Genomic DNA, 72,089 nt, shown 5'->3' with positions numbered 1-72,089 from the left:
AAAAAATCGTGAAACAACAGTAAAAATTTAACAAATTACACAGTATTTTTTTAAAAAAAAAACCACAATAGTTGTAAAAAAAAATTTGCACCGCAATAATAAAGAAAAAAAAATAAGAAATTTCAATAGTATAAAAATCCTTATAAAAATTGATATCATAGATACAATTGCAACTTTTGAAAATGTATTGCCTAGCTTAACTAGCTAGCTCCCACAGATTTTTTTTTTTCTAATTATATTGAATTGATGTTCGTTCAACCCCGCTATATTGATGTATGTAATTAAATATTCTATCGCATATTAAAAAAAAATTATTCACATTTCAAAGTGAAGGCCATAATGTCGCTTATTGGGCTTTTAACAACCAGATGTACGGATCCATTCCGATTGACTCCTTACCGGAGAACATTTTGTGTAATGACCGATAGGTCTAGTATCTTTTTCATATATATATCTACGCTTATTTTCAAAAAAAAAAAAGTGAAGGCCACGCTATAAATTCAAAGTAAATGAAAACCAGTGCAAAATTAGTTGCATGCAAAACATAAATTAGGCGTGTTTATTTAATCTAATTCCTACTATTTTATTTATAGTGCATTTACTTTGTACTAAGTGCCAATTTTATATTTTGAAGTCAATCTAAACTGTATATTTTGAATACATTATTTTAGTTTAGTTACCTTTTAATATTGAATTATTTACTATTTATCAAAAAATATTTTTTTTCACTTAATTAACTACAAAATAAAATAAGGGAAAAAAACAGAAAAATACAAAAAAGGAAAAAAAATTACAAAAATACTTTGGGCCGGCCCATTAAACATTTATACAGTCCACATACAAATATTTACAAAAATACCACATTCACTAAGCCTTCAGCTGTACAGAGCGAACCATGAAGGTGAAAATACCGCGATCGTTTCAAAACTGCAAAACAACCAAAATGAAACCAAAACGATAAAAATACAACTATTAATTCTGGCGAAATCAACTGGAAAAGAAGACCTGCAACGATCTAAACAGAAAATGACGAAAAAAAATTAGAAAAACTGTGAAGAAACTGAAATTACACATTTGTTTTCTATTTTATTCGATCAAAATAACTCCCCTAATATCGAAATCTATATTCATGAAATGTAGATCTGTAACAAACAGATCTGGAGCTCCCACCAAATCCAAAACAATGTATGATGTGAAAAATTTAAAAAAAAAACCTCATGAATAATACATATACGTTATATACAGTTGCATTTTGATTGATTACTGGTTTCCAATATATATATATTTTTAGAAACACAATAAGAAGAGTAAATTCGAATTAAGGTACAACCAGTTACGAATAAGTCAGTTTATTTTTTGTTTTGGTTGTCTTATAGTTGCATTATCGTTTTATGTTAGTTTATATATTATGTAGGAATTTAATTTGACGGGGACTAAGAAATAGTAGTTATACATAGTAAGTTTTGTGCAAAATAGTTGCATATTAGTTTTATAATGAAATAACATATGCAAGTAGCAAAACTATAATAAAACTACAAAACAACTGTATACAAACTAAAATACAGGAAAAACTCTTTGAACATTAACATCCATTATATATCTCATTGTTACCCATTGATGATATAAAAATGGACAGGAAACAACTAGACAAAAAACATATTAAAAAAAAAATACATACAGAAGGTGTTTACACTATTACAAAACTATGAAAAAACTATTACAAAATGAGAAATAATCAAATGAAGAAACTGAAATGAAAAATAATAAAACATCTCGAAAAATAAAAACAGAAAAAAAAAACAACAAAATAAAACAGAAATTAAGACTAAACAAACAAAAATAAAAAACTCATAAAAAGAACAAAAAAATTAAACTAAAAAAATAAAAGCCCTAAAAAATCAAACAAAACTAAAAGAAATGTTAAAGTGAAAAACCTAAAATAGTAAAATCGATAAACACAAAACACACTAATGTCAAATACGAAAAAAATTTCAAAAAGGGGGGAAACGAAAAAGAAACCGAAAACAAACCTGAGATCGAAGACCAGCTCCATCTTAATCATTTTTTGAGCATTATCTTGATGAATTTTTTCCTGGGCAGCAACCTTTGATTTTTTTAGGAGGAGCTCGCTCACGTTTCGACAGTTGAGAAGCAAAATCGGAGTCATCGTCTTATTCCTATTAGCTACAGATTTCAACCCCATTTTAGAACTTTTCTTTGGTAAAGGGGGAGGAGAATAGTTCAGCTATGGAGGTTTTATTTAAAAAAAGAAAAACTGAAAAGAAATTGAAAATAATAAAAGAAAAAAAAGGAAGAAGAGAAAAAGATAAGTGAATGATGTAAGGTGTGATTGATATAAGTCATCAATCAATGACGTGGCTGCATGGATGGAATTGATGTGTAAGTGGTATAATTGTAATAAAAGAAAGAGGAAAGGTAAAAATGATGATGTAAGCGTGTAGGGGTTTTTTTTGTAATAAATTGAGTAAATTGGATTTTTGATGTAAAAATTTCATAAAGGGATTTTTTTTTTCATTTTTATACTTTAAAATAATTTTTTTTTTGTATTTTTACGAAATTCTACATAGAAACTCCTATTGCAACTAGCGCTGCAACCTAAATTGCAACAAAAAATCGTATAGAAAACCCTACTACAACTAGCATTGCAACCACTTTAGAAACTCAAACTGTAAATTTAAAAAGAAAAAAAGTTAAAAAAAATAATATATAGGATAATTCCCCTAAAATAAATTATAGTTATTTTATGTCTCCAACAACAAATTAAAATAAAAAAAATAAAAAATTCAAAGCAAGAAGAAAAAATTTAAACTGTACGTGTAAAAAATATTTAATTTTATTTTAGATTGTATTTTCTTATAAATTCAATTTAAACAAAAATCTTACAAATAAGAATAAAATATATATTTGTATCATATGTATTAGATTTTTAAATTATTATTTTTTATTGTATATATATTTTAAAATATGTATAAATATGTGTGGATTAGATTTGATCAGTTACTTTTGCATGTCAATCAATATCCAATCTACACAAGTGCAGATTTAAATCTTCTAATCCAATCCAATCCAATCCGCATAAGTATAGACATTTGCACTTTGCGAATTAAATTGGATCAGATCATACGAATTAGATTGGATTAAATATTTTATAAACACTGCTAACACAAAACACACTAGCTAGGATGACATTAATACACTGTAAGGACACCCTTCCAAGTTTCCAACAAGCCTAACTAAGAGAGATTTTGATTTAATGGTTGTACTATACTAAAATTCAAACAATAATTCTAATTGTTCATGTTAAAAATCTCATGTTACATGCTATTTAGGGTTAGTCCCATATTAATTTGGACCTTAAACAGAAATAAAAAATGGGACCTAATAAAAAAGTAAAGTTGTTGGGATTTGAATACTTAACTTCTTAAATATTATTCTAATTAAATTTTTACTGAACTGCAACATACATTTAGTATTATGAGTATAGTTTTATTTTATTTTATTATTAACTATATTTTAATTTTTTTTTTAAATAGGATGATGTGATCAGTACATGATCACTCACCTCGCAAACAACACAAACTAAAGTGATTAATCAAGAACAATGCAAAACAAATGAAAATTGAATAGTACAGCAATGAACAAATGCAAATAAACCAGTAATAAGCTAGTAACAAGAACCAGAATTTGAACAAGGATAAATAAGTAATTAAGAGCAATAGAAATAGGAGAGAAAGATCAAACACAATCAAGTTTACGAGGTTCGAACAAGTGATGATGAATCACTTGCCTACTCTAAAGCCAGAACAGCCCCAATGGCTTCAGTCTTTATTGATGCTAGAAGAGAGGATTATAAAATTGTTTACAAAGTGTTCTTGACACATTCACTCATGAAGCAAAGCTTTAATTACAAAATAACTCATCTCACCAAGAATCTCTCTCTATTACACACTGAACTAGCACTCAAAAACTCCCACTCTGTTTTCAACCCGAATGCTATAGCAATTGGCTATTTATAGCCTTTGTTAAAGACCCGATCCTAACTGTCATAACTGACAGTTAGGTAAAACTGTTAGGGGGCAGTTGGAATGTATTAGCCAAAGATGTCTATTCCTCTATTGGTGGCCAATCACAACATAGGACTTAAGCGGTGAGTAGCCTAAAAGGGCCGCCTCCTTTGTTGGATGCTATTGTATTTGTATTTGAGAACTTGGACTTGGTTTTTGGTTGAAAATTTTCGTTCACATTAATTAAACTCTTTTATAGAGACTCGTTAACTCATTCATTTGTTTTTAAAGTAGTTAATTCATTAGCATTAAAGCTATTAGTACAGCATGAAAAAAGATGACGTAACTCCATCAAAGGGGAAAGAAAAAGCTTACGTACTCATCTCCAAGGTAACACTACACTAAATAAATATTAAAGATAGTGTGGTGAAAGATCACTCTCCAAATACCACTGTTACAATATTAATAGTGTTCAAGAAACGACAAAACCAAGACTAAAACCAGTCAAAATAAACAAACCACAAATTGAGAGACAAAACTAACTTTGAATGAATCATGAATCTTTATTGATAAGAGTAGTCAGTAGTATACAATCAAATATGTCCAAGATTACAACTCAATACAATTAACAATTGTAAAATATATCTCACTCAGAGGGAAATTACTTTAACTTCAAGAGTGATACTCTCATTACATCCCTCCACACACAAGCATATTGTGATCTTGGACAATTTCTCTCTAAACTTGACTTTGAATTCTAAAGTAAATATGAGCATTGAAAATGCATCAAAGAATAAAGACGGATATATTTAGAGAAATTTGACTTTTTATGCTTACAAATACTTAATATTTTCTCCTAAACACATAACATATAATATTTGTGGGATATGACACATTTTACAATATTCCTAAAATACTCCCATTTACATTACCCCTCTCCCCATCAGACACATACAAAAAATTGAATTTTAACATAGCAATCGGACTCTGTCGGGTTACACATCGAACACCTTAAATTTTTGATTTTTAAAACATGCATCGGACCCCCCCTCCCATCGGGTTAGACATCGAATCTATCAGACACAATAGAATTTGATTTTTTTAAACATGAATCGGACCCCATCGGACCCATTAGACACAAATACAAAAAGATTGAATTTTTACGTAGCAATCGGACCCATCGGACACAATAAAATTTAATTTTTTAAGCATACATCGGACCTCATCGGGTTTCCCATAAGAACCATCGAACTTCATCTTCCCCAAATCACGATTTCCCCAAATCCCAGATTTGAACCTAAATTGAACTCTAAATCTAACAAATCAATACCTATCAATGATTAAAAAAAAAAACAATGATAAAAATAAAAAAATTTGGGTCGAAGCTTACCTTCGACATCTTGGGTCTCACGGTGGTGAGGCGGTCTGTGTGGCGGCGGTGAGGTGAGGTCGATGGTGTAGGTGGCAGTGAGGGTAGAAAAGTTTTTTAGTGAGGGTGATGTTGAGAGAGAACTGAGAGAGATAGAGGAAGAGAGAGAGTTGAGGTTCGAAAATGAGAGGGGTATTTTTGGATTTATCATAAAGTGGTTTTATACTTCAAATTTTGAAATGTATTAGTTTAGGCATAAAATATTAGAATTTTTTATGCATAACTTTTCAAATTTCCTTATACTTATAGGTGTTGGTGAGACTCTATTTAAGTAGGTGACAAAACCAATTGTTATACCTAATTTACTTGACAAAATAATTGCTATAACTAACAACATCTCCTCTATTTTAGTTAATTTAATACTTATTTAGTTACTAATGTTTAAATTAAGTTGCTATATAATTATTTATTCCTTCATGATAATATTAATTTTAAATAATAATTGTATTATTATAATTGTTAGTAACTAAATTAGTAAGTAGTTTAGAATATAAGTAAATTAATAACTATTATATTTATCCATAGATTACTAAAAATAACTATTAAGAACTAGAAATGCAAGAAATAGAAAGAGAGATGAATAAAAACAAGAGGAATTACATTGTATATCCACTTTACTTAATTTGTTTTAATTTTTACCTCCATTTTTATATTTTTTTAGATATACCCACTTTTATGGATGATGTTCCCATTAGACCCCTTAGTTTATGTAAATTATATGCTAGACTTAAGTAGAGAGTGAGGGTATATTAGGCAATCCACTCAAAAAAGTGGGTATATTTTAATAAAAAAATAATATAAGAGTATTTTTGATTAACAGATAAAAAAAAAAAAAAAAAGGTATTTTTCAAATTCTGAAGATGGTGGTGATAAATGACTCCTTTCTTTTTCTTTATTTCATTCTCTTCTTGTAAACCCTCTAAAAGAAATGGCAGTCCTCTGGTCCTTTTTGCACGTTCTGTCACTACAAGGCCCATTCTCTTTTTTCTTTCGGCCCACAACTTTGGATCAGTCTTATTATGTCCAAAAAATATGACAGCGGACATTTTTTTAGGGATAATTTCACAAATGCACAAAAATAATAAAAAAACATCAAAAATACGGTTTTACAGAATTTTAAATATTTTTACGATTTTTTAATTTTATTTACATAAAATACGGTCTTTTATGTTGAAATTTTGTTCATTTGTTGTTAATTTTTTGTTATCTGTATGTTATTTTTTGTTGTTATTTTCATGTTACTTTTATGTTGTTTTCTTGTTGATTTTATGTTGTTTTCATGTTATTTTTTAGAAAACCGTAAAAATGTAAAAAAAAAAAAGACATTCTTCGAACGTAAAAATATAAATATTTTGCAAAAAATAGTATCTTATGTAATTATTCCATTTTTTTAAGTCCATACTCCATACTCTATGCCATCTGTGGGGGCACAATATTAATGATATTTTGAGTAACAGTATTTTTCAAAACGGAAAAAAAAAAAATAAAGTTTTCTAATTGGGTAAATATTATTTTGGTGTGATTAATTTTTTTTTTTTTTTGAAAAAAAATTATGGGTGTATTTGTCCACGTTGCTCATGTGTGACTAATTTGTGAGATTTTTTTTGTTTGACGCAGCGATCAAAATCACATATGATTAACAAAACAGCAATCCACAATTAGCGAAGGCACCTCCTCTTGAATCAGGATAGCTCATCGTCTAAACGAAGGGCATGCTTTGCCAAACCATGTGCTGTAGAATTCTAAGTAGCTATCAAACCAAACTTTATAATAGGGTTTCGTAATTTTATAAATGCTACTTTATTATCATCAAATCTAAGGTTGATATTATTTCGGAATTTTTTAAAATAGTACAAATAGAACTTTAAACTTAATTTGTAATATTTTTTTTAGTACGATCAACTTGAAAAAATTTCTAACATAAACAAATGAAGAAAATATAATCAGTTTTGTCATAACACTTCTAAATTGAGTTATTATTAAGTTTTATTTTGATAAAAATCAATTCAAAGTACTATTTTTGAAAAATATAATATCTAATTTGTTATTTGACAAAATAAAAGGTTCAATCACTAACTTTTGCAATATATGTAGTTTAAAATAGTATTGGAAAATTTTATAATGTACCCCTATAAAAATAGTGTATTGATACATCTTTACCTGTTTTAGTATTTGAAATAATTTTTAGTCAATTTTTTTTTTATGATCATGTAAATTATAGTTATTTAATACATTTTGTAAAGTTTTAAAAAATTCGAAAAAGTTTAACACGCCAAAAACTGCGTTCAAATAGTGTGTTGCATGCGTGACTATTTTATTTTATACCCGTGTAAAATAGACATGTTTAAATATTATTTTCTATATTGTAAATTATTCTGAATTTTTCAAAATTTTATATGATATCTTAAATAGCTATAATGTACATGAATATAGAAAAATTAGACTAAAAAATTCTTCTAGATGCCGAAACAATTAGAGAGTGTATCAATACGTTTATTTTAAGATGGTGCGTTGTAGAATCACCCAATAATAATTACCTTTTAATTTATTATCAAAAAAAATTATATATACGATATATATTGTGAGTGATTGGTAATACAAACAAAAATAGTTGCAAACTCAAAGCAAATGATAATGGAGCTAAAAAATCTCAAAATGATAAAGCATAGAATGAGTTTGTTTTACACACTTATAAATTTTTAAGATAATCATCTACAAAGTTTAATTTAATTATAATATATATGTGCAATATATTATTTGAATTTTATTTTTAGCAAGTTAAATTATTCTAAAATTTTAAATAATTCAAAGAAAAATCTTATAGAAGAGAAAAGCAAGATTTGCAGGAAAAATTAAAACGGGAAATGGCTATTCCAACATTGATGCAAAAACAAAAGTTATTTGAACAAGACTCCATACTAAAGGTTTTTGAACAAGACTCTAAACTAATAAAAGTATTTTCATCTTGAACAAAATATTAATGTCGCGTTTGATTTAAAGGAATAATTATTTTGTATTTTATTTCAAAAAGAAAATAAACATTCCACTAAAATAATAAAAAATTGATTTAATTAAAAAAATATTATAATACTTTAAAATACAAATAAATAAATAAATAAATAAAAAATATTTTATTTACATTTCATTCTATTTCATTATATCTTCAACTAAAACTTAACCTAAAAAATTAATTACAATTATGCGTTTATCAATTGCTAATATATACAATGTGAGAATGGGAACAATAAATTACAATTCGTTTTGGGAATCAAATTAACTAAAAACGAACACATTAATTTACTAACGATTAAGAATTCATATGGTGGGAAATGTTAATAATGATTCTTAACTTTTATTTTAGAATAAAATGAGAGGAGTCCCCACTATAAGAAGTTTAGTTTACATGGAATTAGCTGAACAGAAACTTAATTATTGGGGAATAAAGTTAATTATGGAGATAAAAATAGAACAATTAATGTCCAATGACATCTCAATTATGGAACCAAAATTTCAAACTCAACCAATTGCTTTGTCCAATTTAACTTATTGTACAAATTGTTTCATAAATTCTTTTCATAATTACAAATAAGTAAGGACTATTATTATTGAATCACATTATTATAATTATATACAATTTGCATGAGTGAATCCAGTTATTTTATTTATTTTTTAATATGAAAAAAAGTGGACTAGAACGTAATATTATGTGTATATAGTAAAAAAAAAAAAAGTGAATAGCGGTATAAATATTTAAAGTTTTAAATTTATAAGCGGTATAAATTTAATATTTATTTTTAATTGCAAAAGTACTCAATATTTATAAAACTGTAATTTTTTTCTTCAATTTTGTCACTATTCAAAATTTATTAAGAAATTATTTAAAAGTAACTTATACTAAATGTTTTTATTTAGACTCAATAATTTAGAATTTAGACTTTATAAGTGTCTTATTTAAGACAATAATAAAATTTATACTGAAGAAATTAAAAAAGAAATTATAATTTTACAAACACTAAATATATTAAAGGGAAAATACCATTTTGGACCTTCTGTTTTGCAAAAGTTACCAATTGGACCATGTGTTTTGTTAAATGACAAAATGGACCCTGTATTTTCTAAAATAGTACAAATAGGACCCTGAATTGATTTTTTGTCAAAATAAAGTTTAATTATAATCCGATCTAAAAGTGCTATGACAAAACTGTTTACATTTTTTGTGTATGTTCGTATTAAGCATTGTCTTCAAGTTGGTTGTATTAAAAAAAAAGTTGTCAAAAATTAAGTTCAGGGTCCTATTTTTACTATTTTAGAAAATACAGGGTCCATTTTGTCATTTAACAAAACACAGGGTCCAATCTGTAATTTTTGCAAAACACAGGGTCCAAAATAGTATTTACCCTATATTAAATACGGTTATATATTTACCCTAAGAAATATAAAACCCCATCTTAAAATTAATTATTAAGCAGAATAAATAATTTAATTATATTGTTATAAATGATATTTATTAGGTTTGTTTTTGTACACATTTTAAACATGAGATTCTTTAATCAAATTTAATTTTGGGGTGTAATGCCTAATTATTACGCAGTATAATTTGTAGAGTAGTATTATACAATGTTGTAATTAGGCTCCATTTTAAAATATATATTTTGATTTTGAAATAGTAATTACATTTAGGAAATTTTTTATTTTTATGAAAATTTATATAGAAACTTATATAACAATTAATAGAGCAACTTAAATTGCAATCAAAATCTATAGCAATCTAAACATAAAAACAATTAAAACAATTACTGAAGCAACCCCAATTTATAAATTTTAAAAAAATAATATATGAGATAATTTTTCTAACATTAAAAAATATATATATTTTTTTTTGTCATAAAATAGTTAATAATATATAGTTAATTAATATGGTCTAATTATAGTTAATGATTTATAGCAATATTTGTAATTATACACATAATAATTACACTTAATTCTTACAGTTATGACAGTATGAGAGTGTAACATAATTTAATTACCTCTATTTACATGGTACAATTACTTAGTTGGACAAACACATTAAAATTTTATAATTATTTCAAATTACACTCAATCTTTCCTTATAAAGTGTCTTTTTCCCTAATACACCCATAAATTTAGTTATATTTCTAATAATTCCATATTGAAAAGATAGATGATTAATGCCCTTTGGTACAGCACATGCAAATATGCATCAAAGTTAGCTATATATAAATATAAAAGTACTTAAAAGAAAAACGTCTAAATAAGCAATTGAAATATAAATTAAATTATGGTCCCCGAATAAAGTAACACTACACACACTATCAATTTTTGTGGCCTAAATATAATTACTATAGATTGACAAGGATATATAATACATAGGCTACGCGGAATTAATTACACATATACAGAAAACAAAAGAATAATTTCAAGTGTTTGGCCAAGAACTGTGCAATAATCGAATGACATGTTATACAAAATTAATGAATGAAAAGATAGTTTGCAACTTAGTTTGCAACTTTGCATATATATCCAATTAATTAAATTAATACATTATAGTAATGACGTTGATTTTGGCCTACAGACATAGCCAAAGGTGCCAAAGAAGGTGGATACATGTATGAATCTATAGCAGTGTACTAATTTAAGCCGCGTTCTTTTTTCTTTTTTTCTTTAATTTGTTTTTATGCTTTTTATTAGTAAAGATAAGAAGAAGAATATAGTATATAAATATAAATATATAAATAAAAACAATATTAAAAGCAGTGTGTGAGCATAAGCAAGCTGTAAAACCGCGTTTCCGATTCCCTCATCTTTACAAAGACGTCACTTTAGCCTTTATTGCTTTTTTGAAAAATAATACACTTTGAATATTTCTACTATTATGTATATTTCTTTATATTGCATTTGCATGCATGATATGATACTATTTTTTATAATTGAAACGAAAATGACATCTTCTTTTTCTTTTTCCATCCATTTCATTCTTTTTCTTTCGGTTTAAGATTTGTTTTTTTGTTTTTACTGTGGATGATATACATCAAGAATTTACATCAAGTAAGTTTTGAATCAATCATCCTTAATTTAAAAGAAAAAAGAAAAAAAACCTCAATTTATATTAATGATAATTTTTCTTTTGATTTTAGTACTAGTTTATCGATCGATACCAATTAATGGATATACATTAATTTTAAGCCTGATCCGTAAAATTACTTAACGTACATGTTAATTATTTTTGATTAGTAATTTGTGAACAAGTCTTTAAGTGTGCACAACTAATTGTATACATATATATATTAGGTGAATGTACGTGCCGAACTAACTACGTATTGCTAGTTTCATTTAAGATTTTAATCTTTTTAAGATTTTGAATTAAATATTTATATTTGAAATATTATTTAATAATGTATTAAAAATAATATTAGTGTAATTATAAAATTGTAAATAAATTTATTATTGGAGTAGTAAATTATTCTATTTAGTTCTTTTTTTAACATAGCATTGTAATGTAAGTTTATATCTATAAATATTCTGTAAAGTGTTAATATTATATGAACATCTGCATTTATAAAGCTAAAAAGTGGGTCAATGACAGAAGTGGTATATCTGTAATAGATAGAAGTGGTATTTCTGGTAAACTATGACACTTGAATCATCGGGGCGAATGAACACCAACCAATAAAAAAGAAAAAAAACAGAGAACGGTTTCATGGTGGAGTATTGTGTTTAATATATGAGTTTGCACGATCATTTAGAACAATTATAAATCATGAGAAAGTAGATACAGAATTAAATCTAATCAAATTTAAATTTAAATGGTATATGATTTAGATATTTTTAATTAATCTATTTAATATTTAATAATTATTTAGTCAAAAAAATATCTACAAACATCATAGTGAAAGAAATAATAACAATAAAAAAAATAGTTATCATCAATTAAAATTAATAATTATACCTGTATAATCAATAGGTTAAAAAAAGAGTAATGACCTATATTATAGATAGATTTATAGATTATAGAGTGTAAACACTTGGACTACATTTGATGACTCTGTATCTGCTAGAAAAGAAATTAATAAAACAATTAAAAAGAATAACATCAGATTATGCATCGGAATCAAAAAAATAAAGATTTTTTTAAAAAATAAAAAAAAATATTAATATTCTCCCAAGATAGGTTTGTTAGAGAGATATGTGGCTAACATGGTTTTTTTAATTTAAAAAGAGATTATTAATATTTAAAAGATTGTTTAATTTTTTGGTTTAATTATTGGGTTTATTTGTTAACGGGAGATCAAACTTAATCGTTAAATTTAACAGAATATTCTTTTATTTTTAAGTATATTCTGTTAAACCAAGAAATGTTAAACAAGAAATGTCGTTAGATAAGCACTTCTAATATATAAAGATATATATATATGAATAGAGAAATGTTAAAGGACATCACTAGTGCTTAGTACTCTCTTATGTATAAATACCGCTATTGGTCCAACTAAGTATCAGGTCCCATATAATTTAATATAATAATTTTTAGAGAGTATCGCTAACCAATCACAACGTGACATGTTGAGAAAGTGCTAAGCACCACTGGTGCCTTATATATAGCAATGCTCATATGAATAATATCATGCACGCACATTTTTTATCCGTAAAAATGCATATATTAAGGTGACATAAATGTATTTAAAATTACTGCTGAGGATAGGCTGAAAATTAATGTGGTTTAAAATTTACTTAGCATTAGGGTTTAAATTAATATATAAAATATAAATGACGCGTTACAATTGTCCTAGAGCCCTGTGTTGGTCTTAATTACTATATTTGAGCAGACAAATTAAAATTGGTGTGGTCACTCATCATCATTATTATGTGTCATCTAGCTATATCTTTAGGGGAGAAATTGAGGATTACCTCTTTTTTTTAATAACTAATCAAAAATAACTCCATATTAAATTCAATTGAAACATACCTTCTTTTAAGTGTAATGTACCTAAAATACCCTCAATATTTAATCTCTTATTAAATCTTCAGTTTCTCCCCCACCGAGAGTTCACCATCACTATCATTTCCTTGACTCCTCCGCCATTGCTAGCATTCGTCCGCTTCTACCTCCATCTCCGCCACCTCCACCACAGTCAGCGTCCGTCCACCTCCACCTCCTATATCACTACCATCAACACTAGTCCTCAACAATTGCAATCTCAACAATGAGAACTTTCAATGAACTTTCAATATTTCTTATTTTTTTATTAGTTCCAGTTTTTGGTCTGGTTTCTCTCTTTAATTTTATTTTCTTATTCTTTGTACTGACTACGTCCATATATATAACTTTTGTGTGTGTTTGTGAACATTATTTTCGTATTTGTATGAGTTTTCTTTGAATGAATCATTACTTTTTCATGTAATTGGGGTCTCTTTTATTTCACTGTGAATTTTATATATAAAAGTATATCTAAAATGAAATGTCTTCTAAGTATTTGTTCAAATGCATTCTATCTCTCTTCAGATATATAATCTAATAAACAACTAAGGGTAAAATTAGAATTTTACTTATAATAGTGGGTATAAATTAAATAATATATAAGGAAAGGTAAAAACAAAAGGAGATAATGAAAAGTGGGTATGGGGTGCAATTTCCTCTATCTTTAGAGTATTACTATTAGGTATTTAACACATTTTCGTCTTGTGATTAGTTAGCGATTTTTTTTAAAATTTATAATATTAAATTATATGGGATTTAATACTTAGTTAGACTAAAATGCCTTTTATCATTTCTCTCATTTATTTATGGAAAAGTCTACAGTACACTTCTTAAATAACTATTTTGGTAGATCTCTTATCTGTGTTTCGGTATATAGAAGAACTTTTTTTAATTATTTTTTTTTTAGCGTATACGTTATAGTTATGATAACTTGTAAATTTTAAAAAAAAATTAAGTAATTTATAATGTCAAAAAAAATTATATAATGTGCTACACATATATATACGTGACAATTTTTTCTTATATACACTTAGTAAAGTAATTGTTTAAATTTAAATTTCAACAATAGCTACAACATAATTAATAATCATAAAAATAATAATTAGATTAAAAAAAATTCTAAATATTGAAATAGATAAAAAATCTACCAGCACCACAAGGGTGTACCAAACAAAAATTTCCTATATTTATATATATGGTCAATATTGGAGCTTAATTAGTAAATATATTTCGCATTTACTGCTTAAAATTATATATTATTATACACTATTATATGTATCACAATACCTAAAAGAATATTTGAAGAGATGGGGTTTTAATTATTACTGTATAAAACATAAAAGAAATAAATATGTTGCAGCAATTAATAATTTGATGCTAAAATTAACAAAAATTAAGCAGCATTCATGCATGTGCATATCTGCACACACACATATATATATAGACATAGATATATATTTATAGACATAGATATATATAAAGTAAAGGAATTATATTTTATGTCATTTTTATATAACAAGTGATTAGTGAATTTTCTACGTGGCAATTCTATGGGTTTGAGGGTTCCAAGGAGAAAATAAATCCATGCTTTGTGGCTATCATCTTCAATCTCATGCACTACTCTTCAATAATATTATAATTAACAAGATATTAATTATATTTTATGTCTCTTTTTATTGATTACGTAGTCATTACTATATTTTTTATTTTGTGTATCTACAGATTTATTTGAAAACAGTTGAATAAATGTCTACAATATATACAACAATTAAGGATATCACCCCAACTACAGAAAGTTGGAAGATTGAAATGAGAGTGTTAGAAAAATCTGGAAAGCGGACAAGCAAGAGTTCACCACTCAAATATCAAAAGCTTATGTTAGCAGATAAAAAGGTATACAATTAGTTTATTTACCGTTAAAATTGTAAATACTCTACTAATAAATGCTATATTTACCGAATTCTGACTATAAACACGCTCCAACAGATTATTATTTCATAAATATATTTTTTTCCTTAAAATGTGTTAGGGTAATGATGTTGAAGCAGTAATATTTGGCACTGAAATTGATGCTAGAGAAAACACTTTGGAAGTGTTCCACAGTTACTACATCAGCAACGCTTATGTAAAAAAAACAGCCCCACCTTTCGATAAAAAGCGAGACTACAAATATTCTTGGACATTGAACTCAAGAACAGAAATCGAAGAAATCCAAACAGAAGACAACCAGATATCAGCACCAAACTATGATTTCATTCCGTTTAGCGACCTGCATACACCTAAAGAATTCAGCAAACCAATAGGTATTTACAATTTGATTTTTATATATATGTATTCTTCATTGACTAACTATTTAATATTTCAATTTATTAGATATTTTGGCTATTGCTCTCAAAATGAACCCACCAAAAGAAGTCAACACTCCCTATGGACTACATACAATTCAAGAGATATATTTAATTGATGAAAGGTAAACTATACATTTAATCTACCGCTATAAATACACCCTTGTGTTCATTTTTATTGTGATATATTAATTACTATTTAACAAAATTTTTGCTAATCTATTTTTTTATTTCTTTACAAAGTTGTAGCTTCAAACCAGTATGTTTGACGATGTGGGGGCATAAAGTTCACGATGAATGCTTACAAATAGCAGAAGTAATCGAAGAAAGACCCATAATATTGGGATCAAAACTAATTGTTCAAACCAAGAGAGGTTTGCATTAATTAAACTACTGATATTTAAAAGCGAAAATTCAAAAATTCAATTAACACATACATTTTGGTTTAGGGCTGTCTCTATCGTCACGCGACACGAGTACCTTCAAAATCAATCCTCAACTCCCCGAAGCAGAAGCACTAAAGGAATGGTAATACTCATAAAATCAAATACACATACTATTATAGCTACACGTTTTACAAAAAAATTTAAATTTTTGTATACTATATTTATAATAATACTTACTCTATTTTAAGGGCGGAGAGCAACGAAACAGAAATTAAAAACGCAATAGCAAACTGCTTGACATACGAATCTTCTCCAAAATCTTTTGTTGGATTACACGAAATAGTGACTAACATCCAAATTTCAGAGTTGACGAAAAATCTGCAACTGAATGAGGTAAAAACTACTATAATATTTACTTTATGAAACTTTTGTTTCAATATCTTACTATTATTGACACCATTTGATTTGAATGTAGAAAAAATATTTTTGGATTGAGGCGGCAATAAAAATAACTGACACTCTCCAGAATTTTTATTACATGTCATGTGACGCATGTCATAAAAAAATAGATTTATACAATCGCGATGAAAAAATCATATGTGACAAGCCAACATGCGGCCAAGAAGGATTTCCTACACCACGGTATATTACAAAAAACATATGATGTTATTGAAATTAAGTTAAAATAAAAAAATATACTAACAATCTTATAATGCATTTTACAGTGCTATAGCATATGTTGAACTTGATGACAATACAAAGAGCCTATCTGCTATCATGTTCGCAGATATTGTCGAAAAAATATTCTCGTGTAATGCTGCCCAACTAATGAACTATACTGCAGAGGTGTAGTTTTTAAAAAATTAAATAGTTTTACATGCCTTTCATAAGTTGATTTTTTAATTAAATAAATTATGCACATCATGACTAATCATCTTAAATGAAAATACATCACTGTTTGCAGGAACACCGCCGCTTTGTCGACACTACCATAATCAATTTATCAAAGAAAAAATGGATAATCCAGATATATGCGGACCCGACTAGAATGAAAAGTGCAAAATACAAAAATTACACTATTGTCTCTATCAAAGAAAATGAAGATTGAAATCCACCAATGACTATCATTAGTTTTCTTATCTACAATTTTAAGACTAATGCTATCTTCAATTATCAACAATTTAGAGATTGATTTTTTAATTTTCTTTTTATCTTACCCCCATTTACGTAATATTTCTTTAATTATTGGAACATCAATATTTAGTTTATTTTTGGATTAACTTAAGAACATATTTAAATCATTAAGCCTTCTTAAATACTAATATAATGCATTCGATATTCACTTTTAATTGACAACATTATAAACTATAATATTTAGATACACATAATAATAATCTCACCTAATAACTAATAATATTTTTTCTTTAATTTTTAATCGTATCACTTTCAAATAACATAAAAAAACTAGCATAAAATTTACTATACGTGCCTCGCACGTTGCTTTTTGCTAGTATATTTATAGACATAGATATATATATAACTTCAACAACTCGCAACTATAAATTATATTATAAGTTACGAATGTATAGTTCAGAGCTCAGAATATAAATGAATATCATCATGAGTTTAGTACAGATCGATCTTCTTTTTCTTCTTACTTTAAATTTTCTCTTAACTGTATTAAAGTAGTTGTATGAAAAAAACCACAATATCTTATTGTGATCAATATAAAGCCTTACTAATTAATGTTTGCACTTCTTTTATCTAGCTAAGTTCAGATCTTCATTAAAGCTATTTGTATTGTATATACACATATTTAATGTTTCATTATATTATATTATATTATTTTGTGAATCAGTATATATAGATTATTATTATTAGGGTAAAAAAAAAATAACGAGTGTTAGTAATACTAATATACATATATGCGCACACAGAAAGAATGTAAATTAAATTCAACAGAAATCAATATTGTAATGCATTATATATATTTATACAAACTCTCCTTGATTATTCCCTACCAAAAAAAAAAAGTGATCTGCTAATAAATATCTAGAAACTAATTTTTTCAGATTGGACTGCCAAGAAGGATATCATTAATAAAGAAAAGGACGAAGTTTTTTTTTTTTAAAAAAAAGAGTAGATATGGAGACAATGTGCAATTTTGCATGATGGCCCTGCCTGAAATATATTTATATATATATAAATTTATATATATATTCTTAAATTCTTTGTTCTTGGTCTAAAGTGATACCAATGGATCATGACATATCTATGGCCATATATGGGTCGACCTAATGCACAGTGAAAAATGGACCCCTATTCTGTTGTGAATATATAATCCAAGTACCACCGATTTTTCTTAGCCATGAATATTATTAGTTATATATATACAAATGGACCAGAAATTTTATTTAGGTGGAGCTAAAGTTAAAAGAACAATGAAAAAGCTGTGTAAATGTAAATATTTATATATAAAAAAAAAGGTGTAAATGCAAGATAATTATATTAGAGGAATGCTAAGGAATCTTTGTACTCTCTTTTACGCTCTCATTATAAATGAGTGAAATGTGTAACTCTTTAAAGTATGTTTAAGTATAGTTACAATTATACTATTTTTACTTTTTATTAATAATTAAAATGTGTCATCTCATTTACTTGTTTATTTTTTTTTTTGGACTATTTTATTAATTTCCTATTTTTTTTTTTACTAAATAATATATACCACTATGCATTTTTCTTTTAAATTCTTTTTTATAATACATATGTACTATTTTATGTTATAAAACATAAAAAATACTAACTCTTTCTTTTTTATAATAATTGTAATTATTTTTAAATATAATTTAGAAGGTTGCATATGTCACTCAATTAAGAAGAGAGTGTAAAAGAGAGTTTCCCTAGCATTATCATTAATAAAAACTAAATGAGGGCATAATTGTAACTATTTTTAAATATAATTTAGAAGGTTACACATGTCACTCAATTAAGAAGAGAGTGTAAAAGAGAGTGCAAATGAGAGTTTCCCTAGTACTCCTCATTATATTAAAGCGGGGTGTAAATGCAAAAGATAACATAAAATAAACTAAAAAATGTTAAAAAATTATAAAATTTTGAAAGAATTTTTTTTTTCTGAGTGGGGGCAACTGCCTCTAGTATACACGCGCGTTGGTCTGTCATGGTTACACACACACACACACACATATATATATTTTGGATGCGGTGATCAAATCACACATAATGATTAACAAAGCAGCAATCCACAATCGATGGAGATACCTCCTCGAACCAGGATAGCTCATCGTTTAACCGAAGGGCATGCTTTGCCAAACCATGTGCTTAAAAATTCTTATTCCGAGCTACATGGGACAAAACTGCCCCTGAAAATTTAGACAATCAAGCTATGCCTTCAAAACAGCACCACATCACATTAAAAAACACCTTCCCATTATTCATAATTGTCTCCAGAGCTAGCGAAATTGAAAAAATAATGCAACACCAAACCACAAAATACAGTTATATTAGAATGACAATCTTCAAAATAAAATAAATATACAAACTTAAAAATTAACACGCAACTCATATCACTAGCTCAACATTACTAAAAATAAAAAACAACAAAATTATTAAGAATAACTAGCCAAAAGTATTACCCTTTGGCTAGTAACAACATACTAGCACCCTAATATAAACTGTTGAAAATTAAAAACAAAAAAATTATATTTAAAATTAAAGTTATGAGTAAATTTCCTGTTATAGGCCCTCCACAAAATAACAAAAAATAAACTCTATTACCAAACCATATAATGAAAAAAGATAATGTGAAAGAACAATAATAAATCAATTCATATTAAATATAAGGACATAAAATTGAAATACTTATCTGTTTAAAGTGAAAAGGTCGTTGAAATAGAACTCATGAGCACAAAATAAATTACTTCTAGCTCTTGCCAATTGAGCATATCACAAAACTACCCTAAACAAATAGGGACAAGCGCAAGCCATAAAAAATGGTACAAAAGCCATAAAAGGCACATAAGAAAAAAATAATGTAAATTCATATGAATTAAAATAAAAAATATTAACTAAAATTTATTAATTGATTTATAAATAAATTGAAAAATTAACTTAATATAAAAATATACATAAATAAATCAATTACAAATATAATTAATTATGTAAATGCTCTAAATAAATACCAAGAAATCACAAAAAAAATTCACCTTTCAAAACTATAAATTTGTAAAAAATCGAACTTAGAAAATGTTATATACATAAATTATTGTTAATATAATTAAAAATGCTAATTGACTGTCAATAATATTATAAAGAAATTTTTAAAAAGAAATAATTAATAAAATATAAAAGGTAAGATTGACTTAAAATTATTTAAAATTTTGAAAATGTGAATGAAATTAATACAGTTACAAAGGCATAATTGACGCACAAATTAACCAGTCAATTACTAAAATAAAAATCTAATTGATAGCGAAATTGGATAATTTAATGTATAATAATTTGAAATGAATACAAATTTTAAAAAATTAAAATATAGAAGGTAATTACTTAGCTTAATTTTCTCCAACATTTATTTCTATCACGTGCATGGACTTCGTCCGGCTAATCAACCGCGTACAACATCGTCCTCCTATGCTCTGCCACCTTCACCTCCACCGGAAAAAGACATCAAAACTAATAAGACCGTTAGCATCTCCGATACTCTAGATTACGAACCAACTACCACTATATATACCATCGAGTACGAACAACCATGAATTGTATATTGCCATGAATAACTATCGATCTGTAGATTTCACGTTGTGATCTCAGATCTGGGTCGTGAAACCCCATTGAAGACGCTCGCATTTGCCGCCTGAATACCAAATCATAGCCCTAGTGGTCAGAGTCACTGGCATCATCGACAACAATCTTGTGGAGATCCTTCCATTCTCTGACACTCCTCGCAGACCCTAGAAGGTTTACGACATTGCCCGCCGCCCCCGACAGTTGGGGGTCATATAGAATACTAGTTAGTGCTTAGTAACTATACTTGAATTTCATATTAAAGATTTCATACTTTAATACACTACCAACTAGTTTTATTCATATTTATATATATTATTAAGTATTTTTTGACAATTTAGTTAAAATATTATTTATTTTAATGTAAATTAATTAAATATTTTTTTTTTGTGTTAATTTTGTGGCTTTGATTGCCTTTTTTTTCTTAGAAAACTTATATTTACAGTTGTTCTTTTTTGTTTAAGAAACTTGTCTTACAAGAGAAGAAATTCTTATAGAAAGTTGCATATTTTCATAAAACTCGACTTTCACTTTGTCTAAATGTTAATTTTGATTTTGTTATGTATATATTAAATCAGATAATCTGTATTTGGCAAGTACTGAAGACCAAATCGTGATCTTGGTTCTATTTTTTGGAAAGTTTCCCAATCTGCTGTAGCAGAATTCGAATAATTGCCCAAAGAAAAATGTGGAGTAAAGTATGTAGTTGTAGCAGTAGATTATTTCACCAAATGAATGGAGGCCGAACCATTGACAATAATAACATCCAAGAAATTTTTTGCTTTTGTGGTAAACAATATCATATGCCGGTACGAACTTTCATAAAAAATTGTTTCAAAAATTTAAAAATAATTTGACAGCCAATTCACAAACTTCTGCACGACACATGGAATCATCAAAAGTTTCTCAACAGTTGCACACTTCCAAATAAATGGACAAGTCGAAACTGTCAACAAGACATTGAAAGACACCTTGAAAAAGCGGCTTGAAGAGGCCAAGGGGAACTGGTCAGAGCAACTATCAGAAGCACGTTGGTCGTACAAAACAACAGAAAGAACGACAACCGGGCAGACACCTTTTGCCATGGCCTATGACTATGAGGCAATGCTGTCTGTTAAATTAGAACCTCCACCCAGAGAAGATTGACTTACGACCAAGGGACTAACCATGCCCTCCTGACACAATCACTTAATTTAGTTGAAGAAAAAAGAGATTGAGAAAATCTAAAGTTATTAGCTCATCAACAAAAAATGGCTCGATACTTCAACAAATAAGTGAGAGAATTGAAGTTTTTTATGGGAGATATGGTACTTAGAAGAGTGTTCTTGAACACAAAAGTTAGTGTAGCAAGTGCACGTGCTTAGACCTAATTGTGAAGGACCATACCAAGTAACTTAGTTACAAATCTGGAGCATACAAGCTTAGTCAATATGATGAAAATATGGATTTAATTCTAGTACTAAGATACTGGAATGGTGAATACCTAAGAAAATACTATCAATAAGTAGGGGTGTACATCAAACCGCTTAAATCGCTTAAACCGCCCGCATTGCAAAAAAATATGGTTTGAAATTCTTCGTGGTGTGAATTTTTCCCAAACCGCGCGGTGCGGTGCGGTTTGTGGTTTTGAATTATTAAACCGCAATTCAAACCGCACCGCACCACATGTTTTAAAATTTTAATTTTTATATTTATTTAATTAAGCCCATACATATGAGCCCAAACCCAAGCCCATAAATCTTAGGACAAAATCCATAACTCTTCACAAACCCTCTCTTCTTAGCAACAAACCCAAGCCCATACATGTGTATTGAAATTTGGAGTTGGAAGTTTGTGTTTGTTTTATTTTTAATCTATTGTTGAAAGTATGTTAGTTGTACATTTATATTGTTGTTGGAATTTAATTAGTTTCAAGTTTGTTATTTTGATTTAGGTGTGTTGTTGAAACTTTAAAAAGATTATTGACTTATTGTTGTTGTTATAACTTTTATTAATCTCAAGTTTGTTGTATTTTCTTAAGTGTTTTGGAATAATTATATTAATGATAGTTTAATTATTTTATGATGATTTCAAAAAAAAAAAATTGTGATAGTTCAAACCGCATAAACTGCAGAAACCGCACCGCATCATTTTTTGCAGTGCGGTTTTTGCGGTTTTTTAGTATCGCGGTGCGGGTACGGTTTGGAAAATTATAAAAATCGCATGTGCGGGTTGATTTGAAAAAATAGTTAAAAACCGCACCACCCGTACCGCAAATACCCTTATTGAATACATACTGTAAAAGATCCAGAAACTACACAAATTGCACAATACTTAATTTGTTGCTAATAAACATAATTATATCATAAATTAGTTATTAATATAAATAATATAAAATATGAGATTTTTTAATTATTTTTTTTTATTTTATGTGATATTTATTATGAAATAATGTTGGAGTTATTACACTAAAATAATATATTCATAGAAAAAATACATCAAAATGATACAAACGATTGAAAATGGTCTTAAAAGGTATTACTAATGGACATTTGATGCAAATGCAATATAATAATAAGTCTTACAATATTTACTTTCATAGTTAATATTAAAAACCATTTCTAACAAAAAGAAAAGAAAAGAATAAAAGCACGCACTTAACAACAACCGCTACTCATTAATATCTTTCAACAAGTTCTTAAAAAAGAGCAATTTACCTCGAAATTTCTTTATATTTTAATTATTTTATACACTTAACACTTAAAACTTTTATTATTTTTTGGTAGCGAAACTCTCTTATGTTTTAATTGTTATACACTTAACTCCCTTATTTTTATTTTTGGTGAAAAAACACCTTTATGTTTATTTTTCTTTGCGAATTTGACACGCCAGTTAAATGTTACCGTTAAATATCAATTGGATGACCACTGTACTGCATACACCTGTGTATATATAACAGTAAAACCTCAAAATTAGGGCTGTTCATCCGATCCAATTCGCACTAAGTGCGGATTTCATTTTTTGGATCCAATCCAATCCGCACAATAGCTCAAATCCAATCCAATCCAATCCGCAAAAGTGCAGATTAGATCGGTTACTTTGGATTGGTTACTTTTTAATATTAAATTATTTAATATTTATGAAAAAAAATATATTTTTTTTCACAAAATTAGCAACAAAATAAAACAAACTATAGTTATTTTATGTCTCCAACAACACATTAAATAAATAAAATAACAAATAACAAATTCAAAAGAAGAAAAAAAATTGTATATATATAAAAAATTTTATTTTAAATTGTATGTAGAAAAAAAAATATAAGAATAGAATATACATTTTATCTATTAAGTTTTGTAATATAATTGTATTATATGTATTAGACTTTTAAATTACTATTTTCTTTACATTAAAATGTTATTTGTATATATAATTTTTTAATTTTGTTATAAATATGTGTGGATTGGATTAGATCGGTTACTTTTACATGTCAATCAACATCCAATCCGCACAAGTGCGGATTTTGAATTTTCCAATCCAATCCAATCCAATCCGCACAAGTGCGGATATTCGCACTTTGCGGATTGGATTGGATTGGATCGTGCGGATTGGATTGGATCGGCTATTTTATAAACACCCCTACTCGAAGTCAATACAGTAGTAATCCAGTTAGTATTTAGAGATAATATCTAACTAAAACTTTAAATTTGCAAAGAAAAGTAAACTTAAGGGGACTTTACCACCAAAATAAAAGATAAAGAGGTTAAGTGTATAAAAATTAAAACATAAAAGGGTTTTGTCACAAAAAAAAAAGGGGGTTAAGAGTATAAAATTAAAATATACAGTAAAAGAGTTTTGTCAAAAAAAAAAAAAAATAAGAAGGATAAGTATATAAAAATTAAACCATAAAAAAATTTCGCCACAAATTACTCAAAAATATATATATATATGTATATCTTTCAACAAAGTATGAAATAAAAAGGGTCAAAATTAAATTCCTAAACATTATCCTAAGCAAAAAAAAGAAAAGTATTATTAAGAGAAATGCTAGCTCCATTGTCTAATACTCCCACAGTGTAATATCATTATTATTTTAATTGAAAATCTAATAGCATATAATTTATGGCACGTTTACTATACAGTATTTAGAATCGGAATAAATTAAAAGAGAAATGTAACGGAATAAATGAAAAATAATTGATTTCGTTTACTAAATTTTTTTGGAAATAGAATGGTAGTGATTTATCTTGTTTACTTTATTAGGAAACGTAATCGGAATGCTTAAATTGACTAAATTGCCCTTTTGAGTTAAACTATATTATATGGTAGTTATTTTGTAAGACATATTTTAAAGGATAAAATTGTCATTATATATTTAATATTAAAAAATAAAATAAAAATAATTAAAATCTATTACCCTTAATGACATTCCTTAGAAAATTGGTGGGGGAAGTTCTCCCTTTTTTTTCTCATTTATTTAATCAAGTTCTCCCTTTCCTAATTTTAATAATGTAAGTAAACAAATGTAAGGGAATAATTACCTTACTATTCGTTCTCATTACTTATTAATAAACATACCATTAAAGTATTGTTATTAGGCAAGAGTAGTATTCAGTACTTTTGGAGTTTTACTATTATTTAGTAATATTTTTTTAAAAAATTATCTATTTAAGTTATATGAAATTTGATATTTAATTTTACTAATAATAAATATTTTATAATAATTCTCTATAATTTAATATGTAATAACTGTTATGAGTTTGGCTAACCAACCGATTATGAGGGAAAAAGAAAAGGATATTGGAAGTCACAGTTGCATGTGGAATTAGATAACACGAATACGATGTCTAAGGGAATCGAGATCACGACATCTGAACGCCGACACATGGACTTGAACAATTATCACTAAACTATTACTACATATATAATAGAGAGACCCACCCACACACACACACCCCCTCTTAAATTGCTTCACCTGCCCAACTAATTACCTTCACCTTCTCCTTCTTTCCTTTTTCTTCTAATATTTTTGCCCTTAAATACACCCTACACTCCAATTCTAACCTTTGCCATTTACCACTGATCATTTCCCCCCACATTTATAAATACAAACCCCATCTCAACTCCATTTTCATATCTTCATTACTAGTATAAGCTAAGCTATATATATATATACCCCTACTAGTGAATCTCGCATGAACTAAAAGATCATATATATATTATTTCTCAATATGGTTGATCTTGGTCGTCCATTGTTGTTGGGAGTGATAGTTTTGTTTTGTGTGTTTTCTAGTTCTTTTAGTAGTAGTGAAGCTGATTTTTTAGAGCCCGAATGCTTAAAAGTGTCTAATTACGAGTTCACTAGCTCAGTCAAGACCATCGTTGATGTCATACAACAACTCACTTCTATTTTCTCTCAGTTTGGAAATACCTTTGGCGATTCTCGCGTTTCCAATGCCGTTTCTGATTGCCTAGATTTACTTGACGCCTCTGCTGAGCAACTCAGTTGGACAGTCTCTGCTACTCAAAATCCTAAAGGTATTTTTCACCTTATTAATAATAATAATAAAAAAAAAAGACAATAAAAATAGTCACTCTCTCACTAACTACACAAATCCCCATAATAATCTCTCAAACGAAGTTTCCTTTCCTCCCTAGATAGTTCAGCTTTATCTTTCTTACTCTGTTTTTGTACTTTGTTTTGTTTTTTTCGCTTATAGCCAAAAACCCTTTTCTTTAATTAGAAAAAGAAATATTGTAATAATAATAATTTTTCTTTTTCCAATTTCACAGGCAAACATAATAGCACGGGGAATCTAAGTTCTGATCTAAGAACATGGTTGAGTGCGGCTCTTATTAATCAGGACACTTGCAGTGATGGGTTTGAAGGCACAAACAGCATAGTGAAAGGACTAGTCACTGGTGGGCTTAACCAAATCACTTCTTTGGTCCAAGATCTTCTGACCCAAGTCAACCCAATGTTTGATTCCAAGCCCAAAAAGGCTAACAAGGCCCATTTCCCAGCATGGATGAAGCCCAGAGACAGGAAGCTTGTACAAGCAAATGGGGTGGAAGCGGACGCCGTGGTCGCCGCCGACGGCACCGGAAACTTCACGAAGATCATGGATGCTGTTCTAGCGGCGCCGGAGTATAGCATGCAACGTTACGTGATATATATTAAGAAAGGAACTTATCATGAGAATGTTGAGATTAAGAAGAAGAGATGGAACATTATGATGATCGGAGATGGGATCGATGCCACCATTATTTCCGGTAACCGGAGTTTCATTGATGGTTGGACCACATTTCGTTCGGCTACTTTTGGTAAGTGTCTTTATAAGTATTACATATATATGAATATATGTACCTTGTCGGTAGTTATATATAAGTGCTTTTTTTTTTTCTTTATTAACTCTCTCATTACTTGTCATTGAAGAAATTTATAGCCTAAAACATGTAGATATAGTTATAAACTACATATGACCCGTGTGAATTGAAAAAAAAGGTCTGAATTAGTGAGATGTGCTATTTTTGAAATGCTAAAAGTAAAGATCTACATGCATTGCCTTAATGCATGTATAGCAAATGGGGTCATTTGGATGAGCCACGTTTTGATGGAAATAGTGGTATTGAATTAATAAAAGTTAAATATCACATTTTAATTAGACATACTACTAACATATATTTATGATGTTAGAGACCTTAGAGGCTTAGACATAACTCACTTGCGTACTTAACAAAAGCCACACTATTTCAGAATCCAACCACTTTCTTTAATGGTTCAGCCCAGAAAAAAAAAATAACTTAAATTCATTTGATATTTATGTCTCAGGCAGAAAGTAGGAAAATAATAACTTTATACGTTATAGTTTATTTCCATATGGTCCCTTAAACAACAACCAATTCTTACACAAAAACGAAAAAACACTACAACTATTGGTTGTGAGTAAAGTCACATCATAATAAGTTCACATGGCATAAAAACATTTATAATAAGCAAGATATTTTTTTTCTGTTAATAAATATAGTATATAAATGGTCAACTATAGTTCTCTTTAACATTTTTCTTTGACTTTTTCAGCGGTAAGTGGTAGAGGATTCATAGCAAGAGACATAACATTTGAGAACACGGCCGGGCCAGAGAAGCACCAAGCCGTGGCTCTGCGCTCGGACTCTGACCTCTCAGTCTTCTACCGGTGCCGCTTCAGGGGCTACCAAGACACCCTCTACACCCACACCATGCGCCAATTCTTCAGGGAATGCCACATCAGTGGCACTGTTGACTTTATCTTTGGTGACGCAGCAGCCGTGTTCCAAAATTGCCAGATATTGGCCAAAAGGGGCCTCCCAAACCAAAAAAATACCATCACGGCCCAAGGTAGAAAGGACCCAAATGAGCCCACGGGCTTCTCAATCCAGTTTAGTAATATAAGTGCTGATTCTGACCTTGTGGGCTTTGAAAACTCCACGTACACATATTTGGGTAGGCCTTGGAAGCTATTCTCGAGAACAGTGATTTTACAGAGCTACATTAGTGATGCTGTGAAGCCCCAAGGTTGGCTCGAGTGGAACGGAGATTTCGCTTTGGACACCTTGTTCTATGGTGAGTTTATGAACTTTGGGCCGGGTGCGGGCCTGGGTAGTCGGGTCAAGTGGCCCGGTTACCGTACCTTTAATGATTCGAATCAGGTTCATAATTATACCGTTGCGCAGTTCATTGAAGGGAACCTTTGGTTGCCTTCTACAGGTGTCAAATATAGTGCAGGATTGCAATCTTAAAATCATTACATAATAATTATATTGATGGTCGATTTTTCTGGGTTCTGTTTTGAGATTTAGTTTATGGATGTTACTTTTTCCTCTTATATAAATAGAATTATAAGCCACTAGGAATGATAGTAAGTTTATGTGATGTTACAAAATGAAAATGATGTATACAATTTGTTTGTCTTCCACTAATTTTCGGAAAAGTCCCAATTAATATATTATTAATAATAATAATTCTTGGTAGTACTGTTCTTAATTCTATGTACGTAGTTTGGTTTTAGAAAAGTTAATGTTGATTAGTCTTATTTTTCCACTTATAACTTTTAACATACAAAAAAGAACAAGAAGAGAGTGGTTGTTAATGGTAAGGAGTAAAGCTGTAAAGCACTCCATTGATAGAACAGCACTACTAAAACTTATTAACTTCCAAAATCCTCGGTTGGTGCAAATAAAAATTACTTTAGTGAGGATAACAGACAACTTCTCTAAACTTATGTTATAATACTCTTGACACTTTTTTAAGTACCCTTCCTATGTTTTTTGTTATTTACTATCGTTAGATGTTTAAATGATGATGACTGGTGAGACGAGTAAGGCTCACAAAAGTCAGGCAAGTGGGATAACAGGACAAAGTCAATGGATAAAAAAGAGCTCAAATAAGGCACAAAGGAATCCTAGACATGTGAGATAATATTAGGTGGTAGATGCTGCTGGGGACAAAACTATTTATGAATGCCATATATTTAAGATTCAAACTCCCGTGGGCTCTCTCACACAATTCACAACTTTAAATACCTCAACTTGCTCTGCACGCTATTTAACCTTTGAACAGTTCCAAACTGAAATTTCAGAATCTTCTTAAATTTCTTATCAACCATAAATTTCTTGAATTTCTCGTTGAAATATGCAACTATGTTTTTTTTTTTTTTTTTTTTTTTTTTGTATTGAAATATGCAACTATGTTATGTTACTATATATACACTAAAATCCAACCCAAGCTTGAATCTTCAAAGTCGTACTTGAAAAGCTGAGGAATTTCTTTTTCACTCACTAGTATCCCCACAAGGTCATGCTCTGTTCATTTTCATGATTCAGAATCAGAGTTCAGACTTCACTTATTTTGCAAAGATATCCGCCAAACATGTATCTTTCACAGCATCTCGCCCCATTCCCCATTGCATCCCATAACATTAAATTCCACATATGGGGACAAAGAAGGAAAAGTTTGATTGATGAAACTAAGAAATATAGAGAAACAAGTGACAACAATAATATAGTGTTATAGGATTATTTATATTTGCATTATATGTACATGCAGCCCCCCTGCATTAGCTCCCCATGTAATAAATAAATAAATAGGAAAGAATATTAACTGTTTGTCGTTATTATCTAAACATTATTTTTCAAATTAACCAGGGCATCATAATAATCCGTGAAGTCATTTACTAAAAGTAAGAAAATCCATGCAATTTACGTTCCCAAAGGTATATTATTTAAGAGCCTACCGAGTAGTTAAGCCTTCTCTTCTATCTGCTGTTCAGTAATACAGCTTTCTTCTACAGCAAAAATATATCATGGCTGCCTCCATTCCAAAACTTCTACTGCTATTATCTATAATGGTCTTTTGCAGAAGTTGTTTTGGCCTTGGAAACCATTCTTCTTCCCCATCAAACAACACTTCCAAACTAGATACTAATTTGTCATCCATCAGATCAATATGCAAGACCACTCCATACCCAGAAACCTGTTTTGATTCATTGAAGCTTTCGATCTCGATAAACATCAGTCCAAACATCTTAACTTACCTCCTTCAATCTCTCCAAGATGCAATATCTGAAGCTGGGAAAGTCTCCAGTCTTTTATTAACCGCTGGATCACAAAGGAACATTGTTGAGAAACAAAGAGGAGCCATCCAAGACTGTAAGGATCTTCACCAAATCACAGTCTCATCTTTGCAAAGATCGGTTTCCCGAGTCCAATCAGCCAACTCAAGAAAAATAGCTGACGCAAGAGCTTATCTCAGTGCAGCTCTGACCAACAAGAACACATGTTTAGAAGGCTTAGATTCTGCTTCTGGTCCTCTGAAACAGACTCTAGTTGATTCCTTAACTAATGCATACAAACATGTAAGCAATTCCCTTTCAATGCTTCCCAAACCAGGCTCCCCGCAAGGCCATAAGAACCGGCGACTTCTGGGGTTTCCAACATGGATGTCGAGAAAAGCTCGCCGAATTTTGCAGAGTACTGGAGACGAGTATGACCCGAGTGAAGTGCTAACAGTGGATGTAGATGGAACAGGGAATTTCACCACCATAACCGATGCCATAAACTTTGCTCCAAACAACAGTTATGATAGAACAATCATCTATATTAAACAAGGGATCTATGAAGAAAACGTAGAAGTCCCAAGCAATAAACCTAACATTGTTCTACTCGGAGATGGAAGTGATGTGACCATTATAACCAGTAACAGAAGCATGGGAAGTGGTTGGTCCACTTTCAGATCCGCAACCCTTGGTAATCAAAGCGTTTCATCCTTTAAATTTTCATTTAGGCTTTAATCAAACACACAGTGTGCAAAAATTAATATTGAACAAACTTAATTTTTCTTAGCCGTCTCCGCCGAAGGATTTCTAGCCCGAGACATAGCCATCGAGAACAGCGCCGGACCGGAGAACCACCAAGCCGTCGCTCTGAGAGTAAACGCCGACTTCGCGGGATTCTACATGTGTACCATCAACGGCTACCAAGACACATTATACGCCCATTCATTCCGCCAATTTTACAGAGAATGCGACATTTACGGAACCGTGGACTTCATCTTCGGCAACGCGGCCGTCGTTTTCCAGGGGTGCGACGTCGTTTCGAAGATGCCGATGGCAGGTCAATTCACTGTGATCACAGCTCAGGCACGCGACAGTGAAGATGAGAACACCGGAATATCGATGCAGAACTGTTCGATATTAGCCTCGGAAGAACTGTACTCGAACTCGGGCAGCGTGAAGAGCTACCTGGGTCGGCCATGGCGGAATTACTCAACGACAGTAATTTTAGAGTCGTACATAGACGACTTCATAGACCCAGCTGGGTGGAAGGAGTGGTCTTCTGCAAAAGATGACCAAGCCTTGGACACGTTGTACTATGGTGAGTACAACAATTATGGGCCGGGTTCGGGTACGGATAATCGGGTCGATTGGGCCGGTTACCACGTCATGGATTACGACGATGCGTATAACTTTACCGTAACTGAGTTTATTACTGGGGACGCTTGGCTTGACTCCACTTCATTTCCGTACGATGATGGAGTTTAGTAGTTTTTTTAGTACTATATTAAAATTTATTTATTAAAGGTACAAACAAAGTCCACTGTGGAATAACATGGTTGTGACGCTTAGACATATATACACTATACATCATGTTTTTTCTTTATATATCAACAAAAACATGTCATGATGTGTATGGAAAATTTTCAATTTTAATTTTTCTAGTACTCTGCTCTAAGGGCTAAAATGTATAATAATAAGTAACATTATGAGAAAACAAACAAATCACGTGGCATGTAGAAGACGATGTCTCATGCATTCATGATTACGCGTCACGACAATCTTTGTCGGTGATTAGAATAGTGTAGTTAATAAGCATGTATACATGCCAATTGCCATGACATTTATCATTTTAATGGATAATATAAACTACTCTCTATACATGTGGCTTCTTTAGATTCTACTACACAAGTTACAGAAAGGGTTTTTCAAAGATGGTCATCACCCCTTTTTTGGTAGTGATGTTTTATATTCCCATGAATCCCATCCCATGGTTGTGATAATAGTATTCCTATAATCTATTCTTCTTGTTGTGAAGAAGTTCTGTATTCTTTTCTCTCAAAGTTGTATAAAAAATGTATTGTCAAAGTTAACGATCAAGATCAAATTGTGCAATAATCACCAATAATAATTCGGGTAATTTTGTATTATTTACATTTATTGCAATATATACATCATTGATTGCAAGTGCCACGTGTACATGTAATCGGAATTGAGTACGAGTAAACAGCGGCATAAGTACTCAAAATTTTGAGTTTGTAAGCAGCATAAATCCAATAATTTTTTTTAGTGGCATAAGTACTTAATGTTTGTAAAACTGTAATTTTTCTCTATTTTCGTCAGTACATGCTCCGTTTTAAATTTATTAAAAAAAAGATTTGGAAGTAACTGATACTACATATTTTTCGTCCAGACCGAATAATCTAAAATTTGGATCTTATATGTGTCCTGTTTAAGACAATAACAGAGTCTGAACTGATGAAACTGGAAGAAAATTACAGTTTTATAAATATTGGGTACTAATGTCACTAACAAAAATTATTAGGTTTATGCCGCTTACAAACTTAAAACTTTGGGTACTTATGCCACTATTTACCATGTATTAAAAAATGAGAATCAATGGTAAGGTAATTATTCTATTATATTAATTAGGGTAAATAGCGGCATAAGTACCCAAAATTTTAAGTTTGTAAGCGGCATAATCCCAATGTTTATTTTTAGCGGCATAAGTACCCAATGTTTGTAAAACTGTAAATTTTCTTCAGTTTTGTCAGTACAGACTCCGTTTTAAATTTATCAAAGGAAAATTTGGAAGTAACTAATACTACATGTTTCTGTCTAGACCTAATGATCAAGAATTTAGACCTTATATGTGGCTTGTTTAAGAAAATAACAGGGTTTGTACGAACGAAATTAGAGAAAAACTACATTTTTACAAACATTGGGTACTTTTGCCGCTAAAAATAAACATTGGGATTATGCCACTTACAAACTTAAAACTTTAGGTATTTTTATTACTATTTACCCTATTAATTAAATAAGGAAGAAAAAAGGGAACAACCTTTTCCACTAATTTTTATAAGGAATATTATTTATTTATTTATTTTTTTGAACACGCATAAGGAATGTTATTAAGGATAATAAATTTTAATTTTTTTTTTATTTTTTAATATTAAATATATAATGACAATTTGTCCTTTAAAATATATCTTACAAAATAACTATCATATAATATAATTTAACTCAAAAAGATAATTTAATTAATTTAAGCATTCCAATTACATTTTCTAATAAATTAAACAAGATAAATCACTACTATTCTATTTCCAAAAAAATAAACAACATATTATAAATATTAATTTCGATATTTAATCTGTTACATTTCTCTATTAATTTATTTTGATTTTAAATATTATATTGTAAACGTACATAAATGTAATTTGACATAATTATAAAGTTTGAAAATTTGTTTAGTTAGGTAATTACAGAGTAATTATGTAAGGTAGTCATGTTAAAATTTGCAACTTCTAACTCAAAGATACACAATTAATACACAATAGACAAATAATGGTAATTTTGCAAACGAATCATTCAAAAATATATTATGTTAATTGATAACTAAAGAAAATATGGTATTTCAGCAAAAAAAAAAAAAATATATAAGGTAAATAAAGTAATTTACACCAATTTAAATGAGGCGGGAAAAATAGTTGGTTTAGAGATGACAAAAAATACATATAATATAGCAACTAACTTTCAAAAAATAGAAAATCCTAAAAACCTTCCCATCCACACCTCTTTTTATCAAAATAGGCCAAAATTAACAATAACGTACAAAGTAACAAAACTTCATTGATCAAAAATAAGAAACCCTCTCTTTTCTTCCTTTCCTATTTATCCTACACCCTCCATTTCTGTTGAAAGTGGCCTAAAATCCTAAGGCAGAGAGAAACCACCCTTTCTCTGCCTTAGCATTATCTTTTGCTTGTTTGGTGGCTTTTCCATCCATATGGCATTTCAAGATTTCGACGAAATCACCGAACGGCGAAGAGCCGCCAGGGAACAAAGGTTCCGAAAAAGGGTCATCACCGGTGTAGTTACCAGCTTCATACTCTTGGCTATAATTGCAGCCGCAGCTGCAGCCTTTGTGGTCTACTCTCGAGCCGAGCATGGTAGCTCCAACCGCGCCACGTCTAACTCTGCTTCCGGCTCCCCTAAAGAAAACAAGCCGGAGCCAACTGTGTCGGAAGCCGAACACAAAGTAGTGAAACTCATTTGCAACGCCACTGACTATAAGGATAAATGTGAGAATGCTCTAATTCAGGGGATGAAGAATTATTCCACCACCTTGTCTCATCATCGAACCGAAGGTTATCTCAATACCGCGATTTTGTCAGCGAAAAATGAGCTTCGACAGGCTTTCAATAAAACTAAATCCTTCAAATTCAATAACCCAGATGAGGAAAAGGCGTTTGAAGATTGCAAAGTTCTTATGGATGATGCCATGGAAGAGCTTGAGGCTTCAATGTCTACTGTTAAGGAAAATGGTACATTTACCAATAAAACACCCCAGTTGAAGAGTTGGTTAAGCGCCGTTATATCTTACCAACAGACTTGCATCGATGGATTCCCTGAAGGGAAGACCAAGACTGATATGAAAAAGCTTTTCGAGGCTTCTAAGGAGTTTACAAGCAATTCTCTTGCCCTGATTTCAGAGGTGACTTCGCTTCTATCGACGTTTCAGGCTGTTGGAACAGCCCGTAATCTTAAAGAAACAGAACAGAACTCGCTAGTTTCTTTGGACAAGGATGGATTTCCCAACTGGATTGGTCACGAGGATCGGAGGATTTTGAAGGTGAAGGGTGATATGCCTACCCCAAATGTGACTGTGTCGAAAAATGGGACGGGAGACTTTAAAACCATCAATGACGCTTTGGCAGCCATTCCTTCTAAATACGAAGGAAGGTATATATATACATATATCAGAACTAATCTTCCAATCTTGAAATCCCATTTTGGCAAATGTATTGTGTCCTCACAACTTGATTATGCAAATATAAATGCAGGTATGTCATATATGTTCAAGAAGGAATTTACGATGAGACAGTGATTATCACCAAGAAGATGGTAAACGTTACAATGTATGGTGATGGATCACAAAAGAGCATCATCACTGGGAGAAAAAATTTTGTAGATGGAGTTAGGACATTCCAAACAGCTACATTTGGTAAAGCCATATAATAACTTAATCACATTCATTTTGGGGACAAAAGAGTATTAAAAGAACTAAAATGTTGTTACATTATTACATTACATGTATGGTGGTATTGCAGTTGTTTTAGGAGAAGGTTTCATGGGAAAAGCAATGGGGTTCAGAAACACAGCAGGACCAGAAAAACATCAGGCAGTGGCAGCTCGAGTCCAAGCCGACCGTGCCATCTTCGCCAACTGTCGTTTCGAAGGGTACCAAGACACATTATACACACAAGCTCATCGCCAATTCTACAGGAGCTGCGTGGTTGCCGGCACAATTGATTTCATCTTCGGGGACGCGGCGGTGGTCTTCCAGAACTGCATGTTGGTCGTGCGTTTGCCTATGGCTAACCAGAAGAACATTGTCACTGCCCAAGGCAGAGTTGACAAGCAACAAACTACAGGAATAGTCATCCATAACTGTCGCATTATGGCAGACAAGAAGCTTGAGCCAGAGAAAGCAAAGGTTAAAACTTACCTTGGGAGGCCATGGAAGGAGTACTCTAGAACCGTTGTAATGGAGTCTACCATTGAAGATTTGATTCATCCAGATGGGTGGTTGCCGTGGGAAGGTGAATTTGCTCTCAAAACTCTGTATTATGCAGAGTATAACAACAAAGGGCCTGGGGCAAAGGTTACTAACAGAGTCAATTGGGCTGGTTACAATGTCATTGATAAGATAGAGGCTCAAAAGTTTACAGTAGAGAATTTCTTGCAAGGGAATGATTGGCTCAATATTAAAGGAATCCCTGTTCGTTACACTCTTTACACTTAAATTAATAATAATTAAGCTTTCTAATTTTTTTTTTTCATTTTTCTTTTTCCTTTTTTTTAATGGATTTTGGTCATAATCCATTCTTATAATGTCAGTTTTAGTGTGGGATTTCTGTTCATATTTTAAGTTTTTGTTGAAAATAGATTTTGTTTCACTCAATATTGTCTTGTCCTACGCTTTAAAAAAATTATGTTATACTATCTCAAAATTAATTGATAATAATAAATGTTGTAATTTTATATTCTTAATAAGTAATATAGAGTTCCCACATCATTAATCTTGTCCTTACATTTTGGAAGGCTTATTAAGTATTTCATATTTGAGATTGAGAAAAATTAAAATAATTATGTTGGTGAGATGTTTTTGATAACCCGTGTGGACTATACTGCATAAAATAAACATTAATATTATGGGATTTTTTATATTTCAAAATAATTTTTTTTATTTATACAGAATTCACAGAGCATTTAAGATTAATCTAAATCCCAATTTAAATTCATATAGCAACTTATATAGACATAGATGATATTATTATAACATAATATAAAATAATATTTTATGATATTATTATAAAATAATATAGTGATTCTCCCAATATGTTTTGGCTACAGGTACGTGGATGATATTTTAACTTCCAAGATATACGTCAATTATTCAGACTCATTTCAGGGAATTTTAGTCTGCAAATAGATGATTAAATAAATTAAATGACCAATTTTCTTGCATTATTATTAATTTGATTAGGGCTTTTGTGTCCTTAAACTTTTATCATTCATGTTTTCCTTTAGTTTTTTACGCATTTTGACCTTGCTTGTCATAACATAAATCCATATGAGTTATTTATTCTCAGAAAAAAAAAAAGAAAAGACAGTAAGTACTAAACTCCAATTAGTTCACGAGCAACAATAATGTGAAAGTGAGCAGAGATCTGTCTTCACTATTGGCCTTAATACATCAAAACTACACACCATTTTACACAATTAAAATAATATATAATTAATCTTAAGATTCCCTGAAATACACAGAAAAATTACACAAATTAAAACATTGTTTTTATATATAATATAACACCAATATTGATCCACAGATAATTGAGCAAGCATAGAGAGATGGCTTCATACAGTTGTTATTTCACAAAAGTTTTGGTACTACTATTCTTGATTATGAGCTATTTTTCTTCTCTAACAAGTTGTAAATCTTCAACTTCAAGGTTACCACACAACACTATAACAGAAGAAGATTTAGTTTCTGCCACGTGTAAGAAAACCCTTTACTTTCAACTTTGTGTATCTTCCTTAAGATCAGACCCTCAAAGTCAAACCTCGGATCTAAGAGGTCTTGCTGTCATTGCTTTGAATCTCAGCATAGAAAATGGAGTCAAAGCCCTTTCTTACATCAATAATCTAATGTCTGAGGCTGCTTATAAAGGCTCTCAATTAGCGTCCACTGATCTCAGTGACTGTGTAGATGTGTACTCTGATGCCATCCAAAATCTACAGGACTCTGTTCAAGCTCTAAACGACATGTCGTTTGATACTGTGCAGTCTTTTGTGTCTGCTGCAATGACAGATTCTGAGACTTGTGAAGATGGTTTCAAGGAGGTGAATGGCTTCAGTTCTCCTCTCACTGAACAAAACCACCATTTCTCTCAGCTCTGTAGCAACTTCTTAGCGATTACTACTCTTCTTCATTGAATTTTATACAAATGTAGTTTTTCTCTCTTGGTTTTTCTTTATCTACTTTGTTTAATTTAAATTTAATTTTAGTTTTTTTTTATTTTATTTTTCGTTTTGAGTTTAGTCTTAATCTAAAGTAATATAAATAATTTATAAAAGAAAAAAACAAAATCAAGAGGCCATTAATTTAAAAAATATTTGGTGAAAAAAATAAATCTTGAAGCTCATTATATATTATTATATCGTCTCATAGCTAATTAACCAATTTATTAGGAGGGATGATAACTCACAAGATGATGAAAAGTTTTGAAAGTATGGTGGCTTTTGGTAACATTTTTTTTAATTAGTTTTCTGTTTTTAAAATTGAAAAAGTAAAAATATTTTTCAAAAATATGTTCTATAAAATTGTTTTCACTTTTTAATTTTTTAATTGAGAATCAAAATTTTCAAAATAAAAAAAAAGTCACTTTTAATATTTTTTTTTAAATATTTCTTTTCTTAATCAATATTTTAGACTCCGACGAGACCCGAACACAAATCTTCCCCCACGGCCCTGGCGTTGAACCCGGCCTCGAACTCAAACCCGAACCCGAATCTGACTTCAGACCTAGACCCGACTTAAATAAAATCAAAAAATAAAAATGAAATGAATTTTACAGAACACACTTTTGTTTTCTGTTTTTAAAATTGAAAAACAAAGTGGTTACAGAACGCATTTTTATTTTTCACAAACAAAATTTTTAAATACAAAAATTTTACTTTCATTTTGTGATTAAAAAATTAGAAAATAAAAGTGTTACCAAACGACACTTATATGTAAGTAAGTTTATATCAATATAATTATTCTCGGTAAGAAAAGGGGTGGAGGACAAAGATTTATTAATAATTGGCATCATCCAACAGTGTTCTGGAATAAAAGCAGGATAACTCAAACATCAACACGAATGACTTTATAAACCAACACGAGTATTTTTTGGGAAACACTACATTAAATTTCCCAATTAGCGACGGAATTATTAGCGACGGACAAAATCCGCCGCTAATACCCTACCTCTAATAAGTGGGTGGGAAAAATTCCGCCCATTCAGTTCGAACATTATTAGCGGCAGACCCCGTCACTAATAATAATTAAAAAAAAACAGTTACTACCGCTAATTGGTCTATATATACCCCAACAGACCCTCAACTCCCATTTTTCCTTTTTCCTCTACAAATCCCTCACCCTAATACCTCCTTCTTCATTTCTTCATTTTCGACCATCAGACCCCCTTTTCCTCTCATAAGCGACCATCAGACCCTTCTTTTTGCGTGCGGCTACTCCAAACAGGTATGGACCAAAACCCTTCTTCCTCTATTCCTTTTATTTTTGATGCATTTTTCTGTGCGACTTTTTATTTGTTTTTGATTTATTTTTTTGGCTTGTTTGTGATTTGGTAACGCATTTATGTGTTTCTTTAGATCTAATTTTTCTGTGCGGCTTTGTATTAATTTTTTATGATTATTGATTTGGCGGTTGGGTGAGTTGCGTTCATCTTTCTTTAGATCTAGTTTGTCTGGGAAAAAATTTGTGGGAAAAAAATTAAATGATAATAGTATTAACTTTTGTATATGCATATTTTTGAAGTGTAATATATTTTTTTGTGTATTATATATATAACTTATTTAAATGTATATATCTTTGTATATATATTTTATCTGTGTATATGTATATTTTTGATGTGTAATATATTTTCTGTATATTATATATACAGATTATTTAAATGTATATATAAAATATATATTTTTTTATTTATATATATATGTATTTTGTTGTATGTTTTTTTTTTAAATTTATTTCTATAATTAAAAAGTATTTATTTTTGTTATTTTTAGATTAATCAAAAAGATTTTTTAGCAACTTCAAGAAGGTGTACACAAAATTTCTTTTGTGAAATGTATGTTTTTATTAATGTGTATTTATTTTGTTTTATTTTAGTTTTTATTTGATTTAATTAATTTTATTGGGTATTTTAGTAATATTATCATGAAAAAGTGAGAATAATGAAAAAAATTAAAAAAGTATAATCGATTATAAATTTGTTTTATAAAGATAAATTTCTAATTTTAGGAATTAAATAAAAAAAATAGTTTATATTTTAATAAATAATATAAATTTTAGAATAATAATATTTATTTGAAAAATAATTAATTTATATTTATATAATTTTAGAAAGTAAGTTTAGTAATTTGTTATTTTTTAAATAAATTAATAAATAACTTAAATATTAAAAATTAAAAAAGTTAAATAAGAGGAATGTTTTTTTTTTTAACATAAATTGTAATTAAATAAATAAAACTTTTATTTAAGTTTTTAAGAAATAATTTGTTAATATAATTTTATATTGGTATAATATTATTATCATAAAAAATTGAGAATAATGAAAAAATGAAAAGAAAAAAAAAAGTATAATTTAATATAAATTTGTATTATAAAGATAAACTTTTAATTTTAGGAATTAAATAAAAAAATTAGCTTAAATTTTAATAAATGATATAAATTTTTAATAATAATAATTTGTTTAAAAAATAATTAATTTATATTTATTTAATTTTAGAAAATGAGTTTAGTAATTTGTTATTTTTTAAATAAATTAATAAAATTGTAAACGAATAAAACTTTTATTTAAATTTTTAAAAAATAAATTGTTAATATTATTGTTATACTTAAAAGATGAAATAATATGTGTAATACATAAAATATTCATAAAATTTTGCAAAAGAAATGGTTGAAAAGAATATATCATAGTTTTGGTATACTTAAAAACAAATATACCATAGCTTTGTTATATTTCAAAATATACCATAGCTTTTGTATATTTACAAATAAAGTCTAGAACAAAATTGTTTTGCACTTTATTTGTAATATACAAGAACGATGGATATACATGCTAATAAAAATTTCATAAAACTTTTTTAATACTTTACAAATCATTCAAACTTTTAATACTACATTTGTCGCCTACATTGTAGATGGCGATAATCGATAAGTCTTGGATCAAAATTAAAAATCGTGGTTGTCATGAATTTCGGAATGGCCTACAAGCCTTTTTAGCAATGTCATCAGAATATAAGGATTCTGATGGAAGAATTAGATGTCCTTGTGTGAGATGTTTAAATAATAGGTTTGAAAAATAGATAGGGTTAGAGCACACGTATTTGATCGATGTTTTATGAAAGGATATGAGAAGTGGACCTATCACACGGAGCCAGAGGATGTTGTTGATGATGTAGCGGTTGGCGATAATGAATTTGATGATAAAATTAATGATCCATATTCTAAAAGATTTCTTTCCTTCGACAATAGAGGATGTACAAGGAGTAGTAGAACAACCAACCACTACAAGCCAATATTTTGATGACTTATTGAAATTGAAGCTGAATTGTATCCCAGTTGTGATTGGAATTGTCTTTCAACTTTTTAGCAAAGCTATTGCATTTAAAGGTAAGAAGAAAAATCCATAACAACATCTTTGATGAATTGTTAAAGTTGTTAAAGTTTTTACTTCTGAAGGAAAATAATATTCCAGCAACGTACTATGAGGCGAAAAATAGATTGAAGAAATTAGGCTTGGGTTATGAGTCTATCCATGTTTGTTTATATAATTATTGCTTACTTTATAAGGAGAATGCATCTGACAGAGTGCATTAGCGGCAGGATCCCGCTGCTAATGGTCCGCCGCTAATACTATTATTAGCGGCGGACCTTTAGCGGGGGACTTCCACCGCCAATAGCCTATTGCGGCCGAATGGGAGGCTATTAGCGGCGAAGTGGTCCGCCGCTAATAGGGTAATATGTTGTAGTGAAATATAACTTATTTTACCCTTATTCAAATTACTACTATATATATGTTTTAGGCTAATTAGGATTTTTTTTCCCCCAAACTTTGACATGTACCAAATCATGCCCCGTGAATTTTTTTAGCCGTTAAAAATTCCCCCTGAACTATTGAGATTGTTAGATTTAAGGACTTTTATCTAATTTTAGTTAAAGAATTCTAACATGGATGAAAGTTCAGGGGGCATGATTTAGTACATATCAAAGTTGAGGGGCATGATTTGGTAGATATCAAAGTCTGAGGAGCATGGTTTAGTACATAAACAATCACTGAAATAGTAAAATTGAATGAAATTAGACAAAAGTCCTTAAATCTAACAATCTCAATAATTCAGGGGGAATTTTTAACAGCCAAAAAAATTCAGGAAACATGATTTGGTAGATGTCAAAGTTCGGGAGAAAAAAATCCTAATTAGCTTTTAACGAAATATAACTTATTTTGGTACATTTTAATTTGAAATCGTACACATTTAATGAATAAACTCAAATTTTATTAATATAACAAAATTGCTATTAAATATATATGAAATTAAGTGAAGATTGAATTTGATCAAATTTTAGTCCATATACCAAATATAATTTTATTTTATAAACAACTATTTGATGAGTAATATATTAAAGAATAATTAACATGTTATTTTAACTAAATGAGAGTAATCTATATTATTTATGTAACATGTATGTAGATTTATTAATTTATATTATTTTTTTATTTTTAAAATCCTAAATTAACATTTATTTTTGTGATATTACATATTTAATGAATAAATAAAAAATGTCAGTAAATTATTTTTATTATTTTTAATTAAGAAATAATATATTTTCTATCATTATATGTAATTTTATTTTATATATTTAAATTATAAATAATTAAAATAGATAAATAAGTAAAAAAAAAAAAAAAATCCTAAGCAAATATGTTGCTTTTAACAAATATTATTATATGCATCAACTAATAATTATAGATTAGAAAGTGTAACGCTCCTATTTTACCTGTGTAGTCTTATGTTTATATAGTATAAACGAGTATGTCACTTTAAGAGAAAATTTTTAAGTAAGTCATTTATCCTAAGATTGTTCTAGGTCAATCACACAATTTGGAATTTTTAAGTGATGTGCTACCAAAAAGAAAATGCATCTTGTCGATATAAGCAGTACTGATCAATCCATTAATTTAAGCCCACTCAATTGAGTAGTTCCATACTTATATAGCCTTAGAATCATCACACTTTACCTTTCCTAGGCGATGTGGGATTCTAGGTTCGACATCCTCCTCGACCACACTTCCGGCTGGGCCAATGCTCTTTGATACCATTGGTAATACCCCCACTTCACCTATGTAGTCACATACCTACACAATATATACAGATACGTCACTTTGGCTATTTACAAGAATGACGATTGGCCCTGTAAAGCAACACGAGTCTTTTTAGCATGCTTTGTCCTCACTCACACACTTCTCGAGAAAACTTTCCAAGAGATCACTCATCCTAAGATTGCTCTAGGTTAAGCCCTTGGAGTTCTTAAGTGATGGATTGTCGAAAAGAAGATGTGCAATGTCCTAATATCTAAGGCACGTTATGTGATTTCTAATTACTGTACTAACATTTGCTAATCAAAGAATTTTGAAATAAAAGTATAATTTTAAATAAAATTTATAATAATTAAAACTTACTAAACAAACTTCATTTAAACATTTACAAAATGAGATCTTGTTATCTAATAACAAAATATTTTTATAATATAATAATCCCCGCAGAGTCTAATGACACAACAAAAGCTGTGCCAGCTGATCTCCCACATATCTCAACCCTTCAGGTCTAGGCGGCCAGATTTGTACAATCTTTACTGAGCTCCCAACTCATTGATGTTCAACGTTAATTCTTTCTTTATTAGACATAACAAAGCAACTGTGAGTCGACAGACTCAGCAAAAAAACATACATAATATACACATACATAACTGACTTGTAACTGAGCGTCCATTCACTCAATTACTATAAGTCTATTAACCACATCCAATTAATGTGTCCACTGAGATATAAGTTCATACCTATTAACCATAATGCCAACCTAATGCAAGTACTTTATTCGTACTAATATTGGTAGCATTAATTCATGCTATGTAATTGTTAGGATTTATGTCCTAAAAGAAAATATTTAAGGGATAATATATTGAAGAATATATGAAATAATACAAGTAGAAGATAAATGAACATGTTAATTATAGAAATATAATTAATAAATATCTAAAATTTTCCATATTCATATAGAGAATGTATGATCTTGTAAGGAAGTACAAAAGAATTATTAAGATTCATACTATATAAATAAAATAAGTCAGTAATGTATAAAAGTATATAATCTTTAATATGGAATTACTAAGTACGGTTTACTAAGTTTTAGCCTACTTTTTTAGTGTTTTAATTTTTGTTTTCCTTGTGAATTCATATTTTTGGAACATAATTATGCTTATTTTTCTTGTTTCAAGTTTAAATGGTAAAATTCATAATATGAATTTAAAATCAAAAAAAAAAAAAATGATCAAAAAAATAAATATGATCAATTTATCATGGAATTTTCATTCTAAGATATAATGGGTGAAAAGTTTTAAGTTTTGGATGCTCAACACGCTTCGTTTGTGATCAAAAATTAAGTCTAAAACATCAAGCTAATTTTTGACTATGATGCATTTAATTTCAGGAAAATATTGTGAAATTCTATATTTCTCTTTCAGCTTTTCAAAACATCTTGAATCGTTCAATTTCGAGCAATATTAAGAGAGTTATAGCTAAAATACTATCAGTCATTGAAGTAAAATTTTAAGATAAAAATAATTGTACACTATTGGAATTAGCGCCGCGGTACCCCAATATAGATGAGATTGAGTTTTTCATTGGTTTCAGGTGTTGTGGCATGGGATATTGGTGCAGCGGCGCTGTCTGCACAGTGAATTGCATAATTTTTAGCTTTTTAAGGGCATTTTGGAATTTCAACAAAATAGACTTAGGGCTTCATTTTTGGAAAGGGAAGACTTCTTAGAACTTAGAAAAACATGAAAAGAAGATTTGAGATGAAGCTTTGGAGTAATTGTGACAACCCCAAATCTACTTCTTCTCTTCTCTTTTTATTATTTTTTAGTTTTATTATGTTTTCTATAGATTTGATTATGAATGTTAATGAAGATTTTTAGCTAAACTTCAATTTAGGGATTTTAATGGAGATTGTTTGAAACTTTTTATGGAATGCTATTTTTATTTATTTCTTCTATTTATGTATGATTTATTCATATTTGTGCATATTACGTGTGTTTGACTGAACATTTTATGCATCTCAATACAAAATTTAAAAAATGAGTATTGAGAATATTATAGGTTTCGAAACAAAATGAAAACATTAGTATGACTTTGTATTTTTTGGGTTATTGCTTAATACAGATTGCTTGTGTAATTGTCTCAGATGCAGTAATTATCCTTACAATTTAGTACCCCTAATGTCTAAAAAGAATTTTTGTGAAATAATAATTCACTATCATATTAGATAGAAGAAGAAAATTGATTTGCAACTGAAGTTAATTTCCCTATATTTCATTCTTGATAAAATCTTGTTTATTGTTTTGTTATTTAATTTTTGCTTAGATTATTTAGTTTTAAAATCCATTTATTTGATTGTAGAAACAAGAATTCAATTTATTGATACTTAGTTACAGTCCTCGTGGGAACAATCTCAGCTACCTGTTAAGTATTACTTGTTAAAACGATACATACATTTGCGTACTGTTGGATTTATCACACTAAATTTTTGGTACCGTTGCCGGGAACTATTTTAGTTAATATTAAAATAATTTTATTTTATTTTAATTTGGTTTTTTTTTCCCAATTTTACTAATTCTATCAAATTTTTCTCATCTCACGTTTAGGTAGTATATGCGACATCAAGGACCTACTGCAAGAAAGAGTGTCTGTTGATCCTAAAATTGAGAAGACTTATAGATTGAATAGAAAAAACAAGAGGTTGGAAAGAGAGGCTGCTAGTGAAAGAGGGGTTGAAGTAGAAGAAGCAATGACAAATAATGGTAATAATGGGGGTGTAGTAGAAGACCAAGTTAGCTAATAGCCAGAATCTACCAGTCAGAAGCTTGAGCGTGCTATCAACTATGACATGGACTCAATCTAGTATAGGATCACCTGTTGTTTATGCTAATACTTTTAAAATTAAGCCCGCCATTTTTCAAATGATTCGATTTAAAATAAGTACGCACGTGTGTATAAGAGTTATAAATTCATGAAAAGATGTCGAATAAAAATTTGAAACGGGAAAGTTACACAGAAAGTATGTATACTAGCTAGCTAGCTTGTAAGAAGTTTTTGTAGTTAGCTAGTTCCGTGTTTCTTTGAATTTGTAAAAGTTATTATACTAATTCATGGCCTCTATTATTATTGATTGTAGCAAAGTTCTTAAAATGATGATCATTTTTAGTAGTCATATAGAAAAGTGTATCAATCCATCGACATATATATATAAATATTTTGTAATTAATGACATAATTGATCATGATCACGTTGATAAAAAATTATATTTGCATACTATAAATCGGATTAATACTATTCAATATTTTTTCTTTTTGAAACATATATATACATGATCCTCACGATGTTCTTTTTTTAATAATACATATATAGCTTCTTTTGGTTAGGGCATATATATGTATATAATATTATATGATTTGGAGTATACTATCCTAAAAGCTAGATCGATCATGTCCGATGCTTTTTAGATCCATAGACTAACTTTTTTATCTACTTGTTCTTCCTTTCTATATATTAATTATGATTTTGTTTTCTTTGGCTTTTTTGGTGTCATAATATTTGGAGTTTTAGACCTATCTCAGTCTTTGACGTTGATATTTGATACCCTCCAATATTGGTGATAACAACTCGGATTTAATTTGAAGAGTATGTAATATCTTTTTAGCTAGTGGAAATTAAAGTAGTATGAACATTTTGCAATTCTTGTTATGTTATTATTACACTTGTGTTGCTCACATCATAGTCATAATATATGATATATGATCAGCCAGGTAGTAATACTTTCCTCAATAAACATTCAAACAAAAATATTTAATGTATTTCTTATATATATTTACTTTTTCTTATTTTCGGCTTTTGCTAATTTGTATAATATGTGTTTGTTTTATTTACTAAACGAATATTCAGTATTCACTGTGCAACAATGTATATAATATGTGTGTGTGGGATCATTAATTTGATCATCAAAATGCATGTCACTATTAAGTACGTGTGTAATTAATTATTTTAGTATATACTTGTATATATATAAACATTAGTGGTTAAAAATATTTCACTAATAATTCTCTGATCGAAAAAATATATATTAATTTCAGTGTTATTTTTTTTTTTTGCTGGTAGTAATTTTTTTTCACATATCCTCGTTGTTTAATTTTATTGAAAAAAGTTTACAATATTGTCGGTTGCTGGGGGATATATATATAAAAAATATATATATTAGCTAAGTGCTAAGTGAGTCAATTATTTTTTCTTCTTTCTTTATTAATGATAATTAAATCAATTCTTTGAATGACATTGATTAAAAATATTAAGTATTATTATATAGTGCATACTTAATTAGTTATCAAGTATCTTCTATAACTACGTACGTAAGACAATTTATCTAATCATATAATTATTTCTAGAACTTAAATTTATTAATTAATAGAGGAGAAAAAATTAAAAAAAGGAAAAGTGTGGGTCTGGTTATATAAAATACCAAAGCATATTATTAGATCTATCGCTCAGGCACGCAGTAGGATATTACTTATGACTAAAGATTATATATATACTAGATTTATATTTTTTAAAAAAAATATTCTAGATTTTAAAAATAAAAGTAATGTATATTTATGTAGCTATTTTTAGCAATACAGTTGGATGGCATGAAATTCTTTTGATTAGGTGGCTGATCATGTTCTTGCTGAAGTTATCGAGGTTAAGGAGATGTTAAGTTGGTTGAAAGAAATAAGGTAGTATGATGTGGTGGTGGAGTTAGACAGTTTGGTCACGATCCAAGCTATATCTAAAGTTCGTTAGATATGATTTCTGTTTTTGGGTCCTACATTTCAGAGTGTAGACAAAATTTTTCTAGTTTTAATAAGGTCTCTTTTAGATTTTTGTGAAGCGATCTATCGTGTTACTCACTATTTTGGTTAGAACTTTGTGGTTAAATATTGGTTGTACTTATTCAGATTCTACAATTCTGAGTAGTTTAGGTGATGTTCTTTTGAATGAATAATTGAGTAAATAAAATTGTATTTTTAATCAAAAAAAAAAAAAAGAGCAGCGTTTAGTAATATTTTATTTTTAAATTTTTAATCTGAAAAATGAAAGTAAAATTTGTATTTTTGAAAAATAAAAATGTAATCACATTTATTTTTCAATTTATAGAAAACAAAAGTATATTCTATAAATTTTATTTTTATTTTCATTTGTTAATTTTATTTAAGTCGGGTTTGGGCCAAGGCTGGGTGCCAATGTCTAGGTTGAGGTTGGGGTCCAAAATATTGATTAAGAAAAAGAAAATTGTTTAAAAAAATTAAAATTAACTTTTTTATTATTTTTAAAATTTTGATTCTCAATTAAAAAAATTAAACAGTGAAAACAGTTTAATTAAAAAAAAATTACTTTTTTAATTAAAAGATTAAGAAATTAATTAAAAAAATGTTACTAAACGCACTCTTATACACGAGTGCGCCACGAAATAATGACTCTTATACACGAGTACGCCACTCTGGCTGCTTCATGGACTGATGACTGAACCTACAGACCAACACGAGTATTTTCAGCATGCTTTGTCCTCACTCGCACGCTTCCTGGGAAAGCTTCCCAGGAGGTCACCCATCTTGAAATTGCCTCAGGTCAAGCACGCTTAACTGTGGAGTTCTTTCGTGATGGGCTACCGAAAAACAAGATGCACCTTGTTGATATAGGTAGTACCAATCAATCCATTTAAGCCCTCTTCAATAGTGCAGTCCCATACCTACACAGTCTTAGAATCATCCCACTTGACCTTCTCCAAGCGATGCGGGATTGCACAGCTTACCCGGTGTTTCCCCTTACGGATCACGGAATTATGCACTTAAAATAGTATTTTTGTAAAGTAAGGCAAAATAACGGGGCGTTACAGTTGGTATCAGAGCCGATCGTCCGTTAGCCCGAAGGATACTCACGGTATACATACAGAAGACTAAAAAAGATCCCTCTCACTATTATGTAAGTGTTAGTTTTAATTTTCTTGGTATTGACATTAATAGTCTTATATGTGATACACATATTTTTTTTTTTATCTTTTCCAAATTATGCATTTAAAATAGTATTTTTGTAAAGTAAGGCAAAGTAACGGGGCGTTACAGTTGGTCAAGTGCGATGATTCTAAGACTGTGTAGGTATAGGACTACACTATTGAAGAGGGCTTAAATGGATTTATTGGTACTACCTATATCAACAAGGTGCATCTTGTTTTTCGGTAGCCCATCTCGAAAGAACTCCATAGTTAAGTGTGCTTGACCTGGAGCAATTTCAGGATGGGTGACCTCCTGGGAAGTTTTTCCAGGAAGCGTGTGAGTGAGGACAAAGCACGCTAAAAACACTCATGTTTGTCTGTAGGGACAGTCATCAATCCAGGAAGCAACCAGAGTGACATACTCGTGTATAAGAGCCATTATTTTGTGGGTGTAAGGACCCAATGGAGGCTTGAAGCGAGGACGTTACAGATTCTCAACAATACGTGGAAGTGGGCTACCCATTCACTTCTTAGATCCCAATCTCAGCCACTCGAGTGGCCATCAAGAAGTTGTTGGGCCTTGGCCTTTAAACAAATGACTGGGGCAAAAACCATTGAAAAATTTCTTTGTGAACAAACCTTGTTCAACCCTATCTTGGACATCGAAGATTTTAGGTGCTACGAAGCTAAAAATGGTCCAAGAAAACAAAAAGCTACTGATGGATTCTTCATGCTACCTGAGAAGATCGGTTCTCCATTCCACGCTCCCTCAACGATGAATACACCTCTGTCTCTTGTCGAGCATCGAAGACCTGCAACTCTGAGAAAGGGAACTGGTGCTACACGAAACCCTAGTTTCTCTCCAAGATCTTGTGATGATCGAATTTCCAACTGTAAAAAGGAGCGCCCTAGGAAAGTAAATAAACCTTCTTGGTCTTTGGTCCAATCGTCCAAGAAGAGAGGAAAGACCAAAAAAGTCACTGACTGAGCTAGGGTTAAGCCTTCGGTGTCTTAAGAAAAAAGGAGCTTTGAACAGACCAGAAGGGCCTCAAAGCATTACCGAAATCTATGGAATGCTGGTGTAGTTGAATTAGCAACTGACTTACAAAACCACTTTGTGGTTATTGACAATAGTACCAAAGAAACACCCATATGTATGATAAAATAGCTTATTGAGAATGATGGTTTGGTATCGAAGGAACGGTGCTTCAAAAAGGAGGATGCAAAGAAAGAGGACGACTAGGTTTTTCTCTTTGGGGCTATGAGGAATTTCTCGAAAAAGTCTCCAAAATCCCATGAAAATTCTGGCTTGGAACTGTCGCGGGCTAAGAAATGTCGCAACATTTTGACAATTGACGATTCTTATACGTAGTCAAATCCTGGTATGGTTCTTCTATCTGTAATGAGATTATACGTAGTCAAATCCTGGTATGGTTCTTCTATCTGAAATGAGATTAGCTATGGAAAAATTCAAAATGTTATGCATCAAGCTCCATTTCTTTGAGTTCATCTATGTGCCACCTATTGGGAAGTTTAGAGGATTTGGAGTTTGCTGGAGTAGAAATGATGTCAAATACAAGGTTCTTAACTAAGATAAAAATCTGAAGACTGGTTCAATTGAATCGGATCCTCTTGGGAATGTTTGGAATTTTTTAATGTCTATGGTCCACCTGCTCTTGTAGGAAAGGAAGGTTTTTGGAAGAACGTATAAGACTACTTTGCTGGTGGTATGGCCCCTTCGCTATTCATGGGGACTTGAATGACTCTGTTGGATTACGAAAGTCTGAACTATACTCACCATGGTAATTCTGCCAGGTACTCCTTTAATCTCAAACGTATGGTGGCAAGAACTAGGGTGCTTGACCTAGAGTGACATGGTTCTAAGAAATAGATTAGAAACAGGGAATATTTGTTATAAAGAGCACATCTTGATAGAGCCCTGGCTTTAATTGACTGGCACTTTTTTTGTTCTCAAATGCAGTGGTAAGGAATTTAAACGTAGGAATATCGAATCATAGACCAAATTTACTTGACACGAAGGAAGAAGTTAACTGCAAAATGACTCAGTTCAAGTACAAATTAATGTGGGGAAAGGACTCATGATGTTTCTGGGTATTAAGGAATGCATGGAAGAATCATATTCAGGGAAATCCTATGGTTAATTTCTATCAAAAACTTAAAAAAAAAAAAAACAAAAAAAAACAAAAAAACAAAAGACCAGCTCTGAAATTGGAACAAGATCCACTTTCAAAAAATCAGCCAACAAGTTGGAGAAGCTAGAGAAAAGTTCAAAGGCTAGAGTGCAATAATCAAGGCAATCAAAGGAATCTCGATGATGCTAGAGAAAATTTGAATAAAGCCCTTGCAAGAGAGGATATCTTTTGGAGACAAAAGTCGAGAGTTTCCTGGCTTAAAGAGGGAGACAAGTGTACAAAGTTTTCTACGGCTTCAATAGTGGTCCGCAGAAGAATAATTTTCATACAAGTAATAAAAAAAAGAGAATGAAGATTGGGAGAGTAACCGAAAGGCTATTGTTGATCTGTTTATTCAACAGTTCAACCATACTTTCTCTGACAATCGATCAAACACTTCACTGACACTGCTCAAGAAAACTTGTTGCTGGATTTTGTCCCAAAGGAGAAGGAGATTGAAGCATGCTTATAATCAATGAAAAATTACAAGGCTCTTAGTCCAGACGGTATGCCTACAGGATTCTACATTCAACATTGGTACATTGCTAAAACAAATGTGTTTGATATGGTATCCCACTTTTTTAGGAATTTGAAACTACTACAATTCATAAAAAATACAAACATGATTCTAATTCCTAAAAAATATTGTCACAGTTGAGTGAATGACTATAGGTCAATAATACTGTGCAACGTTTCTTACAAGTGCATATTAAAAATTTTAGCTCTTCGACTCAAACCTTTACTTTTGACTATCATCTCCCCAACTCAAACAACGTTTGTAAAGGGGCACTTAAGTACATAAAACACTGTTGTTGCCCGTGACATTGTACATTCTATGGGCAAAAAGAGAAGAAAGAAGGGATTTATGATTATCAAACTCGACATGGAAAAAGCTTACGACAAGATGAGCAGGAGGCTCATCCTTGATGTATTGGGTGGTTTGGGCTTCCATGATACTTTTGTAAAATGGATTAAGGGTGTTCGCGGTGCGGGTGGTGCGGTTTTTGACCATTTTTTTAAACCAACCCGCACATGCGGTTTTTCTAATTTCTCAAACCGCACCCGCACCGCAAAACTAAAAAACCGCAAAAACCGCACTGCGAAAAATGATGCGGTGCGGTGCGATTTTTGTGGTTTTTGCGGTTTGGACTATCACAAATACAACAAAGCTTGAGGAACACTTGTTAAAAATACCATAAGGCTTGAAAATAAATATGAAAGACAAAATAAGTTTCAATAATATAATAATTAATGGGCTTTGGGTTGAACATTCACATATGGGACCTAACTAAATATAAAAATTTGTATTTTTATAATGTGCGGTGCGATGCGGTTTGAACCGCATATTAACAATTCAAAACCGCAAACCACACTGCACCGCGCGGTTTAGGAAAAATTCAAACCGCGACCGCACCGCAAAGAATTTCAAACCGCATTTTTTTTGCGGTGCGGTGTGGTGCGGGCGGTTTGAGCGGTTTGAACGGTTTGATGAATACCCCTAAAATGGGTACATAAATGCATTGAGGTCAAAAATATGGGGCTCCTTTTCCATGGTTTAGTTCATGGGTATATCACCCTCTCCTGCGGCTTTCGTCAAGGGGACCCATTATCTCCAACCTTGTATATCGTTGTGGCGGACATCCTCTCAAGACCGCTCATGGCCAAGAACAGTAAAAGAGAAATTGCGGGTTTTAAGATATCCAAGAACGAAACTGCCATCACTCACTTAATGTTTGCGGATAATATCATTTTGTTTAAAAAAAGCATCGATCGATCAAGGAAGTAAAAGCCTTTTTAAAGTGCCTTAACGAGTATTGTGCTTGGTCGTGGCCAAGTTGTAAACTATCACAAATCTACAATTTATTTTTCAAAGAGATTCGGGCTTTGTAAAGCTATTGAAATTGTTGAAATCTTTGGTATGAAAAGAATGAAGAGATATGCAGTTTATTTGGGCCTTCCACTTTTCAGACCTTTAAAGCGATCAAATGATCTCCAATTCCTTAATGACAAGGTTCTACAAAGGGTGATAAGCTAGAAAACAAATTTCTTATCCAAGGCTGGCAAGGCTTGCTCAATCTAATTAGTTGGCTCTTCCTTAGCGACTTATGTGGCTGCCTCTGAAATCATTTCAAGTTCAATTGCTCAAAAGTTGACAAGAGTTTACAGGAATTTTGGTGGGATGATACTGAGGAGAAGAAAATCATACACACTATTGCTTGGAGCTCTCTATGTCATTCCAAATTCAGGGGAATTAGTCTCAGGTTTAGGTGTGTGAAAACTCTTATTCAAACTTTTACTCTATCTCAAGTGGGCGTGAAAGATATATTAACTGACCACTCCAATATTTGGGAATCGATTGTTAATGCTATATATATTAAAGGAATGGGTTTTTTTAACATTACAAGGGATAATGGTGCTTCGGGAATGTGGAAAGAAATTTTGGATTCCTGCCCCCTCCTTCTTAAAAGAGATTGTCGTAGAATTAGCAATAGAAAAGATACTTTTATCTTGTTTGATCAGTGATTTTTTAAAAAAGTAATTCAATTTGTACTTTACTTATATCTAAGTATTTACTCATTTCAATATTATTAATTTAATAAGTGAAAAATAATTGATACTATAAACTATAAAAAAGTTTGGTAAGAACAGATCATAACAATAATGCGAAATGGGGTTTAAGAATTTTAGCATCATGCTTTAATTATTAAATAAAAGGACTTTATTCTAAAAAAAAGGCTACATCTACTCTAATTTTAAAATAATGAATAACATCGATAACTTATTGATTTTATTTACAACATAAATTATTAATAGTATATTAATTGTTTGTAAATATAATTTTTTTTTTTTTGGACGTGGTAATAGAAATTTATTTATTAATGAAAACAAAAACTGAAAAAGTGTAAGAGTCTTTAATTCAGTATGAGATTTTAAATGGTGCACTATTTAACTAAATTGGTGTGAAATATTTATCGTACAAATTATGTACCAAATTTAACATGTTGAATTTTGAATATCTACACTAAATTAGTGCATAATTTTCTTTAATATAATTATTAATTATGTGTTGAAAATTTATAATTATATCATAAGTTAATTATTATTATTAATATGAAATTTTTTAAGTAAAATATATTAATTTAATTTCATATTTGGTATAATATTTAATATTAAATTAAAATTGTTCCACCAAAAATAATAAATTATAAGAAAATTCTATAATGCACTCCCTTAAAAGGAATACATCGATACATCTCTATCTGTTTAAGTATTCGAAATAATTTTTTAGTCAAATTTTTTTTCATGATCATGTAAATTATAGTTAATAAAAACATCTTACAAAATTTTAAGAAATTCGGAAAAGTTTAACACGCTGGAAATTGTGTTCAAGCAGTGTGTTGCACGCATGACTATTTTTTTTATACACGTGTAAAATAGATTGTTTGAACATTGTTTTTTATATTATAAATTATTCCGAATTTCTCAAAATTTTGTAGGATATCTTAAATAACAATAACGTACATAAAACTGAAGAAAAAAATTAGACTGAAATTTTTTTTTAAGATACCGAAACAAATAGAGAGTGAATCAGTACATCTCTTTTAAAAGGGTGCACGGTAAAATCACCCTAAATTATATATCAAATTAGAAAATATACATTAAAATATGGTCTCACTAAGTAGTAGAAAAGTATGATTCAAATATCTTGTTAGGCATACATGAGAGCTTGTACGTATCATAGTCAAACCCAAAAAATTTATAAACTCCAGCCAAAAATATAAAATAGTTATATTATAAAATTTTTATAGATAAATAGCAAGTTAAGTAGATTAATAAAGGATCAATAGACTAATAAGCTTAACGAATTGAGAAGATGTTGACTTTTGAGGGATGTCAATTATTCATGATATTAATAGTGAAAATTGACATCCAAACTAACGCTATATGACTCTTTAGCTAATACGTACAGCCACATCAGAACAGCCACGCCTATTCTCCACTACAAATTATTATTATTCAAAGAAAACCTAAAAATATATTATTACAATTTATAATAGTATAAATACTAAGACCCTCTCATTCTCTTCTTGCAACACTATATAGTATATACATGCACTTCTAAGATAGCTTTCTTTTAGTTATAGTATACATAAAAAAAAACTTATTTTTTCTTTTATATTTTATATGATCATGATCATGATGAGAATGGTAGAAATTTTTTTGGTGTTTTGGGCATTAATGGGAATATGTGCATTAGGGGCTACCAATCCCCAAATAAGACACATTGTTGAGGAAGATTGCAGCCTTACTAGATACCCATCCATATGTGTTCAAACCTTAAACATGGCTGGCTTAAGTAGCTCATCATCAGGATACACTGATATAATTTCTGTTCTTCTCAACAAGACAATATCTGAGTCAAAGCTCCCCAACAGTACTCATTCCACCATCTTGACCTCCCAACTAGGGGTCCAATCATCAGCTCAACCATCCACAGGTCACATTTTTTTTCTTCATTTAATTATATAAATTTATTTATTTATGAGTAAATACTAATTTGGATCTCGTGTTTGTAAAAATTATCGATTTGACTCTATATTTTTCAAAATAATATAAATAAGAGTTTTCGAAAACTATTGAGGAGGTCAGTGTCTCATTTTTGTCATTTTAAAAAATAAGAATTTTTTCATTTATACATTTTTTAAAACAATTTTTTTACATTTTTAGAAATTCATCCAACAACTAATGGATCAATCTAAATTATCCTAACCAAAATCCATATAGTAACCCCATAAAAATTATCGAAGCAGTATAAATAAAAAAAAATAATATAGAAAGTAAATTTCGAAAAAAAAAAATATAAGATGTATTTTATTATTTAACTGTCCAATTGTTATTTACACTTTATTTATTTTGCTGTAATATTAATATATAAGAAAAATATATATTTATATGCAGGCGAGTACTGTGAAACTTTAATGAACTTATCGGAGAAAAGGCTACAACAATCTCTAACAGCACTTAACAACAAAAACAAAGTGGAAGACATCCAAACATGGCTAAGCGCCGCGTTGACTTTCCAAGAAGCTTGTAAAGACTCAGCCGAGGAAGGACAGGTCGTCCCAAACGACGTCGTTAGGAGCGATATCGCCAAAAAAATGTCTTATCTATACGAGTTAAGCAGCAACGCATTAGCTCTTACAAATCGCATTCAAACGACGCCGTTCGATACCAAATCTCGTGGTTTGTCTGATCAGAATTATAAGGACGAATCATCACCAGATTTTCCAAAGTGGATATCTCGTAAAGACAGAAAACTACTTCAGGCAACAACCACAGTAAATGCGGATGTTGTTGTTGCTCAAGATGGTTCTGGGAATTATAAAACGGTTTCTGAAGCTATAGAAGCTGCACCATCTTCTGGGGGTCGTTTCGTGATTCATGTGAAAAGTGGAGTTTATAAGGAGAAGATTAAAACCAATAAAGATGGCATTACTTTGATTGGAGATGGAAAAGATTCTACTGTCATTGTTTGGAGTGATAGTGTTGCTGGTGGAACTACTATGCCAGCCACTGCCACATTCAGTAAGTTATTACTTCATCATCTTATATAAAAGCAACTTATTATTGTTCTATTTTATTTTTCTTGTAAAAGACACTAAACCATTTTTTTTTAGAAAAAAAAATATATATATATATATTTTTTATTTACACTTTTACCATTTTAAACTTTTATTTACAAAAATTTAATTTTAAATTTTTAAAATTACAAAAATACGATTTTCTCAACAAAATAATTAAAACATATAACAAGATATGAGCTTTCCAAATATTATAATCGCAAAAATAATTTTTTTTATATAGTAGCGCAATAAAATTCACTTTAATAAATTTATAGAAAATTTTTGATAAATTTTCTTCTTATAAATATGTATAGAAGTTTCAAACTGTTTCCATCAATCTTTAAGTATAAAAGTAAATAGTCATATAAAGTGATATAGTGTCAAGATTTATGATTTAGAGGTTTATTTAAAACATTTATTTTATATGATTTAGAGTTAATCACTAAAGGAACTAGCTAGCAACATCAAAAACATTAATCACCAAAAACCTACAAATCAAATAATACTTAATATTTTAATTCGAAAAAAAAAAAAAGAAACATGTGTATATAACCCTGATGTTGATAAAATAGTTTAAAGTATATCATTTTGAACTACAAATGTTCCATATTATTTATTTATTTATTTAATATCACATAGGTTTGATCCTTATTTCATTTTTTTTATAGATCATTTTTAAATTTAATCAATGAATTAATAATAAATATGACAAATATCCCATTAATTCGAAGATAGAAAATACAAGCATTAGGGGTGTACATCAAACCGCTCAAACCGCTCAAACCGCCCGCACCGCACCACACCGCAAAAAAAATGCGGTTTGAAATTCTTCGCGGTGCGGTTGCGGTTTGAATTTTTCCCAAACCGCGCGGTGCGGTGCGGTTTGCGGTTTGGAATTATTAAACCGCGATTCAAACCGCACCGCACCGCATGTTTTAAAATTTTAATTTTTATATTTATTTAATTAAGCCCATACATATGAGCCCAACCCAAGCCCATAAATCTTAGGACAAAATTCATAACTCTTCACAAACCCTCTCTTCTTAGCAACAAACCCAAGCCCATACATGTGTATTGAAATTTGGAGTTAGAAGTTTGTGTTTGTGCATTTATATTGTTGTTGGAATTTAATTAGTTTCAAGTTTATTATTTTGATTTAGGTGTGTTGTTGAAACTTTAAAAAGATTATTAACTTATTGTTGTTGTTATAACTTTTATTAGTCTCAAGTTTGTTGTATTTTCTTAAGTGTTTTGGAATAATTATATTAATGATAGTTTAATTATTTTGTGATGACTTCAAAAAAAATGTGATAGTTCAAACCGCATAAACCGCAGAAACCGCACCGCACCGCATCATTTTTTGCGGTGCGGTTTTTGCGGTTTTTTAGTATCGCGGTGCGGGTGCGGTTTGGAAAATTAGAAAAACCGCATGTGCGGGTTGGTTTGAAAAAATGGTTAAAAACCGCACCACCCGCACCGCGAACACCCCTAACAAGCATATAATAAATATATATTTATATATTAATTATTATATGATCTTAACTAATATTGTTGTTATTAATGGGAGAAATTAAATACTATCCACTATATATCAATCCCATCAATGACTGTCGACGGAAAACTCTCTTTTGCTTTCCAAAGAATAAATTACAACCTTTCACTTGTGTTTCATTCGATCATGATGCATGTATATATATATATCACTATCACCTTTTCAACAATATTATTATTATTAAACTATTTGTTTTTTTATTTTAAGATTATATATCCTTAGCTCAAAAATCAAGAACAAAAGGAATATTTTAAAAATATTTTTTTATATGTTTTATTAATAATTTTACTGAAATTTTTATTTATAAATATACAATTTTAAAATTATAAAAAAATAATTTTTTTAACAAAAAGTAAAAAAAAAAAAAAATTAGATTTCAACCTCATAAGAATTATAAAATAACTAAAAATAACGAAAAAATTCAACTTCATAATAATTACAAATTAATTATAAATAATTTATAAAATAAAAAATATATATGGAATAATTTATTAAAGTTCATATTTTTATAAATAAAAAAATTCTGTAAAAATAAAAATTTCTCATTGCATATTTTTCCTAATTTTTTTAAATTTTTGATACAATTAAAAAACATAATTATTTTATTTTATAAATGTTTATATAATTCTTTATAATTTCATTAAAAAATATTATTGAGAAATTCTATAATACACTCTCTTAAAAGAGATATATTGGATACATCTCTATTTACTTTAGCATTTAAAATAATTTTTTAGTCAAATTTTTTTTAAATTATAGTTATTTAAGATATTTTGCAAATTTTAAAAAATAAAATTATGTTCAAGCAGTGTATTGTATGCGTAACTATTTTATTTTATATGAGTATAAAATAAATTATTTGAACATTATTTTCTGTATTATAAATTATTTTAAATTTCTCAAAATTTTGTAAATATGATAAATAGCTATATCTTACGTGAATATGAAAAAACAATTAAACTAAAATTTTTGTCCGGATACCAAAATAAGTAGTGGGTACATCGCAAAATCAACCAATATTAACTTTTAAATTACGGCCAGCTGTTACCGGTGACGGGTTCATCGCACGGGACATCGGGTTCCACAACACGGCGGGACCACATGGAAAACAAGCCTTGGCTCTGTACATCGCCTCGGACCGATCAGCCCTATACAGGTGCAGCATCGCCGGCTACCAAGACACACTCTACGCTCTCGCTCTCCGCCAATTCTACCGCGAGTGTGACATCTCCGGCACCGTCGATTTCATCTTCGGCAACGCTGCCGCCGTATTTCAAAACTGCGAACTCGCCCTCCGCCGTCCACGTGGCGCCAACGTCATCCTAGCCCACGGCAGATCCGACCCGGGTCAAAACACCGGGTTCTCTGTCCAAAACTGTCGTATCACAGCCAGCGCAGAATTCGAATCCGTAAAACACTCGTTCAAATCTTACCTGGGTCGGCCGTGGAAGTCGTATTCGAGAGCTGTGGTTATGCAGTCTAACATTGATGAGGCTATCTCCCCTAAAGGGTGGGAAGAGTGGCCTGGTTCTGGAAGCTCTGTTCTGAGTACTCTGTATTTTGCTGAGTATGCTAATGTGGGACCCGGGGCTGCGACTGGTCAAAGGGTCAACTGGCCTGGGTTTCACTTGATCGGAGTTAGTGATGCTTCTAAGTTCACTGTTGCCAATTTAATTGGTGGAAATTCATGGCTGCCTTCCACTAAGGTGGTTTTCAACTCTGGTCTCTAGTTGGACTAGTTTTGAAATTATTGGATTTTATATTTTATTATTTGGTGTAATTTTTTAAGTTATTATTTTATGTATTGTTTAGATAATGAAATTGTATCCCTATGTATAATATATAAAAACACTGTGGAATCATGCATATGTTTAATGTATTCATTCTCAAAATTCATGCAGTGAAAATCTATTTGGTTCGGTTCATTTTATCATATTAGTGTTCGTTATTAATTACCAATCAATATAAAGATGATTTACATACATGAGTACCATATATATAGCACTAAAATATAGAGACATGTATGATGTACGTAAAGTTAAACAGTTTCGTCCCTATACTATATTCTTTCTTCAATTGTGCCAAGTCTTAGTACTAATTTATTATTTAGTATTCAATTTTGTCAGACTGAAAGTGAACACTTCTCCCAGTTAGTAATCATCAGGATTCAGAACAAATTGACTATGTAAGCCAGTAGAGAGTAAGAGGAGGAAAACGAGCGTGTGTCGACTGCAAGTCATATAAACATATTTTAAGTCTTCCTATATAGCATTTATACAAATGGTGTTAAAACGACACACCAATTAAGTTTTCAATATTGATCAGTATAGTTGTAAATTAAGAAATTATACCCCTAAATTTATTCAGTACCAGTCAATTGGTGTCGGTGGATATATAAGCAGAGGAATATTTATGTGAGTGGTAGAGGGAGTATATGGAGAAAGGAGCAAAGTTAAGTTAACACAGCTTGTTGTTACTTGTTATTAGAGCAATTTAATAAAAGTATGGACAACACTTGTATGAATATCAATTTTCATCATAATATTATTTGTCAAGGATGATGTTTAGTGTAATTAGTTAGTTAGTTAGTTAATTATGGTCAACTAATTAACTTAATTAGTTAGTGTTGTTAGGAGTGGTTGTTAGAAGTTAGTTAAAGATAGTTGTTAGCTTAATGCGGTATATAAAGCTTTGTAATCTATAATTAATCAATCACTCTTTCTCTCTCAAAGACTATTAGAGCTCTAGTCGTTTCTTCAATGGAGATTCTAACTTCTTCAACTGGTGAAGCATTAAGATATAACAATACTTAGCTACACAACAATTAACAAGTTTCACTACCTAAATTGTACCCTATTTCTTTCAATCATTCCCTATCAATTAAACATGATGAGCACAATTTTCTTCCCTGAAAACATCAAGTTCTTGCCTCGAGCAAAGGCAGTCAGTTTCAAAAATTTCTTGATCCTACTCGGGTTCCTGCAAAGTTCTTGACAGTTACAAAAGAGCAATCCAACAATTTCAACTCTAAGTTTGAAGATAGGGAACAACAAAAAAAATCTACTTATCTCTTGGCTACTCTCATTTATGTCCGAAAAAAGAATCAATAGAATAATTAGTTACGACACACAGGAAATCACAAAGTACTACATAACTCAGTTTCGAAACACTAAGATGACAAGGTCACTCAGTGATTATATGCTCAAGATCAAAGGTATCATTGATCTCCTAGCTACTATTGGCCACCCTCAAACACCTCAAGATCATATAGAAGTCATATTCAATGGGTTGTCGTCGAATTATAATGTGTTTGTCACGTCCGTCACCATGAAAAGATGCATACATATTACAGAGATTGAAACCTTGTTGATGGCTAAATTTATTCAAATAGAGAAAAAAGCCAAGAGTCACTCGCAAACAAGAACCCCTGGGTCCAATTTCCATGGTCGATCATCTTACTCAACACTGCTTGTACCTCTTAGATTCAATCCTGGCTCAGGTCGTGGTCCTATCAGTCCCTTTTTCAACAATAGTGGAAGCTCTCACTATAATCCCATGGCATGTGGTGGTCCCTCCTATGGTCATGGTCCCCAAACAATACAACATCTCGAGGTGGGTCCTCTGGTTATGGTCGAGGTCAGAATACCAATTGGGAACAAAAGCCACAAAATTAGTTGGGCCACATTATAAAAGCATTATTTTTATCGCTTCGATAAGTCGTTCACAGGGCAAGAATCCTTCACCAACTTTCCTCCAATGGACAATATAGCCGAGATGCAAGTAATTTGTGTGATGGTCCAAAATCTGTGAGTGATGAGAGTTGGTATCCTGACATTGGAGCTACTCACAACTTGACATCAAATTTTGCAAATCTCAACAACAATAATCCCTACTCATGTAATGAACCGATTATTGGTTTTATGGTACTAAATCAGATTCTCAGCGAAAGAGTTGTGATTGATTATCATTGTATCATATACCTAATATCACCATATGTATATATGTTAAACTAAAAGTAAATAGATAAAAAAAAAATATTACCACTTGAAGCCTATCAACATATCTTTGATTCTTTTCGCAAGTTGTATCTTTTTTGGTTGATTAGAAAACTCATATTGTAGCCTTCCAGATATTCTACCACACAAAAAAATTAGTGTAGGCTAGTAAGATAATAAAGTGTGTAGAGTTCTTTAGTTTATCTCAGCAAATGAGCAAGAATTTTTCTTTTTAGTGATAGAGAGAAAATATTAATCAAATTAACCTCTTTAGGTTTTCCAAAAATTATACGTAATAATTCTCATTTTTTGAATTTGGTTTATAAGGTATATAAAATAAAAACTAATAATTATTTTATCTTAAATTTAAATCTATTAATTAAATCATATTTACTTATTTGAATAATTAATATAACTGATTTCGTTATAGATATTTATTTTCTATAACCAATTGAGAAAATCTCTCAACTACATTGAAAGAATATCTCAACCATAAAAAAATATTTATAACCACTTTTTAAATTCAAATTTAAATAAATATTAATCTTTAGAATTAATTAATTAATCCAAAAAGATAAAATCAGTGGAGACACTCAATGTAGGTAGTGTCGTCTAGACACAGTGTAGGTTGTGCCTCCCTTGTCTCTATTAAGACAAGGGGTGTGTCTTTTGTCCTGATAACTCTTGTCTTTTTCCAATTTATTTAATTTAATTAATTTAAAAAATAAATTATTTATTACAAAATCAATAATCACTATTTTTTGACAATTCAAAATAGATTTTTCCAAACTCTCATACACATCTATTTTCTCTTCCTTTGTCAGTGTTTGATAGTGGCAATCCAGTACCATGGACCTATAATTCTAAGCCCCAATAAACTAGATTCATTTATTGAGTTTCATCAATCAAATAATCTTGCACTACTAAAAAAAATGGGCTTTAGAGGCAGTCTTTAAGGGCTTTCAGCATTAGTTTTTGTGAAATTCGATACCGATGCTATTTTAGGTGACACCGTAGGGGGAATAACCGATAAACGTCGTAGGGGAAAGCATTAACAGAAGATATTATACTATCGATTATTATACTATCGGTTATTTCATAATAACCAATGACATAGGGGGTTATTTATTTAATGACGTGCCTTTATGGCGTCGATTATTAGCAAATAACTGACGTCATAGTATTTTATGGCGTAGGTTATTTTCAAATAACCGACGTCGTAGGGTGTTTTCTAAAGTTGAAAATTAAATATTTTTGTTTATTTTTCATATATTTTATTTTTCCTTATTTTTATTAATATATTTAAATTAAATATTAATTTCATATAATTAAAAATAAATTAACCATATAATTAAATGTATTTATAGGCATTATTCTAAATAAATATATTACACAAATATTTTAAAATTAATCCAAGTGGTTACAAGTTATTATCTAACTAAACATAGAAAAATGAGAGAAAAAATATTTACAAGTTATATAATTAAACATAGAAAATATGGGAAAATTCTTATACAATTCAGAATCATTACAAGCCTTCGTGAATCACTGCAAGTCTTCGTGAATCACCGTAAATAATTATTTTACCCAATGTCCTTGTAATTCAATTTTTGCATCGTATGTCTTCTTATATCCCCAAACTATAAAAAAAAAAAGTATATTTTCATTAGTATATATATTAAAATGTTTGTTAATATAATAAATAAGATAATTAATAGTTAAAACTTATAACTTTTATATCGATTAAGTATTTGTTAGGATTTACATGTGTGACGATGTCACTGATGTATTTTAATACATAAAAACTACCTTCTTGATTTTTAGGTTGTTTTGATTATTTTGCTATTGATATTCCTGGATACGCTCCAATGAACGCATTTGACCCCTATTGACTCAAAATTCTAGACTAGACTTCTAAGCCACGCCTACTCGCTGGATTGGCAAGAATAAAACAGTTGTTAAGTAATTATAAGAGAGACACAATAAATTTATAGTAGTTCACTTCCTGTATCACGACAAAAATAGAACTATGTTTACTTTGAGTTTTTATTTCTCACGAGATAGTATTATAGAAATAGGCTAAGTGTGAGAAGCTCTAATTTCTAGAGATAGAAGCTAAGAAAACTACCCACAAGATCAGAGCTTCTTAATCACCATCAAAAATTAGGATTTCAGTTTTCGAGATTGTCTTAAAAATAATATATTAATTCTATCTATACAAAAAAATAAAAAATAAATAAATAAAAGTTCTCAACACATTATTTTTGTAAAAAAATGTTATAAAATGTATATGATTTTAAAATTTATGGTATTAATTTAGTAATATTAATGATAAATATAATGAGAAATATAAATTTAATCAATTAATTATCTTTCCGTTAAAGTTGATGGTGAAAACTAACACCGTTAAATCAATCAATTAATTATCTTTTTTTTTTAAGAAAAATAGTTTTAAATATCTAAATTTAATTTATTTATTAAAATATAACTTAGATTATTATTTAAAAGTATCAAAAAAAATTAGATTATTAGATGTTAATTCAATTAATTAATCGTACTTTATAACAAATATATTAGTTATATTGTTTAAAATATTTAAATTTATTTACTCATTTTATAATTTAATAAATTAGTTAGACATATATTTATAAATAAATTTTAAGCTAGATTAAAGTTTATAAAAATATAATTGAATTGTATTAGATTTAATTTTTATTTTTGTTATTTAAATTAATAATTAAGTAATAACAACTCTAATATAAATATGCATCACATGTTACTATAATACCTAGTACATATATATATATATATTATAAAAAATGTAATTTTGTAATAAAATTATTGTTTTAACAGTATTATTAGATTTTTTTTACGTTAACTTAAACAGAATATACTATAACTTAACATAATATTTATTATTAATTTTATAATATTATTATATATATTTAAAAATAAAAATTATGTAGATATTTTATATGTGTAAGGAAATTTTAATTTAAATTTAAAATACTTAAAATATTGTAGATAATTTTAATCGTACCATATTTTTAACTTTTTTAGTTTAACTTTGAATTAAAATAAGATTTAATTCTGCTCGAATCGGACACACAACAATTCACCATGATATTTCACTTGAATTTTATTGTATATATATAGTCATATCTAAACAACACAATAATGTAGCCGCAATAGCTAAAAAAAATTCTTAAAGATTAAAATCTCAAACCTCATTTTAAAATTTTTAAAAAAATACATTACTTAATTAAAAAAATTAAACATACATATATATTACACTTAGCATCACCTAATTTTAAAAAAAAAAAAAATCCTAATTATACATGCATTATACATAATACCAACATAGTATAAAATGTCAAACACTTAATAATGTTGTTCCTTATTAGGTAAATAATATTTCATATGTCTAGCTTAGAACCATTATTATTATTAATTGACTATTATTATTTATCTACTAAAGACGCATGGTCCATTAATCCATGAATGATTCCATATCGTAAAGCTGGATTTTGTTAATGATAATAAGTTGGATAATGATAAATAGGAGTAGTTCTAAATACATTATACACATACCAACAACTCTTACATTAATTAATATTAATATTGTTTGTTTTTTTATAGTCTAACAAGTATATAACTCACTGTCTTTGATTAGTTAGGATCAATAATTTTAGTGTACTAACTAATAAGTTGGTATGCCCTAGCTAGTTGAATAGTATCGTTATGGATTTACCAAGTTAAAATATTGTAAAAAGTCAAAACACTAGGCTTGTAAATTTGGTATAAAGGTACTTTCATTTTCAGTACAGTTGTTTTATTGTATAATTTCTCGTTCATATATTTAAGATCATGAATGTTTATCTTTCTTTGTTAATATATTGATGATTATTATATTTAGATTAAGTTTTTTTCAATACACTATTCTGTTATAAAACTTGGACTTTTTTTTTTTTTAGTGTAACGTAATGGCATTTTATAATCATATATTAGCTTAATAGTTTAAAGGTCCTAGGTTCGAACCCATGACCTCTCCCTTAAGATATGTAAAATTTTATTAAAAAATAAATATATATTTTCACATGTGTTGGACCGTACTAAATTTTGACTTTTGGGCTTGGAAATTCTGCTGTATAAACTAAAGGAATAATTACATAAAACACTATTTTTTTATAAAATATTTACATTTTTACGTTCAAAGAATATTTTTTTACATTTTTACGGTTTTCCAAAAAATAACACGAAAACAACATAAAATCAACAAGAAAACAACATAAAAGTAACATGAAAATAATATTAAAATAACGACAAAAAAACAACAAAAAATAACACACAGATAACAAAAAATTAACAACAAATGAACAAAATTTCAACATAAAAAGACTGTATTTTATGTAAATAAAATCAAAAAAATCGTAAAAATATTTAAAATTCCGTGAAACCGTATTTTTTTGTTTTTTTGTTGTTTTTGTGCATTTGTGAAATTATCCCTAAACTAAATTGGGAAATTTTTAGTGAATTGAAGGTATAGTTTACTTTTTTTATGACATAAATAAATAACATTATAAGGGTTATAGGTTTTTTATTTTTTTTACATTTATATGAGTTTTTCTTATGCCATATTTTTGTAAAAAAAAAGTGGAAATCTCATATTTATAAAACAACAATAAGTTTTGCCGAAAAGGTCACCGGCACCGGAAAAATCAACGGTACAGGGAAAATCGTCGGAAAAATCACCGTCGCCGGCAAAGTTATAGGAAAAGTCACCAGAATAAAATGTCTCAGATATAACTAAAAGTATAACCGGTTCTATTATGTTACAGAACCAATTATAATTAAATATAAATAACATAAAATAACTCAAACCAGTTATAATTAAAATAGATCCGGTTCTATAATAGTGTTATAATAAATAAAAACAAATAACACGAAATAACTCAAACCGGTTATAACTAAAATAGAACCGGCTATATAACATAATGAATACAAACAACTAACACGCAATAGCTCAAACTGATTATAATTAAAAGTTAACAAAGAAGAAATCAGTTCCTAAAACACTGAAATATAAATTAAAAACAAAACTATTTCACAATAAAATACTTCATAACACATAATACTTCATAAAATTGGTTATAATTTTTTTGTTTTTTTTTTAAAAAAAAATGTGGGAAAATGTCTCGAATATAATAAAAATAGAACTGGTTCTATAACATAATGAATAAAAATAAGTAACACAAAATAACGCAAACTGATTATAACTAAAATAAAACTGGTTCTGTAACATAGTGAATAAAAATAAATAACACAAAATAACATAAACCAGTTATAATTAAAATAGAACCGGTTCTATAATAATGTTATAATGAACCAGTTATATAACAATGTTATAATTAATAAAAACAAATAACACAAAATAACTCAAACCGATTATAACTAAAATGGAATCGGTTATATAGACATAATGAATGAGTATTTTTGAGGTAGATATGGTATGGGTGTAATTATTTGGTGGGTTGGAGCATGTTGAATGGATGTTTTTGTTTAAGCTATTTTATTTATCTGGTTTTTGTGATTTTGTGTGTGAGTTTTTATCTTATAGTTGCTTTACGGAACTAGTTTTTTTGTCTTAAATTTTTAACTAGTTGATAAATTTAAACAGTTTCTTTATATTATATTTGAGTTATTGTGTGTTATTATTTGTGTTTATTTATTTTGTTATGGAACTGATGCCTCAATATTTTTTGAAATTGATCTCCATTTTTTTAAAAAAAAATTATAATCAGTTTTATGAGTTATTATGTGTTATGAGGTTTTTTTATTGTAGAACTAGTTTTATTTTTTATTTATGTTTCAATATTTTAAGAACTGATTTCCCCTTTATTTTTTAATTGTAATCGGTTTAAATTATTGTATGTTACTTTTTTGTATTCATTATGTTATATAACCGATTCTATTTTAGTTATAACCGGTTCTAATTTAACTATAATTAGTTTGATTTTATTTTATTTGTTTTTATTCTTTGTGTTACAGAACCGATTATATTTCAATTATAACTGGTTCTATTTTTGTTTATATTTGAGATATTTACTTCTGGTGACTTTTTCAGTAACTTTTTCTCCTGACGGTGATTTTTTCCGGCAAAACTTATTATTGTTTACAAATATGGGATTTCCATCTTTTTTTACAAAAATATGGCATAAAAAAATCCATATAAATATTAAAAAAAAAAAACAAAAACAAAAAAAATTCATAACTCCTTAGCTTTATTTATTTATGCCATAAAAAAGTAAACTCTTAAGATTTTCCCATATATAGTGTAATTTCTACTACTAAATTAAATAAATTATTGGGTGCTTTCATAATGTTTTTTTAAAAAATGCACTAATGAACTCTCTATACTCTATAAATTTCGCATTCAGAAAAATTTTTAGTCAAATTTTTTTAATATTCGTGTACGTTTTATTTATTTAAAACATCTTTCATAAATTAAAAAAATTATGCGTGCAACAGATTATTTCAACTCAATTTTGGACATGTTAAATTTTTTAATGTTTTAAATAACTATAACGAACAAGACCGTGAGAAAAAAATTGGACTAAATTTTTTTTCAAGTGTCGAAACAAATAGTAGTGCATCGTTGCACTTTTAGAATGGTGCATTGTAGAATTTTCTAAAAGTATATATATTTGTGAGAGACATAGTAGACGTTTATGAGGAATTTGCAACAAAATCTCCTTATGTTTTAACTTTTATACACTTAACCCTTTTATTATTTTTTGTGGCAAAACTCTCTTAAGTTTACTTTTCCTTGCAAATTTAAGGTATCAGTTAGATATTACAATTAAATACTAACTAGATTACTACTGTATCGACTTTAAAGTTTTACTGTTATATACACAAGTGTATACAGTAGCATCTAGTTGATATTTAACGGTAATATTTAACTGGCGTGTCAAATTTGTAAAGAAAAATAAACTTAAGAGGATTTTCTACTAAAAAAATAAGGAATTAAGTGTACAAAAATTAAAACATAAAGATATTTCATCGCAAATTGCTCTATATATTTATATATATATAAGAATTTTCTAATAATGGGATGTCATTCAATGAATAAAAGATTGTCACGTGTCATTGCTTTCTGTTTTGAGAAACACGTGATTATTTTAATTTATCATCTTTCTCTCTCTATTTCTTCAATCCCCTTCTTCTCCTTCTTTGTCTTTTTTTTACTGTAAATTTATAACAAGTCTGAATGGTGTTTACATATTCGACCCACCTATTCCTTAAAACACAGACAAAACTCAAGTAATTGACATTCATATATTCGATTCAATTAGGGATTTAGAGATTTTATGCCAATATTTATTTTGAAATTTTTCTTCCACTTTTATTTTAGGTCTATAGATCCATGTTTTCTTTGTATTTTTAAACCTCTTCCCACAATGGACCTTTAAGAATAGAATCACAAAAAATATCTATTTAATCTATTGTGGATCTCTAAATTACAGAAGAAGAAAAAGAGAGAAAAATGAGAATTTGATTATAGGGTAAGTTCATTGAAGGAGGTATTGTTTGGGTTCATCAATGGAGGTGGAAGTTGGATTTGTCGATGGTTTGTGAAACGAAAAGGGCTCATAAAATTTTAGAGAGAGAAACTAACAAAACAAAAAAAAAATATAAATAATATAAAAATAAAGATGCTCAATTATTTTAATATGATGTTTCTTGCTCAAATAAAACACAATTTCATTAAATGACGTGACACGTTCTGATTGTCTTTGAGATACCCCCATCGATGGAGTCTTTTTGGAGCCCCAATAGAAGAAGGTCCCTTCCCTATATATATTAGGCTGGTGCGCTATTTTCAAATTGTCATGTTCTTTCACAATTTTTTTTTTACTATATATACTATAAAAAGTAAATTGCGTCAAAACTCCCAATAGTATTACCTCGCTAACAATTAACCTCTAAAACTCATTTTTTGATGATAAAACCCTTTAAATTCAAGTTTTGTTATCACTTAGCCCTTTCTATTCATTTTTAGTTGTTAATTGCCAACTTGACTACCCATGTGTGCATAGGATGTTGTCCACATGGCACTATATTATTGACCCACGTACATAAATATTTAAAATAAAATTAAAAAATTGATTTAAAATTAAAATTAAAAAATATATATATAAAAGAAAAGAAAATAAAAAAACCCTAACCTAAACCTAAATCTCATCTTCTTCAATGCCTCCCTTTACCCTGCTCTCTTTGCAGATGGCTGCCACACCAAACAACCCACAGTCGGTGCCCAAACTCCCTTCTCTAACCTTCTCTCTCTCTCTCTCTCTCTCTCTCTCTCTCTCTCTCTCTCTCTCTCTCTCTCTCTCTCTCTCTCTCTCTCTCTCTCTCTCTCTCTCTCTCTCTCATAAGCTCTTCGCCCAACTTGGCTGAGCTTTTTCTGGCCACACCATGGTGAGACAGAGGCCATCTTTAAACTTGGGACCTCCCGAAACCTCCAACCCCAAATCTCCGTCCCTATTTCATTGCCTTTTCATCGCTGCAAGTTCCTCATCGGAGTTCACGTCTTCATGTCTTTCAAGCCATTTTAGGTGAGCTCAAGCTTCACCAAGAGATCTCGTCAGAGCCACTCGTGTTTAGGTCCGATCCAGCCACCTTCGAACCTCGGGTGGTGAACAATTGCAGTTTTGTGCTACCATCGTTATGGGTTTCATCATATTGTTGGGAATATTTTACTAGGATCTAGATTTACTAATAAGTATGTTAAATTAACATCCTAAATATTAATTTTCTAAAACAATGAAATAAACACACAGGTGTTTAAGAAAACCTTACATTGATTGCAGCAGAATAATATGACTCCTTCCGTTCAAGATCTCTAGCCCTTGATTCCTTTTTGTAGCAGAGCATTATCAAGATCTGAACCTGGATCTCTTTCTCCCCTTCGGATTTGGTTACCACCGTCTTACTCACTATGATTGAGTACTTGACTTGCTATGTGTGGGCATGTCACTCACTCACTATAGGCCGAAATAGGAAGAACAATTAAGGAGGCTAAAATTACTAAGGAATGAACTCTCTCATCTAGGTTGGTTGAATAGTCAAGATTGATATTAATTAAAAAGTTGGATGAGTGAAAGTATCATGTTCCTTTTATAGTGTTTCAACTAGAGCTTAGGGCTGAATTATATGGATTAAAAAAGAATAAAATATTGGGCAAAAATCCACTTATGGCGTCGTACAATAATAGTGGACCATTCTCTAGTTATATTTTTGCCA

General features: G+C 29.5%; 6 protein-coding genes across 6 annotated transcripts; all 6 read left to right on the top strand.

Moving 5' to 3' along the window:
• The first annotated feature begins 15,222 nt into the window (after positions 1-15,222).
• Positions 15,223-17,355, top strand: LOC115718502 (replication protein A 70 kDa DNA-binding subunit D-like). Its single transcript, XM_061101609.1, has 8 exons — positions 15,223-15,340; positions 15,477-15,750; positions 15,821-15,917; positions 16,036-16,166; positions 16,242-16,320; positions 16,427-16,571; positions 16,654-16,820; positions 16,904-17,355. The coding sequence occupies exons 1-8, from the start codon at positions 15,257-15,259 to the stop codon at positions 17,028-17,030; spliced, it is 1,104 nt and encodes a 367-aa protein (XP_060957592.1). The 5' UTR covers positions 15,223-15,256; the 3' UTR covers positions 17,031-17,355.
• An 8,426-nt stretch (positions 17,356-25,781) lies between these two features.
• Positions 25,782-28,967, top strand: LOC115702125 (pectinesterase/pectinesterase inhibitor PPE8B). The gene is made up of 3 exons (XM_030629583.2): positions 25,782-26,495; positions 26,751-27,281; positions 28,039-28,967. Exons 1-3 carry the CDS (start codon positions 26,189-26,191, stop codon positions 28,734-28,736), a joined length of 1,536 nt encoding a protein of 511 aa, XP_030485443.1. The 5' UTR covers positions 25,782-26,188; the 3' UTR covers positions 28,737-28,967.
• Positions 28,968-29,688: 721 nt separating this feature from the next.
• LOC115702126 (probable pectinesterase/pectinesterase inhibitor 12) lies at positions 29,689-32,282 on the top strand. Its single transcript, XM_030629584.2, has 2 exons — positions 29,689-31,241; positions 31,338-32,282. The coding sequence occupies exons 1-2, from the start codon at positions 30,299-30,301 to the stop codon at positions 32,033-32,035; spliced, it is 1,641 nt and encodes a 546-aa protein (XP_030485444.2). The 5' UTR covers positions 29,689-30,298; the 3' UTR covers positions 32,036-32,282.
• Positions 32,283-33,981: 1,699 nt separating this feature from the next.
• On the top strand, positions 33,982-36,826 carry LOC115707106 (putative pectinesterase/pectinesterase inhibitor 45). The gene is made up of 3 exons (XM_030634954.2): positions 33,982-35,512; positions 35,614-35,774; positions 35,881-36,826. The coding sequence occupies exons 1-3, from the start codon at positions 34,557-34,559 to the stop codon at positions 36,573-36,575; spliced, it is 1,812 nt and encodes a 603-aa protein (XP_030490814.2). The 5' UTR covers positions 33,982-34,556; the 3' UTR covers positions 36,576-36,826.
• A 635-nt stretch (positions 36,827-37,461) lies between these two features.
• On the top strand, positions 37,462-38,571 carry LOC115704283 (putative invertase inhibitor). Its single transcript, XM_030631497.2, has one exon. It carries the CDS (start codon positions 37,685-37,687, stop codon positions 38,267-38,269), a length of 585 nt encoding a protein of 194 aa, XP_030487357.2. The 5' UTR covers positions 37,462-37,684; the 3' UTR covers positions 38,270-38,571.
• Positions 38,572-55,640: 17,069 nt separating this feature from the next.
• Positions 55,641-60,721, top strand: LOC115706869 (pectinesterase). The gene is made up of 3 exons (XM_030634628.2): positions 55,641-56,110; positions 56,572-57,198; positions 59,830-60,721. The coding sequence occupies exons 1-3, from the start codon at positions 55,798-55,800 to the stop codon at positions 60,516-60,518; spliced, it is 1,629 nt and encodes a 542-aa protein (XP_030490488.2). The 5' UTR covers positions 55,641-55,797; the 3' UTR covers positions 60,519-60,721.
• Positions 60,722-72,089: the final 11,368 nt, after the last annotated feature.

The sequence above is a fragment of the Cannabis sativa genome, chromosome 1 (genome assembly GCF_029168945.1).
Source record: "Cannabis sativa cultivar Pink pepper isolate KNU-18-1 chromosome 1, ASM2916894v1, whole genome shotgun sequence".
Taxonomy (NCBI): domain Eukaryota; kingdom Viridiplantae; phylum Streptophyta; class Magnoliopsida; order Rosales; family Cannabaceae; genus Cannabis; species Cannabis sativa.
The sequence above is the reverse complement of the archived record's forward strand: the minus strand, read 5'-3'. Positions and strand labels throughout refer to the sequence as shown.

Coding starts and splice junctions, on each gene's coding strand:
- LOC115707106 (XM_030634954.2), top strand. CDS start 34,557: ATGGCATTTCAAGATTTCGACGAAATCACCGAACGGCGAAGAGCCGCC. Junction 35,513..35,613: donor CCTTCTAAATACGAAGGAAG/GTATATATATAC, acceptor ATATAAATGCAG/GTATGTCATATATGTTCAAG. Junction 35,775..35,880: donor ATTCCAAACAGCTACATTTG/GTAAAGCCATAT, acceptor GTGGTATTGCAG/TTGTTTTAGGAGAAGGTTTC.
- LOC115704283 (XM_030631497.2), top strand. CDS start 37,685: ATGGCTTCATACAGTTGTTATTTCACAAAAGTTTTGGTACTACTATTC.
- LOC115706869 (XM_030634628.2), top strand. CDS start 55,798: ATGATCATGATCATGATGAGAATGGTAGAAATTTTTTTGGTGTTTTGG. Junction 56,111..56,571: donor ATCAGCTCAACCATCCACAG/GTCACATTTTTT, acceptor ATTTATATGCAG/GCGAGTACTGTGAAACTTTA. Junction 57,199..59,829: donor GCCAGCCACTGCCACATTCA/GTAAGTTATTAC, acceptor AATTACGGCCAG/CTGTTACCGGTGACGGGTTC.
- LOC115718502 (XM_061101609.1), top strand. CDS start 15,257: ATGAGAGTGTTAGAAAAATCTGGAAAGCGGACAAGCAAGAGTTCACCA. Junction 16,321..16,426: donor GCAGAAGCACTAAAGGAATG/GTAATACTCATA, acceptor CTCTATTTTAAG/GGCGGAGAGCAACGAAACAG. Junction 16,572..16,653: donor AAAATCTGCAACTGAATGAG/GTAAAAACTACT, acceptor ATTTGAATGTAG/AAAAAATATTTTTGGATTGA.
- LOC115702125 (XM_030629583.2), top strand. CDS start 26,189: ATGGTTGATCTTGGTCGTCCATTGTTGTTGGGAGTGATAGTTTTGTTT. Junction 26,496..26,750: donor TGCTACTCAAAATCCTAAAG/GTATTTTTCACC, acceptor CCAATTTCACAG/GCAAACATAATAGCACGGGG. Junction 27,282..28,038: donor ATTTCGTTCGGCTACTTTTG/GTAAGTGTCTTT, acceptor TGACTTTTTCAG/CGGTAAGTGGTAGAGGATTC.
- LOC115702126 (XM_030629584.2), top strand. CDS start 30,299: ATGGCTGCCTCCATTCCAAAACTTCTACTGCTATTATCTATAATGGTC. Junction 31,242..31,337: donor TTTCAGATCCGCAACCCTTG/GTAATCAAAGCG, acceptor AATTTTTCTTAG/CCGTCTCCGCCGAAGGATTT.